The sequence below is a fragment of the Sceloporus occidentalis genome, unplaced genomic scaffold (assembly GCF_023333645.1).
Source record: "Sceloporus occidentalis isolate IW3139 unplaced genomic scaffold, rSceOcc1.0.p SCAF_1, whole genome shotgun sequence".
Lineage (NCBI taxonomy): Eukaryota > Metazoa > Chordata > Lepidosauria > Squamata > Phrynosomatidae > Sceloporus > Sceloporus occidentalis.
In genome coordinates, this window is record NW_028316981.1 from 16,436,756 (window position 1) to 16,508,135 (window position 71,380).

Below are 71,380 nucleotides of genomic sequence, written 5' to 3' on the forward strand. Positions count from 1 at the left end.
CTTGTGAATCAAGTGTCAAAGATCACTCATGTACTGAAGGGTTTTCCAAAATTAGGTAAGTGCACCTTTCTTTGAGTAAGAATGACTGTTCTTACCTGTCATTCTAGGAATGTGAGCAGTATTAACAGCCCCCTATAAAAATTCCAAGATGCTTAACAAAACTGAAGGAATGGCGCATAGCTATTATTATTAGAAAAAGAGTTACGGTTTGAATAATTAAAAATACTATTTTGCTCTATAAAAGGGATAGTGGGCTTGGAATATGTACAATGAATTGTGCATTTATTAATTATTACTTTTAAATACCCATTTCTAACAAACTCTTTTCCTTCAGTTAAGGCAGTTAAAGTCCTTCATTCCGGTGGGGATGTAGCATTTATCATCATCATCATCATCATCATCATCATCATCATCATCATTTATATTCCACCTTTTCCCAGGGGAATCAAGGTGGATTACAACAATTATAACAATAAAACATCAACAATAAAAGTACAATTAAAAAGAACAACCCCATATCCCGACCCTCCCTCCCAAACCTGCCTAATAAACACACTGAGTAACAAATTGATAACAATGCAAACTGTGCTAGAATTATTTCACGAAGGCTGGTACATAACCATCAGTTTGTAAAATACCATATATAAATTGTACAGAATGCAAATAAAGAAATCTAAGAATACAGAAATCACAATCAAAACTGGACTATTTTGGTCAACTTTAGTGGGAAAACAGAGACTTCTAAATAATGGCTTCACTCATAAAGAACTATAAAGGCACAATAATAGTTCAGTCTGAGTCACAACAGAACCTTAATGTAATTGTATAAAAGAACTTATGCTGGATTATATTTACAGTTTCCATATTATGCAGGCAAACGTGGTCCAGAGAGGGATGAATGGGATATTGGAATATGTTTTCCCTATAGAGGATCAATAAAGTGTCCTTAAACAAAATAGAAGGAAGGATTTTATTACCCAGATCGTTCTATCCTGAATGAGGACTGCATTCTGTAAAGAATTTGGAGATGTTACTTTTTGAATAACAATTCACAGTAACAGGATATTGTTGTACAAAAATTAAGTTCTGCAAGGTTTGTTCTGTATAGTATGGTTTTCAAGGAGATAGCTGTGTAACAGCACTCAACCAGCTACTGGGGAAAAGCAAAGGAGAAATACAAATTAACTGCATTAAAATAAAATTGGAAAGAACAGGAAGAAAATCTGGGACTTTCTGGTTCCAGATTGTCAGTTTGGTCAATCTGTTTCAGTGTAAGGCAAGATTTTTATAGTGAGATAAAGCGGTTAGTCTTAAAGCTGCCTCTAAATCCTCCCTCCCTTTTTGATATAATTTTTATATATATCATTTTTAAGTTTGCTACCCCGATTTAAAACAAAACTATGCTTATATGGTTTGAGTCTCCCTTATTTGAAATGTTTGGGAACAGAAGTGATTGAGGATATTATTATTATTATTATTATTATTATTATTAGATTTTGTAATATTTGCATATACTTAATAAGATATCTTGGAGATGAGACCCAGGCCTAAACAAGACATTCGTTTATGTTTCATATACACCCATCCCTCCATATTCGCTAGGGTTAGGGGCACAGGACCCCTGAATGTAGAAAAACTGCAAATAATAAAAACACTATGTTTGTGCCTGACAGAACACCTCTAGGAACCTCTAGGTCCTCCAGTGCAACTCTGTGGTCAACATCTGCCATACACTGACCATAGGGTTGCACTGGAGGAGCTACAAATGCCTACTGGAGTGTTCTCTTTAGGAATCTCTAAGTCCTTCAGTGCTACTTTTGGTTAAAGAGAGAACATATTAATAAAATCTGTGAATAATTAATGCCCCAAAAATCAAAGCTGCAAATGTGGAGGGACGAGTGTGTATCTACATAGCCTGAATGTACTTTTACACATAATATTTTTAATAATTTTGTGCAAGAAGCACAGTTTGTGTAACCTGAACCACCAGAAAGCAAAGGTGTCACTATCACAGCCATCCTCTCTCTCTCTCTCTCTCTCTCTCTCTCTCTTTCACACACACACACACACACACACACACACACACACACTCTGTTTATATATTTGAAGGCTTAAGGACAGTGTTGATATATTTGAAGTGGGATTTTCCTGTTGCTTTTATGAGGATTGGGTTGTTTTGAAGAGATAGTGCTATTAGCTATTAAGTAGTACACTGGTCAAACTGAAGCGCATAGTGAGGGTGAGGGGTCAGCAAACAGAGCCCTATAAGGAGGTCTTGGTGAGACCTGGATGTGTGTATATGTTTTTTCCTACAGAAGAGAAGATAAACGGGAAGTGTGACATTCATCTTCAAATATGTGAAAAGGGCCGTGACACACAGAGGATGGAGCTGACTTGTTCTCTGTTGCTCCAGAAGGCAGGGCTAGAATTCAAGGATGGAAAAACCAATGTGATGGAGTGATTATGGTGCTGGGTTGGACTTGGAAAACCAAGGTTCTAGTCCTCACTGATCCATGAACATGGAGCAGTTTCTCTTCCTCTTCCTCTTCCTCTCTCTGCCTGACCTGTTGTTGTGAGAAGAAACGAGGAAGTGGTGATAGTTTCTCCCATTGTAAGTGCTGCCCCAAGCTTGAAGGGAAAGAAGAATATAACTGACTGATAATCAATTGCAAGAATACAAATTTGGCTAAATCAGGGGCTTGTTGATTATCAGTTGTGATGGTTTTATTGTTTAATTGGAGTTTGGTGGTAAGTTCCCCTGCATGCTATTTTCTCTCTCTCTCTCTCTTCATTTATTACTTGTTTTATTTTTATCCTGCCTTTCTCCCAAAGCGGGATCCAAGGTGGCTAACAACAAATATAAAACACATTAAAACAACAATTAAAATTATACAATTAAAATCGTAAAAAATATAAAAATGACAAATGTAAAATTAAAAACTGCTCTCTGTCACTCTCAAACTCAATCTCAATCTCTCTCGCTTGGTGGAATGGCAGGATAAAAATATAATCAATCCATCAATAAGCATTGTAAGAAAACAATGAATAGTCCAACAGTGGAACAAGTGGCCATTGGAAGGGGTAAGAAATTCCATCTACAAGCCATTTTATTCTCCATCACCATACTTTGGCCAAATAAATGACTCATTAGAAAAGACAGTAATGCTAAAAAAGGTGGAGGGAAGCAGAAAGAGAGGAAGGTCACATGCTAGATGGGTGGACTCTATTAAGGAGGTCATGGGTGTGAATTTGCAGCATCTAAACAGAGTAGTAGAAGACAAGGAGTCTTGGAGATGTCTCATCGGCACGGTTGCCATGAGTCGGGGTCAACTTGAAGACTGTTGACAACAACAACAAACCCTTATGGTGGGTAGATGCACAGGAGGTTCCACCGACGCATGGTCTCAAATGGAATATGATGAGCATGTCTCATCTTTGTTGATCTCTTCCTCTTCACAGGAGTGGCTCAAGACATTTGGTTGACCAGAGACAAACAGCAAATAGCCCACTCTCAGTGACTTCAACTGCCCCCCAGGCTTCCCAGTTCCCTCTGGGTTTCCCTGCAGAAGTCACAATGACTGAGGAGGGACTGGATTTTCCCAACAATGTGGTTATGAAGTTGACCCTTTATAGTGCAAGGTATATGGAAGTAGTTTGGCCATAAATAGGCTATTGAAACCCATGAGCTCATCTGAACAGAGATTAAAACTGCTAGAATTGGTTGCAGTAAGACCACACATACTCCGGCCTATCACTATATAGAAGTAACTACCCTATATACTCAACTATTAGTCAACCTCGCGTATAAGTCGAGGCAGGTTTGGGAGCCAAAATTATGGATTTTGATAAAACCCATGGATAAGTTGAGGGTGAAATTTAGCAGCATGTAACAAAGGATGTAAAGGATGAAGCAAAGGGAAACAATGCAAAAGAACATACAAAATTCCAGCAAGCATAACTGTCCTCACCCTGGATGGATGAGATGTTGATGCTTCTTTTAGGTGCTCCAAGAGGGGATTAAGCTCTCACCTTTCCCCAGCAGATAGTTCCTTTTTAAAAAATAAGAGTTAAAGTACCCATGGATAAGTCAACCCAGTTTTTTGGGGTCAATTTTTGAATAAAATTTCTAGACTTATACATGAGTATATACAGGAAAACAGTTAGTATATAATGAGAATGTAGTCAGACTTTCTTGTGTTATAGTCACGATATAACTTGGTTACGCTTTAAACATTGCAAAAGGGAAGTAATTACAAAGTAAATTGGTATCTATATGGGTTTTTCCAAGCGCTGATTGGAGCTTCTCAGGGCCTTCTTGGTGGTTGCTCCCAGGCTCTGGAATTCCTTTTCTAAGGAGGCTAGGATGGTCCCCTCTTTGCTTTCTTTCCATTGTTTGCCAACATTGTTGTTGTGTTTATTTATAACAGGTTTTTAAGAACTGAATGTTTCTAAAGAAAGGACTTTAGAAGTGAAGTTAGATCTGAACCTCTACCTTATTTTTTAAAATTAATTTCAGGATGTTTGAAAGACACTACCAGATATTACTATGGATGCAAAACTCAAAGTCATCGAAAGCATTCAAATAAGAATATGGTAAAATAAATTATTTGAAAAGCCATCTCGGAAATTTTCCACATAATATGGAGAACTCATTCCAAACTAAAATTTTGTGCATCATAGCATTTTCCCACAAAAGAAAAAAGGAAAAAAAAACAATATATGTAACCTGAAATATTCTAGATTCTGCCTCCCAAAGCCATTTTTCCTTGGTAAGTTACATTAGAGAACTTGCCTTTCATTCACTTCTTCTCTTCCAAACATGGAAAGTTATCACGTTAGGACCAATCAATCAATCAAAGCCTTTATTACAGTCAACAGACCTCCAGGCAATTAAAAAAAATTAAAAACAAAATAAAACAACCACAACCAGTTTAAACACAGCAATGACATATTAAGCATAAATATGCAGTATCTGTACAATTAAATATAACAGCATTCAGTTAAGAGCATAAACGAACCTTGTTATGTGAAGTACATTATAAAAATAAGCTGGGTCAAAAGGGGTATTTACTGTTAGTTACTAACACCAGTTATTGATTCTTGCTGTAGTAGTTATTATAGCCCTATGGGTCTTAATTGCTGCAAAACAGAATTTTGCCACCTCTTCTGTAACCTTTTTGTCAGTGTCCTTTAATAGAAATCTTGAATACCAGCCCTGAGATCTTCCCTGAAATTTATCTAATAAGGGTTTTATTAATCTCAGTCTGTCATCCCTGTAGAAGGTACATATAAGAAGGATATGTGATATAGATTCTACAGACCCTTCTCCGCATGGGCACAGACGATCTTTATATTCAACATGTTGGAAACGGCCTTCCAATACCGCAGATGGAAATACATTAAATCTAACTTCAGTAAATGCCAAGCGATATTTGGGGATTGTAAGATTTTTTAACATTAGGACCACTGTTAAAGCAGACTGTAAATTTATTCTGGTATAATGTATTCCATCAAGAGTACATAGGTAAGGAATGGCCCTGAAGATTAAATAGTCATCTCATCTGCTGACAACTTTGTTGTTGTGTTGGTTGCTGTTTAGAATTGAATGTCCCTAAATAAAGGACTCTTAATAGGGTGCTGTACTCCCCCCCCCCCATTATATGGTTTCTAAACAGTGTATTATTTGATACTATGTGGCCATGTTCTAGAAGACTTTATTCCTGACGTTTCACCAGCATCTGTGGCTGGCATCTTCAGTTTATTATTTGTATTTTAACTTGTTTTGAATACTATTGATAGTGTAATTATATTTAACTTTTAACCTTTTGTATGTTTTAAGTACCTTGATTAACAATGTAGAGACAGGTGTTCCTGGGCATTATTTCTTTACCACCAGATTTAGCACTAGAGGCAAGAATAACATAGAAGTAAAAAAGAGAGAGAGTGAGAAGATGGGCATGTTAGTCTTTTCAGCATAATGGGCTATAAAGGAATCCTCTGGCACCTTTAAGACTCAGAAAAAGACATTTCTAGCATGACCTTTCATGGACTCTGGTCCACTTTGTCAGATGCAAAACAACCTCACAAAAAAGCAGTTCATCCATTTTAAAGAAATTTTCAATTTAAAACTAACACCATGCGTATGTGCAATGAAGCAACCAGGTAAGGTAAGCCCTGCATCAGTACAAAATATTTAGGACTGTCTAGAGACTATTTGAAAGCCTTTTTCAAAATCAATCCAGGCATGACTATTTCTTTCACCAGCGTTGACTGTTCTTATGATTTCCATTTTTGTAGCCAAACTTCTAAGCTTTTTTTTTTAACCTGCTAAGGATAGCTGGTCAGACAGGTCTACCTTCAGGGGTAGCTGAGGCAGAAGGACCTTCCTCTGTTGTCTTATTCACGCATGCTCAGTAGGGCATCCTGGAGGCAACTGCTGTTTACCTTTGCTGTTGTAGGCAGATGAATATAAATAAATTACAACAGCTATAGATTACCTTCAGTGTCAGAGAAGGAATCTGGGACAACCAGGGAGAGGATGCTTTTGCACACATGGCCTACTCCTCGGTTTTTACGGTGCATTTGTTCACGTATCAGAGAAAACAGAATCCAAGACTTAGTAGGTTTTTGGTCTCATTCTTTAGGGCTCTTCTTATATTCTTCCATTTCAATGTGTCAGTGATCACAATACCTACTGCATTTTGTCACTATTATGGCTCATGTGTCCAAACAAATACAAACTTGAACAAAACAACTCACTTAAAGGACCCAATCCAGTTTTTAAATGACAGAAAGGATTAAAGGAGGCATCCATTTGTGTTTTTATTTTGTGTCAAAATTTATTGCTTGGTCTCCTTCAAGTACAAATGCGAACAACACTCACAATTCTTTTTAAAAAAAATTCCACTCTGTGTCAAACAGAGCATACATCACAATAAATATAAATATAAATAAATAAATAAGCAATGTTCTTAAAAATATTTTTTTTAAAATTCATTCTCTTTAGAAATCAAATGTTTGAAGGGAATGCATATAGCACTCCAACAACATATTTTAAACGTGGCATTAAAATACATGACAAGAAAGTATCTCAGGCATTCTGGCATCAAATTGCATATTTGATATTGCATTATCCAACAGAGAGAAAAACCTCTCCTGGTAAATTGGAAGAGAACTGCATGATTCCTCTTCCCAGTGTCCTCTTCCCAAACATTCAGAAGCAGTTCATACAAAATATTCTGGTAGGAATCCCGTTCAGTTCAGTGCAGAAGAGCAGCTGCCCATTCACCATCCCTAGGACTTAGTGCAGAGCCTCTTCAGCCCCTGGCCATTCTGTGTCCTTGTAGCCAGATGCAAAGTGATTACATCAACTGCACTTTTGGCCATTGTGAAGGAAGGGAGACAATCCCAGCCTCCATAATGATGGTAAGGACCTTATCACACTAGACAAATCCTGCTCAGAGATGGGTTTTAAAAGTAGAAAAAAACCCACAAATGCATGAGGTTTTTCAGACATTTCTCTACAATGAACCTCCTCCCAAAAGTAAAAAAGTGTCATTTTTGTCCACTTTATTTTCGCATTATTTCAGTTTGGGAGAAATGAATCTGAAAATCATCCCACATTTGCGGAGGGTTTTTTTTTTTTTTTTCTACTTCTAAAATCCCATTTCTGAGCAGGATTCATCTAGTGTGATAAGGCTCTAAGAAAACATACGCAGCCATAACTATGCCACGAACAGGATGCCAGGCATAATCATATTGACATAGTCAAGTCATCTCAACAGATATACATAGTATATATATATATTATTATTATTATTATTATTAATCTCAAGAAGTGTCCCAAAAGCTGTGCAAAAAGGAACACAATTCCCCGTTGACGGCAGCCTTATAAATTCCAGTGTGACTCCAAGGGGTTTACCTCCATTTTGGCCACCACAATGTAGCCTCATTCAAATCCTTGCACATTTCTAAACACATAGTGCATTGTGTGCATAGCACATTACTTTTGTTTTCTGGCAGAGCTTGGCAAAGTTACCTTTGGGACTAGGATAGAGGGAGAATTCTCGGAGTTGGTAGCTCAAAGGCAACTTCCCAAAGCCCTGTACTTGTGCAGCAGTGTGATCTCAAGCTGACAAATCAAGTGTACATTCAAATCTCAGCATTCCAACAGTATTCTCATTGAATGAACGAATAAATAAACAAAAATAAATACATTTGATCAAACAAGCATTAACTCAGCATAAAATAACACTAGTGTGCCACACGCTTCAAGCTCCTATGCCTCTAATGTCAGTTCACAGTTCTGTCCCATGCTTTTGACCTGATGAGGCAGCGTTTTCAGTTTTGAGAGTGGTCAAAAACTTTTTCCTTTTTCTTTTCAGTTCTTACATAATCAAGGGCACATGGGTAAGAGGAATAAGCTGAAGTGTAACTATGACTTCCTACATTGCAATCACCCCAAAGTAGATTTGTCCTTGGCGTTTTAGATCCAGATACTGAAGGGATTCTGTTTTTGACCAGAGGCGATCTCCTTTGTACAGCTGGAAGACAGCCCCTTGATAAATGGATTCAAACCACATGCTTGACTGGCCATGCCCAGCCTCACATGCCGTCTTAATGGATTTCAAGAGCTCCACCTCGGATCTGAACTGTTCAGACCACACTGAGATACTGTGGATGAGCAGCACAGGGACCGTGGATTGGCAGCTGTCACTGTGGAACAGGAGCTGAGAGTAGACAAAATAGAGTCCCGTGGAAGGTACCACAAACGCATTGTCCTTCTTGTCCAGCCGCATGCCATTCTCCAGCACAGAAGGCGCCACATCGGTAGTCCACACCAATTTATTAGGATGAGCCAAGGAAGCTGTAAAGGTAGGAAATCCCAGTCAGACTCAAGAAGAGAGGCCTTGTCGGCACAGAAAAAGAACCCTTCTCTCTGAAAAGGTTTCGGCCAATAAGGTCCAGGTATGATTACAAAAGCTTTGGATCAGCCTAGCATTTTGTCAGGATGGAAGACCTCCACTGCAGTGGCTTTGGGCTTTAACCCCTGTATGTGGTATCCCAAGGCCACCAAGCACAGGCATGTTAGAAAAGAGGAGATCAATGCAGCAGACAGCATGATGGAAAAAGATCCATATCCAAAATCATGGAGCGTGTTTGACACAATCACCATTTTTCATGCTCTCTTAATTGGATTATATCTGAAGAAGAAGAGCTTCTGTATGTTAAAGCAATAGTATGTGGACAAGGTTCAGGATAATATTAGCTCTGTCCAAGCCATATTGTTGACAGATGGGCATTATCATGACAAACTTCATCGTGTCTCCATCTCAGTCCTTTCCTTATGTCAGGGTTTTGCCTTCATCTGGAAATGTCCTTAACCACAGTGCTTAACTGCAAGGTCACTGAAGGACTGATTATTTTATGAAATGGTCCCTCAATTCATAATAATTCCCAATGTATACAATGTCATTAACAGTTTTTTTTATTTTCATTTTCTAGAGCAGCGCTCCTCACCTCACCCCAATACTTGGACTACAGCCCCCATCAACCCCAAAGAGTATGACCTAAGGCCTGGTGTATGTGATGATAGGGAATGTGGCTCAAAACACATGAAGGACACCTGGTTGGGAAAGGCTGTGCCTTTAATTTTTTTTATTATTATTTTTATCAAGTCAAAAGAAGCTACAAAGTCTGGAAGACTTATATACAAATGCTTTTCAAATTACTCAGAAATGTCTACTCACCCACAGCATGGGCAGCTGGCTTTCTGGACATCAGGGCTTGCACTTTCATCGTCTTGGGCAGCAAGTCTTCTGCAAAAATTTAAAGAGACAATTGGTCAGGCAACATCTCCAGAACCTTTTTGCTTTAAAGAATTCTCACAAAAGGCTCTGAATTAATGGCAGTGGGGAAAACTCTTCAAGCATCTGGACAGTCAGTATCTGAATACTGCTACAGATAAATCAGTTACAGAAAGCACTGAGAAAGAAACTTACCAGAAAATGACTTTCCGTTCTCCTTAGAGTCCTGAAAACGTAAGAGGAGAAGTGGGGTTAATTATAACTTGTTGCTGATGTTGTTATTAATTGCGACCACCCATAGAGAAGCTACAGTGCTTTCAATGAGCAGGACTAATAAGTGCCTAAGAAAGCACTTTTGTGATGCAAGATTAACAAAATGGACCACGTAAAGGATTTCAATGGCCTAGAGGGGAATCGAACCCTGTCTCCAGAGTTGTATTCCAGTCTCAAACCACTATACCACACTGGCTGCCTTGCTAATAATAATATATTGCACTTATATTCATTTAGTATAGAAGTTTTCTCCAAGAGGTGATGGTCTTTGGGCTCCAAGAATCCATACAATGAACACCAAATGTTTAACCTGCACTTTTAGGCAACACATTAGACATTAAAAAGTTAATAATCTGGTCTCTCTGACAATGTGTGCCTTTAAGCAGAAACGGAAACACTTTCTATCAGTTTCCGTGTTGTTCTCAGTTTTGGCTGCTGCCAGCTCAGCTGAAACCCAAGAGAAAAAAAGCACTGGCAAATGTATATTTCAATTACATGGAGCATCACTGCCAAAGTCACTTTTCTGAATTTTGGTTTTTTCAAGCTCTCCCGGTTCTCCAGTGGCCAGCTTGAATTGAAACGGTCATACAGAATATGCCCCACCTGGGACTGGAGAAGACTTTCAGTTTTCCTGTTTGCTCAAAATGGCAAAAACAAGAGTCCGGGGTTGATGCCAAAGCACCTGGCAGGGACCACAGGTCATGGCTGGCAAATTGCATTCTGCTTGGCAAATCATCTGTAACTAGATCTAACTTTGTCAGTCTTTCTTTTAAAGTTCCGATCACCTGGATTTTTTAAAATTCAAACTGATGGTTAATATTATTATATATTTCCCCAAATGGATAGATCTGAAACCAATAATATTAACCATTGGTTTGCCAAGGTGTGATTTCAAAAACAAAAAACAATGGGGGGAAATTCATATTAAACTTGTGGGAGAAAAATCCATACTAAACAAATATAAATGCATTAGAGTATCTTGTCATCAGCAAGCCAGCCAAGTGTAAAGAAGTTCCTTTTGGGGCCATAACTCCCAGACCCCCCCAGCCAATCTCTCTCTCTCCCACTTTTGCTAGATGGGTCTTGCAGTGCTGTGTTTGCCTCCAAGCCCCCTGAGAAGGATTCCAAGTGTAGAGAAGTTTCCTTTTTGGACCAAGACCCCCACCCCAGAACCCCCAGCCAATCTCTCTCTCTCCCCTTTTGCTGGATGGGGGATTCTGGGGCTTGCAGTGCTTTCCTTGCCTTAAAGCCCCCTTTCCCCAGCCCCCTCCCAAAAGAAAATGCCAAGAGCAGAGAAGTTCCCTTTTGGACCCCACAGCCAATCTCTCTCTCTCCCTTTTGTTAGACGGGGAATTCTGGGAGCTGCAGTCCAACCCCCCCATCCTCCCTGTCTGCGGTGTCTCCTCACCTGTTCCCCAGGGGCTGCTCCGAAGGCCCCCATCTGGAGGAGGGCGAAGAGGGCGGTGGCTGCCAGCAAGAGGGCGAAGGAGGCCAGGCTGAGGCACTTCCAGGGCCCTTCTTTGCGGGGAGAGGACACTCCATCTCCCATCATCCCCGGATTGGCCCCTTTCTCTGGGTCCTGGACCAGATGCTGAGAGCTCATGCTGGGCTTTGCTTTCCAAGGAGGAGGAGGAGGGCGGTCCAGTCAAGGCAATGGCCTCAAGGCAGAGAGGAGGCTGCTCTTTTTCTGGTCAAGGAGCCTGGCTCTTCCCTAGTCCTGGCTGCAGCCCTTCCTTCCTTCCTTCCCTCCTCCTTCTCTGGGGCCTTCAGAGGCCAAGGCAGCTTCCCTCGGGCTCTAGGAGAAGGCTCTGTCTCGTCTGGAGGCTCTGCTGCCTGCCCTGCCCTTATAAACCCGCCTCAGCCCTGCCTCCAAACCTCCCCCAGAGCCCTGAAGGGAAAAGGAAGGAAGGAAAGAAGATGTCACCCAGAGAAAAGGAAGCCCAGAGAGAGGAAGGAGGCCTGCCTTCCTGGTGGGGCATCCCCAGCAGCAACCCTCTGGCCTCCCACAGCCCTCTTGGCCAAGGGAAACCTCTGGGGCTCCAGCCCCACTCCAGAAAGAAGAACCCACCTTCATGCCCCCTCAGATGCCATGGCGCAAGGCGCTGGCATCCCAGGGTTTGCCGTTTTTGCAGTGCTTTGAGTATGATAGACTCTGGAGTTTATCACACCGGGGCCAAGTTCGGCATTAAAGAGAGATTAAAGCGCATTGAAAGCGTCCCGCAAATAAAGTGACAATGGCGAGCAATTGCGCAAATGATTTATCACACGCAACTGCGAAAATAAAATGATGCTGGAAACGCATCGTTGCAGCAATCCCGAAAGTACAGAGATGTGCGTCAGTGCTTCTTTGTGACCACTTTAATGTCGGGTTTTGCCCAGGATATTCACAGGATAAACTCCCAATCTCCTTCCTGTGATAAACTCCTAGGACGCCTCAAGAGCCACCACTACTGGGTGACCTTCTGCATCAAGTCACACTCTCTCAGCCCCAAAAAACTGTGTCATAAAGTTGCCTCAGGGCCACCATAAGTCAGCAAGGACTTGAAGATGCTCAACACTAAGAAGATATTGAGCCTCCTCTTGTCTGAGAGCTCTGGTGACCCAACAAACTACACATCCTATAGGAGGGAGCCATGGCACTTAAAGCAGGGTCAAACTGTATTAATTCTACAGTCCTGGTCCAGTTTCCGACTTATGACCACCCAAAAGTGAACCTATTGTGGGGCTTTCTTGGCCAGTTTTGAACAGGGGAGGTTTGGCCTTGCCTTCCCCCTGAGGCTGAGAGAGTGTGACTTTACCCAAGGTCACCCAGTGGGCTTCCATGGCTGAGCTGGGAATCAAACCCTGGTCCCCAGAGTCAAACTACTACAGCACACTGCCTGTTTTTCAAAAGGAGGAGGTCAACGTTATTGTTCAAAATCCACCTTGTGCTGGTTGTATTGTGCTGTATGGCCAACGCAGCTCCCCCTGGATACATCTTCTGAGTGTTGTGGTGGTTGTGCCTTCGTCGTTTCCAACTTATGGCAACCCTATGAAGAACCTGTCGGGGGTTTTCTTGACAAGACTTTTTTTGGAGGCCACCTGCCATTGCCTTCTCCTGAGACTGAGAGAATGTGACTTGCCCAAGTGGGTTTCCATGGCTGAGCCGGCGTTTCAACCCTGCTTTCCATAATGGTAACCCAGCACTCCAACCATTATACCATGCTGGCCCAGACACCTCCAGGTGTACCCTTCCAGGGAGAGGCCCAGGAGAGGGTGGGATGGCCAGGTGTCTTCACTGACAAGAAGGACAAGGCACCACAACATGTAGGGCTTTCCAGGAAAATGGAGGACCTGACCAAAACAAAGTTCAAAACACTACTATAAATGCAAATCCATGCTCCTTGGTCATGTGCCAAATGGAGGACGTTTTGAAACTCCTCCTGGACAGAAGGTCCAAATGGAGGACATGTTCTGGAAAAGTAGGATGTCTAGTTATCCTGAGAGACAGTCCTCCACCTGTGCTTGGTCTGTAGTGGAACAAGAGCCTCTCTTCTTTTCTCCTCTCCGCAGGAGTGGCTCCAGACATTTATTTATTCTTCATTTCCAGGATTTATATCCCACAATGGGAGCACACAATGGGAGCCAAAGGCCTTACAGCCACCTTCCCTCTCCCCAGGATCTGTCCCGGCCCCCACTAAGGTTTCCCAGGCCCCTTTGGGTATCCCAGCAGGGCCCACACCAGAGCTGATGGGGAGATGGGTTTTCCCAGCAACAGGGTTATCCCCTGAGCCCATTGCGCAGTAAGGTATGTGTGGAGGCCATTGGAACCCAGGATGAGCTCATTCTAGTGGAGATGGAAACTGCTAGAATACGTTGAGGGGAGGCCACACATCCTCTGGCCTTTCTGTATATAGAAGGAACTGAAACAGGGACCAAAAACATCACCACAAGCTAGTTATTCCTTCTTTGGTGACAGTCACACTCAAACTTTCTACCACAGACATAGCAAAAGGGAAATTATTACAAAGTCAATCTGTCTCTGTAATGTCTTATTCCCAAGCGCAGATTGGAGTGTCTCAGGGCCTCCTTGGTGGGGGCTCCCAGGGTCTGGAAGGTGCTTTCTTGGGAAGATAGAAGGGCCTCTTCCTTAGAATCATAGATTCATAGAGTTAGAAGAGACCCCAAGGACCATCCAGTCAAATCCCATTCTGCATGCGGGAACTATCAATCAAAGCACCTCCAACATATGGCCATCCAGCCCCTGTTTAAAGACCTCCAAGGAAGGAGACCCCACTACACTCTGAGGGAGAATGTTCCACAGATGAACAGCTCTTACTGTCAGGAAGTTCCTGCTAATGTTGAGGTGGAATCTATTTTCCTGTAGCTTGCATCCATTGCTCCAGGTCCTAATCTCTGGAGCAGCAGAAAACAAGCTTGCTCCATCCTGAATCTGACATCCTTTCAAATTCTTAAACAGAGATAACATATCACCTCTTAACCTTCTCTTCTCCAGACTAAACATACCCAGCTCCCTAAGTCTCTCCCCATAGGGAATGGTTTCCAGGCTCTTCACCTTTTTGGTCACCCTCCTCTGGATATGTTTCAGCTTCTCAACATCCTTTCTGAATTGTGGGGTCCAGAACTGGACATAATATTCCAGGTGAGGCCTGATCAAGGCAGAATAGAGTGGCACTATTACTTCCCTCGATCTGGATACTATACTTCTGTTGATGCAACCTAAAATCACATTGGCCTTTTTAGCTGATGCATTATACTGTTGCCTCATGTTCAACTTGTGGTCTACTAGCTCTCTTGTTCTCTTTCCATGGGCAGGTGTTGTTGTTGATGTTGTTTGGAGTTGAATGTTTCTAAATAAATAAACTGTTTTTTCCTTCTACTGTTTCTAAACTCTTGTATATTTTAACTTGTTTTGAATACAATTGATAGCTTAATTAATTTTCACTGGTTTTTTATTTTTTTAAAAAAATATTAGTTAAAAAGACATTTATATAACAAGGACAAGTACATTATTACATTACATAAGATATATATAAACATACAAAATACACCAACATACAACAAAAGTATACAATACAAATATAATACAAATACTTCCTAAGAGGTATGTTGGCCCTCTGTTTTCCGGACACACACACCCTGCGAAAACAGAGGCTCATACTTATTCAGGCATTGGATTAACTCTGGAGACCAGGGTTCAAGTCTTGGCTTGGCCATTCAATCCCATTGGGTGGGCCTTGGGCAAGTCACAAGTGCTCAGCCTCAGAAGGTGGCAATGACAAACCCCTTCTGAAGAAAGGTTTCAAGAAAACCCATGATAGGATCACCTTAGGCTCACCTTAAGTCGAAAACAACTTGAAGACACACATGTCTACAAAGATCATGTCTACAAAAGCGTATCCTACAACTCTTTTGCTCAGTGTCAAGGCTGGTACAAGATCACTTTGAGTATTCAGGCAATGCTGTAGACGTGTCCCTTGGTGTTATTCCTTTAACAGAAAATTTAGCAGTAGAGGCAAAAATGGCATGGCAAGAGTAAAAAACACAAGAGCATTCTAAGACATGGAGATGCAAGTCTGTTTCAGCATAATGGGTTAAAAGACAATCCTTCCGAGTCAGAGAAAAAGAAATTTCTAACATAAACTTTCATAACTCTGATCCACTTAACTTGATGCAAAAAAACATTTCATCTATTTTCAGGAAACTTTTGATTTAAAAGTAATAATATGCACATGTGCAATGAAGCAACCGGGTAACATAAGCCTTAAATAAGTACAAAATATTTTAAGACTCTCTAGAGACCACTTGAAAACCTATTTTAAAGTCCATCCAGGGATAACTTTTTCTTTCTCTAGCATCCATTTTCATTTTTGTGGCCAAACCACTATGCTTCCCCCCTCTCCTAAACTGCTAGTAATTAGTAAGGCAGGCTTATCTCCAGGGATAGCTGATAAGGCAGGAGGACCTTTTCTCTGCTCAGCGTTGCAAGTTCAGTCCCAGGCAGGGCTCCAAGGTTGACTCAGCCATCCATCCTTTTGCAGGTTGGTAAAATGACTACCCAGCTTGTTGGTGGCAATTTGCTTACATATTGTAAACTGCTTAGAGAGTGCTGAGTTCACTAATAAGTGGTACAGAAATGTAAATGCTATTGCTCTTGTTCACTAAGGGGTTCTGGAGGCAGCAGCTGTTTCTCTTGCCTGCTGCAGGCAGGCACACATGGCAGAGCTGGAAGAGGACACGGAGGGCATAAAAACCCTCCAGGGACATCCCCCCCCAGCAACCTGTTGAGGCAGAGGTAGCATCTGGGGCCGTTTGGAGGACTCCTCAAGCCCAACCACCATCACCTGGGCAGCCCTGAGGCAGCCTCAGCAGCAGCAGCAGAGCTGGAAGAGGACACGGAGGGCATAAAAACCATCCAGGGACATCTCCCCCAGCAACCTGTTGAGGCAGAGGCAGCGTCTGGGGCCGTTTGGAGGACTCCTCAAGCCCAACCACCATCACTTGGGCAGCCCTGAGGCAGCCTCAGCAGCAGTAGCAGAGCTGGAAGAGGACACGGAGGGCATAAAAACCCTCCAGGGACATCTCCCCCAGCAACCTGTTGAGGCAGAGGCAGCGTCTGGGGCCTCGGCGGCGGTGCTTGCGGCGGCGGCGCAGGGACCTAGAGGCCGGAAGAGCTGGGCTATAATAGCCCCAACATACCCTCTCTCCCACAGCGGCGGCGGCGCTTGTGGCGGCGGTGCAGGGACTCAGAGGCTGGAGGAGCGGGGGTTTGTGGGTATTTCACCCTCTGGAGGTGGTAGAGGCCGTGATTGGAGGAGGAGAGCGGATGCTGTAAGCCCTTTAGGGCCCAGGGGAACACCACCATTCTTCCTTGGAGCACCAACGCCAGAACTGGAAGTGGGGATAGTATATGGGGGTGCTCTTAAACGCCCCAGGAACATCACCCTCCTGCTGGTACTGCTGGCTCCAGTTGAAGGAGGAGAAGCAGATACTATGGAACTCTTTAAGAGCCCAGGGAACATCAATATTCCTCCAATCTGTCGGACTTGTATCCTGCCATCCCACCTGAGGCCGGGAATGTGGTAGGGGCGACCATTGGAGTAGTGCTGGGGAATGGGAGATATGGCTGGAATAGAGGGAACAGATGTTGCAAAAGAAGACGGGATCGCTGTTTGAAAGCTATCCCGCCTTCAGTTCCCTCTGTTTCTCGAAATGGCTTGGAGAGCAGACCAACCATTCCACAGAACCTCACTCTGCTCCTCTGCAATGCCAGGTCGGTCAAAAACAAGACCCATATCATCCAGGATCTTCTCCTGGATGAAGACGCCGACCTGGCTTGCTTTGCAGAAACCTGGCTGGGAGAGGAAAGTGCTGCCATATGGGCGCAGGCCCTCCCAGCCGGGTACTCTGTCAGTGAGCAGGTGAGGGGAAGTGGGCGGGGGGGCGGAGTGGCTCTGGTTTATAAGAACACCTTGACCTTGACCAGGATACCTGTCCGGAATACAGTCCATTTCGAGTGTATGTACCTCAGCCTGAAGACCAGGGATAGATCGGGGATTTTGCTAGTCTACCGGCCACCCCGTTGTCTAGCAGACTCCCTGACTGAGCTGACACAGCTGGTCTCTGAGCTGCTGTTGGAGACCCCCAGACTTTTAGTTTTGGGGGACTTCAACATCCCGCTCGAGACCAGTTTAACAGGTGCAGCTCGGGAGTTCATGGAGACCATGACAAACATGGGCCTATCCCAGTTGGTCAAAGGGCCCACACATTGTGCAGGTCATACACTCGATGCGGTCTTCAGTACGGAACAGGAATATCCGTGGGCGGAGGTGGTAAGTACCTCCGCATTGTCATGCACGGATCATTTCCTGGTCAAGACGAAACTTAGAGCCAATATCTGCCCCACCGGGGGTGGCGGACCCATTAGAATGGTCCGCCCTCGAAGGCTGATGGAGCCCATTGGATTCCAGACAGCCTTAGAGGGTTTACTGGTTGGGAATGCCGGTGATCCTGTCGATGCTCTGGTCAATACCTGGAACACCGATCTTAACAGGGCTATCGACACGATCGCTCCCAAGCGCCCTTGCCATCCCGCCCCAAATCGGAGGCCCTGGTTCACGCCAGAGCTGAGGAAGATGAAGCGGTTTGGACGACAGCTAGAGCGCAGGTGGCAGAAGACTCGACTCTTATCTGACAGAACTCGCCATAGGAACTTTCTTCGTTCCTATAGGGAGGCAATACGTGCAGCGAAGAGAGCCTTCTCCTCTGCACGTATTGCATCTGCAGAGTCCCGTCCAGCAGAGCTGTTTAAGGTGGTGAGGGAAATGACGCAGGTGCCCCCTGCGCCAAATCCCTTACTTAACCCAACGACGGCCTGCTGTGACGCGTTTAACAACTTCTTTGCAGACAAAATCTCTCAGATAAGAGCCGACTTAGATGCCACCGTTGAAACAGAGTCGACAGGCGAGGCGTCCAGTGACTCCGCCGATGTAGTCATACTGGATCAGCTCCAATCTGTGAGTACTGATGACGTGGACAAGCTGCTTGGTAAGGTGAGGAAGACAACTTGCCCTCTCGACCCTTGCCCATCATGGCTGGCCGTCCAGGGGGGGGATGCATTGATGAGATTCCTCACGGATATCATCGGTGCATCCTTCAGGGAAGGACATGTTCCATTTTGTTTAAAGGAAGCGGCGGTTAGGCCACTCCTGAAAAAACCTTCCCTAGACCCCCTGGATATGAGGAATTATAGGCCGGTGTCATTGCTGCCATTTTTGAGCAAGGTGATCGAGAGGGCGGTTGCCCTTCAGCTCCAAGCTGTCTTGGATGAAACTGATTATCTAGACCCATTTCAAACTGGCTTTAGGACAGGCTTTGGGGTTGAGACTGCCATGGTTGCCTTGACCGACGATCTGCGTCTGAGCATTGACAGGGGGAGTGTGACCCTGTTGGTGCTCTTAGACCTCTCAGCGGCTTTTGATACTATAGATCACGGCATCCTCTTGGACCGCCTGAAGGGGTTAGGTATCGGGGACACTGCTTTGCAGTGGTTCCGGTCCTTCCTCTCGGGCAGGTTTCAGAGGGTGCTACTCGGGGACTGTAGCTCCAGTAAGAGGTACCTCACTTGTGGGGTTCCTCAGGGGGCTATTTTGTCCCCGATGTTATTTAACATCTATATGAAGCCGCTGGGTGAGATAATACGGAGTCATGGTGCTGGGTGTTATCAGTACGCTGATGACACCCAAATCTATTTCTCTGTATCTCGTTCGTCGGCCTCGAATTCCGATGGCATCTCTTCTCTCAATGAATGTCTTCAGGCGGTAATGGGCTGGATGAGGAAAAACAGATTGAAACTGAATCCAGACAAGACGGAGGTGCTCATGGTAGCGGCCCCGAAACCAAGAATTGGGTTGCAACCTCCTGTCCTGGATGGGGTCACACTCTCCTCCAATGACTGTGTTCGCAGTCTGGGGGTGCTCCTTGACTCGTCGCTCCTGATGACAAATCAGGTAAATGCGACGGTCAGGAGTGCCTGTTATCAGCTTCGGCTGATACGCCAGCTGCGCCCTTTTCTGGAAGTAAGGGATCTCGAGACGGTTGTGCACGCGCTGGTAACCTCACGCCTTGACTTCTGTAATGCACTCTACATGGGGCTACCCCTGTGCTTGACTCGGAAATTACAGCTGGTTCAAAATATGGCAGCCAGGCTTGTCTCAGGAACATCTAGGAGGGACCACATTACTTCGGTTTTGAGGTCCCTCCACTGGCTGCCTATCAGCTTCCGGGCCCAGTACAAGGTGTTGGTTATTACCTTTAAAGCCCTAAATGGCTTGGGTCCAAGCTATCTCAGGGACCGCCTCCTCCCGTACAATCCTCCCCGCGCTCTCCGGTCCTCTGGGAAGAACTTACTACAGCCTTTAAAATCTAGGCTTGCGGCGACCTCCCAGAGGGCATTCTCTGCTGTCGCCCCCAAGCTCTGGAACGACCTGCTGGATGAGATCCGTCAGATAACATCATTAGACAGCTTTAAAAAAGCGGTCAAGACGGATCTCTTCCGGCAGGCCTTTCCAGATTAACCATCCCGGCCCAGGTTCCCTGACTCCCTCATTCCTCCCGTGGCCCCATCTTAGTGATGGTTGAGGATCAACAGAGGGATATCAGGGTTTTTTAGTTTTTAATTGTTGTTTTTATGCATTGATATTGTGTTTTAATATGTTATACTGTTTAATACTGTCTTAAGGGGGGGAGGGATAAAGTGTTTTTAATTGTCATATTTTATATTTTACTGTTGTTAACCGCCCGGATTGGTTTGCCAGAGGGCGGTATACAAATTATTATTATTATTATTATTATTATTATTATTATTATTATTAGTGCAGAATTGGCAAGAGCAGAATCCCAGGCTTTCCCAGCTCAAGCTTTCTTGAATTCTTTACTATAGGTACACTGGTGCAACCTGACACTGAAAGTCTGTGTTCCTTCAACCTTTCTTCACCATTCTCCAAATGTTGATGCTTCTTAAACATACAAACCTTTGAACCTAGACAGAGGAGAAGGAAAGGGGGGGGGGGGTGTTTGAAGATTACAAAAATCTTTGTACAAAGAAACTTCTTTGTTGCAGGCTTTGATAACTCAGGGCTGTCCCTATTGTTTTTGTTTTAATATGCAAGCTGCCTTGAGCCCTTGTTGTTTGGGGAAAGATAAATACCAGTAAATAACAACAGCCAGCTATAGATGATCTTCAGTGTCAGAGAAGGAACACCAGGGGAGGATCATTTTGCACATATCACCTGCTCCTGGGTTTCTAAGTGGTGCATTTGTTTGGTCACCATGGCAAGGAGAACCTTGGACAAAATAGGTCTTTGGTCTCATTTCTTACGGCTCTTCTTACCTTCTTATATTCTTCCATTTCAGTGTGTCCATGATCACAATACCAACTCTATTTTGTCATTATTATGGCTCAAGCCTTGAAACAAATAAAAACTTCAAAAAGCAATTCACTCAAAGGATTTGATCCAGTTTCAAAATGGCAGAAAGGAATCATTCAGGCATCTATTTTTATTTATTTTTTATTTTTTTGCAAAGTGTATTGCTTGGTCTCCTTCAAAGTTACTTCAAGTACAAATGCGAACAACAAAACTCGCAATTTTAAAAATAAAATAAAATTCCACCCTGTGTCAAACAGAGCCTACATCACGATAAATATCAATATAAATAAATAAATAAGCAATGTTCTTAAATACACACACACGCACACATATAAAACGTTCATTCTCTTCACAATTCATTTGTTTGAAGGGAATGCATATAGCACTTCAACAACATATTCCTAAATGTGGCATTAAAATACATGACAAGAAAGTAACTCAGGCATTTTGGCATCAGATTGCATATTTGATATTGCATTATCCAACAGAGAGAAAAATATCTCCTGGTAAATTAGAAGAGAACTGTAGGATTCCTGTTCCCAGTGTCCCATTCCCAACCATTCAGAAGTAGTTCATGTAAAATAGTCTGGCAGGAATCCCATATGATTCAGTGCAGAAAAGCAGCTGCCCATTCACCACCCTCAGAACTTAGTGCAAAGCCTTTTCAGCCCCTGGCCATTCTGTGATGGGAGGGGGGGGGGCATCTGAGAAGCATCTGACTGTGTCCTCATAGCCAGATGCAAAGAGATTATACCAACTGCAGAGACATCATTTTGCATCTGGATACAGGGACAGAGCCAGATTATTCTCTAGTTCCCACCTAGTGGCTCTATGGTAAATCCAGGAGGAAATTTTTATCATTTTGGAGAGAGGGAGGGAATATCAGCCTCCACAATGATGGAAAGTAAACATATGCAGCCATTACTACTGCCACTGAAGGATGCCAGCCATAATCACATTGACATAGTCAAGTCATCTCAGCAGATATACATAGTATATATACAATTAATCTGAAGAGGTGTCCCAAATGCTGGATCCAACGGATCACAATTTCCATTGAAGACAGCTTTAGGAAATTCCACAGTGACCCCAAATGGTTTACCTCCACTTGGCCACCGCAGTGGAGCCTCACTCAAATCCTTGCACATTTCTAAATACATAGTACATTGTGTGCATAGCACACTACTCTTGTTTTTCTTCAGAACTTGGAGAAGGTACGTTTTGGGGAATTCTGGGACATATATCTCAAAGATAACTTCCGCAAGCCTTGCATTTCTGCAGCCATGTGGTCCCAAACTGACAAACTAAATATACATTCATAATCTTCTCCACATATCAACAGTATTCTCACTGAATGAATAAATAAATAAATAGAAATAAATAGATTGATCAGGCATAATAGCATAAAATAATACTAGGGTGATGCCCACCTACTCCAAACTCCTACACCCCCAATGTCAGTTCACAGTTCTGTCCCTTGCTTTTGTCCTGATGGAGCAATATTTTCAATTTTGTGGATGGTCAAGAACCTTTTCCTTTTTTTAATTCATACATAGCTAAGGGCCCAAAAAATGGAAAGAGAAAGGCCGGATAAGAGGAATAATCTGAACTGTAACTAGGACTCCAGACAAGGGCTTTGGTGGAAGGCTTTTCTTACATGGCAATCACCCCAAAGTAGATTTGTCCTTGCCGTTCTAGGTTCAGAAACTCAAAGGATTCTGTTTTCGACCAGAGGCGGTCTCCTTTGTACAACTGGAAGACGGCCCCTTGATAAATGGATTCAAACCACAGCCTTTTCTGGCCTGGAGCGCCATGCCCAGCCTCACAGGCCGTCCTAATGGATTTCAACAACTCCACCTCAGTTTTGAACTGTTCAGACCATGTTGAGATACTGTGGGTGAGCAGCACAGGGACAGTGGATGGGCAGCTGTCCTTGTGGAAAAGGAGCTGAGAGTAGACAAAATAGAGTCCCGTGGAAGGTACCACTAGCGCATTGTCTTCCTTGTCCAGCTGCATGCCATTCTCCAGCATGGAAGGTGCCACACTGGTAGTCCACACCAATTTATCACGATGAGCCAAGGAAGCTGTAAAAGTAGGAAAATCCAATTAGTCTCAATAAGACAGGTCTTGTTGGCACAGAAAAAGTGACATTCTCTCTGAAAAAATTTCAATCTACAAAGACCAGGTATGATTAGACAAGCTTTGCATCATCTTAGCATTTTGCCAGGTGGGGGCAGAAGAGAACAAGAGCCTCCATTGCAGTAGCCTTTGGGCCCTTATCTCTTTAACCAGCATCTGTGGAAGCCCAAGAACACCAAACACAGCCACGTGGGAGATTAATGCAGCAGACAGCATGATGAACTGGGCTGCAGAAAGAGCCAAATTCAAACCCATCACCAATTTTCATCCTCTCCTAATTGGATTATATTTTAGCAGGGAAAACATTTTTACACGTTAACAGCAATCTAGTGTAGGCAAGAGTCAGTACAAATATTAACCATGGCCAAACGTTTTGTTGACACACTATGTATTTTCGCAACAAACCACTCCATGTCTCCATCTCAATCCTTTCCCTAAGCTCAAAGTTTTGCCTTCGTCTAGAAACCTCTTTAAGAGCAAAGCTTAATTAAAATGTCACTGGAGGACCTATTATTTGAAAGGATGGGCCCTCCTCTCAAAATATTCCCCAGCCTGTAGAAAATCATCAACAGACGTTTATATCAAACCCAAGGGCCGCCCTCATTTGATCGATCGATCTCTCTCGCACACACACCATTTCTTGGACTACAACCTCCAACAACCCCAAGAATTACAACTGAAACTCTGCTTTATGCAAAGATATGGAGTGTGGCCTAAAACACGTGGAGGACACCAGGTTGGGGAAGGCTGTGCTACTCTGGCCTTTAATTTTTCATTGTTATTTTGATCAACTCAAAAGGACCTATGCATTCTGGAAGCCGTATCAACACACTCCTTTCACATTACTGAGACGTTCCTACTCACCAATGGCATGGGCAGCTGGTTTCCTGGACATCAGGGCTTGCACTTTCATCGTCTTAGGCAGCAGGTCTTCTGCAAAGATTTAAAAAGTCAATTGGTCAGGTAACTTCTTCACAACTTTTTCCCTTTAAAAGATTCCCACAAAAGGCTCTACATTGACTGTAGTATGAAAAACATCTACAAATGGCTGAACAGACAGTGTCTGAATACTGCTACAGCTAAATCAGCCACAGAAATGTAACTGATATAGTTACAGAAATCAGTTCCAGGAAGCACTGAATGAATGAATGAATGAAGTAATGAATGAATGAATGATTTACTGAATTTGTCTACAGACCGTGTAAAGTCTAAGGCTTTCACGGCTGGCATTCAGTTTTTTGTGAGTTTTTCAGGCTATGTGGCCATGTTCTAGAAGAGTTTAATTTAATCCCCATGTTTTGTCAGCATCTGATTCTCTGAAGATGCCAGCCACAGATGCTGGCAAAACATCAGGAATAAATTCTTCTAGAACATGGCCACATAGCCCCCCAAAACTGCAAAAACTATGTCTACAGACCATTTCAAATTGTTATAAATTTACCTTAAAAAACAATTAAAATGACAGCTTATATTACAATAACAGGGGGCCACACTAAAACTATACAAATGAGGTGCACTCCCCCACTTTGAACCACTGAGAAAGAAACTTACCAGCAAATGACTTTCCGTTCTCCTTAGAGTCCTGAAAATGTAAGAGAGGAAATAAGGTTAACATTGAGGTAGCAGTAATATTATTAACTATCATGACTTCCATACAGTGACCACAGAATGTTTAACGTGCACTTTTAAGGAAAGCAAAATTTTATATGCCTGTGTTTACAACAACAGATAAGACTTTCAAAAATAAAAAAACTGGTCTCTCTGACAATGTGTGCCCACAAGCAGAAATGGAAACACTTCCTAGCAGTCTCTGTCTCACTCTCGGTTTTGGCCGCTGCCAATTCAGCCGAAGCCCAAGATCAGAAAAGCACTGGCAGGCCAAAAATGCAAATGGATCTTTCGACTACATAGAGCCTCACTGCCGAAGTGACTTTTCTGAATTTTGGCTCCCTTGAAGGTCTCCAAGCACTCCTCTGGCCATCTTGGATTGAAACAGTCATACAGAATGAGCCCCACCTGGGACTTGAGAAGATTTCTGTTTTTCCTATTTGCCCAAAATGGCAAAAACAGATGCCACTTGTGCTGAAGCCAAGGCACCTGGCAGGGACCACAGGGCATGGCTGGTGAATTACATTCATCTTGGCAGATCATCCGTACCTAGATCTAACTTTATCAGTCTTTCTTTTCAAGTTCTTCTGATCAGCAGCATTGTTTTTAAAAAAACATTTTTGTGGGATAGTTTTTATATTAAAAAATACATGTATAGATCTGTTTTAAATATTAGTCCCCTGTCTTTTTATGCCTGGAGCAGTGCTATCCTTCCCTCTAAAGCCCCCCAAAACCCCTCCCAGAGGAAGAGGCCAAGTGTAGAGAAGTTATTGGACCATAACTCCCAGAATCCCACAGCCAACTTTCTCTAACTATCTCTCTTGCTGGATGGGGGATTCTGGGACTTGCAGTGCCCCCTTCCCCAGTCTCTTCCAGATTCCTAGTATAGAGAAGTTCCTCTCTCTCTCTCTCTCTCTCTCTCTCTCTCTAAACATGCTAGATGGGGGATTCTGGGTCTTGCAGTGCTTTTTTGCCTCAAAGCCCCCTTTCCCACTCCTCACCCAAAGGAAGATGCCAAGAGAAGTTCCTTTTTGAGCCATAACTCCTAGACCCTACAGCCAATCTCTTTCCCCCTTTTGTTAGATGGGGGATTCTGGGAGCTGCAGTCCAACCCCCCCCCCCATCCTCCCTGTCTGCGGTGTCTCCTCACCTGTTCCCCAGGGGCTGCTCCGAAGGCCCCCATCTGGAGGAGGGCGAAGAGGGCGGTGGCTGCCAGCAAGAGGGCGAAGGAGGCCAGGCTGAGGCACTTCCAGGGCCCTTCTTTGCGGGGAGAGGACACTCCATCTCCCATCATCCCCGGATTGGCCCCTTTCTCTGGGTCCTGGACCAGATGCTGAGAGCTCATGCTGGGCTTTGCTTTCCAAGGAGCTTGAAAGGCTTCTTTTCCTGGAAGGAGGGCAGTCCAGTCAAGGCAATGGGCCCAAGGCAGAGGAGGCTGCTCTTTTCTTTGGTCAAGGAGCCTGGCTCTTCTCTGCTGCTGCTGCAGCCCTTCCTTCTCTCCTCCTTCAGAGGCCAAGGCAGCTTCCCTCTGGTTCTAGGAGGAGGCTGTGTCTCGTCTGGAGGCTCTGCTGCCTGCCCTGTCCTTATAAACCCTCCTTAGACCTGCCTCCAAACCTCCTCAGCCCTCCCTCAAAGCCCTGAAGGAAAAAGGAAGGAAAGAAGATGTCACCAGAGAAAAGGAAACCCAGAGAGAGAGGAAGGAGGCCTGCCTTGCTGTGGGGCATCCCCAGCAGCAACCCTCTGACCTCCCACAATCTTTGCAAAGAGAAACTTCTTGGCCTCCATCCCCACTCCAGAAATAACCCACTTTCGTGCCCCCTCAGCTTCCAAGGGGCAAGGCTGTGGAATAAACACACACACAACCCCTTTGGGGTGTGGGAAGTATGCAAAAGCTGGACCCAGAAATATGAACACAGATACACTTTGCGTCCCCGTGTTGGGAGAAAAGCAAGCTATAAGGAAATTAAAATATAGTAATAGTAATTATAATAATAATAATAATTTTATTCATTTATAGCCCGCCTCTCCCAACTTAGCCCCCCCCCATTATAAAACGAAAGAACAGTATTATAAAATACAGATTAAAATTAATTAAACTAGACATAATTGGGCAAGGCATCTTGGGGCAGTCATAGGGCAATCCATATCAGTAGGACTGGGACAATGAGATCTGCCTTGACAGCCTTTTTAAAGGCGTCAAGAGTAATGATAAGATGGATCTCTTCCGGCAGGCCATTCCATAGTTTAGGAGCGGCAGATGAGAAGGTCCTCTGGAATAATGTTTTTTCCTGACTTTTCACCAGCATCTGTGGATGACATCTTCAGAGAATGCTCACATGAAAGAGAATGGGGGGTGTGTGTCTGTGTGTATGCCCTAAAAATCAGTGTGATCCTTGGTTGAGAGGAAGTGGTTTACATCAAGTGATTTACCAAGGGTCACACCGTATATAGACACCACACACCTCTGAAGGTGCCAGCCACAGCTGCTGGCTAAACGTCAGGAAGAAACTCTTCCAGAACATGGCCTCATAGCCTGAAAGACCCACAAAAACTATATCACATTGGTTCAAGCTCTGAAACATCATAGTGTCACGATGCTTCAACTTCAATGAATCCACAGTCAGGACTTGCAGTGGAGCTAATCCACAGTCAAATCTCAGCCAATGTTTGTAGCTGCAATGAGTTCAAGGTTCCTCAGCCCCCCATCCCACAATCCTGGGATTTGTAGTTTTGTGTGATATCATGATGTAGTGGTTTGAGCATCGGACTGCCACTCTTAGAGATCAGGATGCAATTCTCCTGCTCAGCCATGGAAACCCACAGAATGACCTAGGGCCAAGTCACGCTCTCTCAGCCTCAGAGGAAGCCAAAGGCAAACTATTTGAATAAATCTTGCCAAGAAACCCCATGCTTTGTTGTTGTTGTTGTTGTTGTGTGCCTTAATAATAATAATAATAATAATAATAATAATAAAAGTTTTATTTTTATACCGCCCTTCTTCAAATCAGGGCGGTGCACAACAATATTATACAGTACAATAAACACCAAAGCTGTTACAATATACAAAAACCATATCACAGTAAAAAGCCTAGACATATTAGTTCAAGTTATTTCCAACTTATAGCAGCCCTAAGGCAAATCACAGGGGTTTTCTCAGCCAGATTTCTTCAGAGGGGGTTTGCCATTGCCCTTCTCTGAGGCTGAGCGAGTGTGACTTGCCCAAGGCCAGCCAGTGGATTTCCATGGCCAAGCAGGAAACTGAACCCTGGTCTCCAGAGTCATAGTCCGACACTCAAACCACTGTGCTCACTTTAAAGGTTGCCTTTAGGCAGTCAGAAATTACTTGAAAGCACACAACAATTGTAGCTTCAGGATCCTTGTATCACCTCTGGATGAATGTTGTTCATTTTCAGGGGCAGACCAGCCACATGAAATGTGGAATTTGATTTATTCCCATGATGTCCAAAAGCAAGATGAAATAGAATAAATAACCAGAATGTACAGGGAAGTGTCCTAAAAAGCAATGCTTCGTTTCATTGAAGCAATGTAAACATAGTGGTCCCTTGATATCCGCCGGGGTTTGGTTCCAGGACCAACCCCCCCCCCCCCCACACACACACACACACACACAGAAAATCCATGGATGTTCAAGTCCCATTGTATACAGTTCGGTAGTAAAATGGTGTCCCTTATATAAAATGGCAAATCAAGGTTTGCCTTTGGGAAATGTATGCCATGGATGAGATCTGTGGATGTAGAAATTGTGGATATGGAGGGGCGACTGTTCTGTAATAAAAATCAAATAAATAACCTGGAAGCGGAGAAGATCAAGTGTGGTTGCAAATAAATTCATGCCCCATATATCTGCTGTGGAGTGGCAGGGGAATTACATGACTGTGGTGGTGGTGGTATGGTCCAGTAGCCAGAGCATAGGCTTTGCATACATATGCAGACCTAGGGAAGTTACTTTTAAGAAGAATGAATATAATGCCATGCTAAAACCATCCATAGCAGGAAATGTTTTAGAGACACAAAATTGTCTCCTTGGAGCTTCCAACATTGCCTACTCCGTACAGACCATCCTGAGCTAGATGTGCTAAATAGGTATAAACCCGGAAGTGTCCTACGTTTGTAAGAAGAGTGACTTAAGTACAGCCTGCAAATAACTCTGACGCAGGAATAATAGCTGAATCTCATTGTATCCAAGGATATTCAAAAGTTCCTTGCGGCAACTGAGCCAGTGAAACGCACAGGTCTGGAACTGGGAGAGGCAACCAGTCAGACGTGAATTAAAAATTGCTTCTGAACTTCACACTTTCTTGCTTTTATGCTTTCTTGCTTTTACACCTCACAAGTGAACAACAACCAAAGACGCTGGCAAATATAGAGCAACACCCACAACACGTCTCTCTCAGCCAAGCAGAGATAAAGCTATAACGTCTAAACTCTGAAGAACAGTCAGATTATTTCTGCCTTTCTAATCTGTTAAAATATTGAAATGAGAAAAATGCTAGATGGAAATCAGTGCTGCAGACACATGGCAGAATTAATGCAGTTTGATGCCACTTTAACTGCCATGGCTCTATGCTATGGAACCCTGAGATTTGTAGTTTGTTGTGGCCCCAGAGCTCTCTGACAAAGAAGGCTCAATAGTTCAGAAAACTACAGGTCCCAGAATTCTGTAGCCTTGAGCCATGGTAGTTAAAGTGGTGTCCAATAGCAGTAATTCTGCAGTGTAGATCCAGGGGTTACCGATACATTTGTACATTTCAGATACAGATTCGGTATCCACGGATTCAACCATCCATGGCTTGAAAATATATATTTTAAATCCAAAAAGCAAACCTTGATTTCGCCATTTGATATAAATGACACCATTTTACTATGCATTGTATACAATGGGACACAAGGACTCAAGGATTTTATTATCCTTGAAGGGGGCAGTGGGTCCAGGAACTAAATCCCAGTGAATAACAAGGGCCCATAGTATATGCATAGTTTTCAAAGAAGTAGCCATGTTAGTCTAAAAGTCTCTTGCAGCATAAAAAGGAGAAAAGAAAAAGCATGTTTAAGATGAAGAGGTTTTTATTTCTACATGAGCTTTCATGGATATAATTTCTTCAGATGCAGTACAGAATATGCTTAGGTATAAAGCATATTCACAGAGTTGTGGGAGTGGAATTGAATGTAATAGGATCCAGAAAGATGCAGATCATATCCCTTGCCCTCAGTTTTCAAAGGGGTGATATAGGATTTGAGATGTTTTTCAGTGGTCAGTTGGTGTTGATGTGTGAAAGCAATAAATCTGTTTCTGTACCACATCCAGAGAAATAAGTTTATATCCATGAACGCTCATGGAAAAGTTAAAAAACAGTTAAGTCTTAAAGGTGCTGCTGCATTTCCTTTTCTTTTTGTTCACCTTCCTTCCTCTTTTGCATGCGCATCTTTTTCTATGTTTTTAATTGTTGTCTTTTTAAAGTGTAAGCCACCTTTTTTGGGGGGGGGAAGCAGGATATAAAGAAAAATGATGATGATGATGATGATGATGATGATGATGATGATGATGATGATGATGATGGTGATGATTGATAATAAAACATATACACATAAGTGCACATGGACTACATTTAGTGGCATTCTTTGGGAGAAGGGTGGGCAGGTTTAAATCCAAACAACTAATAAAGAAGTATAACTGTGCTGTGAAATGTCATGAGAGTGCTAAAGGCTGTTGCATAGAATTGATACCTTTTACTCAGCTTGGGTTTACCAGGCTGGAAAATCCCTGATACTCCCTCAGCTTTAATGCACTTTAACAAATGGGTTCTCTCTGTTCTTGTTTCCCATTTTTACAGCAAGTGGAACTAAGATGGGTTCAGTTTCCATTTCATCTTTGTGTTTTCCAAACGAACTCTTCCCTTTTGCAAAGGAGTTTGAGACTCCTTTACAACACATTTACTCATTTCCTGAGCTGGCCTTAGAAACATTGCCACTTCGAGTGAAGGATGAGCTCATGTGCACTTTGCCATTCCTCTGACCACTGACCAGACTGGCCAATTGTTGATGGTGCCAGTGGAGCAGCCTCCTCCCTATATCTCTGTATTGAGGGCAATGGGTTGGTTAGTGGGAACGCAATAAGACACATGTGGCAAGCAACTCTGTCCTCCATTATCTTTCCGCTGCTAGGCCTCATCACGCAGCTTCTACTGGTTGCTTTATTCTCCTCAATGGCAGGGCTGCCTCGACTGGTTTATTTCCAACATTTGTATCCAGCGTCTTCCATACAGTGCACTCCTTGAATGACGGAGAATTTTAAAAACCCAGCCATAATATCATTTAAGGGAAACCAAAGGAGCTGGGTGTGTTTACCTTGGAGAAGAGAAGACACCCCTTCAGATACAGTCAGCCTTCTATATCCACAGATTCCTTATTCATGGATTCAACCATCCACAGTTGAAAACGATTAATATATATAAATCAAATTATATAATATATATAGATCAAAATCAAGGTTTAGTTTTAGATAGATGATAGATAGATAGATAGATAGATAGATAGATAGATAGATAGATAGACCGACCGACCAAAAACTAAACCTTGATTTTGTCATTTTATATAAGGGACCCCTTTTTAATATGCCATTGTATGTAATGGAACTTGAGCATCCAGGGATTTTGATATACACAAGGGGTCTTGGAACCAAAACCCAATGGATACCAAGGACCCACTGTATTTAAAGATGGCTATCATGTTACCTCTCAGCCTTCTCTTTTCTGACCAGAATTTTATAGTAAGTTGTAAGATTCTTGCTCAATTATGTCTGTTTTAACTGATTTTAATCTGCATTTTATAATTGTGTTTTTTAGTTTTAAATGGGGGAATAAGGGGGCTATGTAAATTTTAAATATGTACTATTTTGTATTTCATGGTGTATTTTTGTGTTGTAACCCGCCTCGGTCCTTTTGGGAAAGGCGGGATATAAATTATTATTATTATTATTATTATTATTATTATTATTATTATTTGCTACTTCTCAGGGTGAGAAAGAAGAGCCCTTTGGAATGGTGTCAATCAGATGCAGCATTTGTAAGAGAACTTTTCACTGCCTTTATGCCAGACATACATTTTGGGTACCAAAAACAATAATGGCTGCATCTACATTGCAGAATTAATGCAGTTTGACACTGCTTTAATTGGCAAGGCTCAGTGCTATGGAATTCAGGGATTTGTAATTCTGTGAGAAATTTGGGCCTGTTACAGACTGCCAAAATAAAGCTGCTTCGGGTCTCTTTGGAGGTATGCTATTTAAATGATGCATGCATCCTAAGAATCCGGAAGCTGCACCAAAGCTGCGCTCCAGTGCTTAGGAATGGAGTGTGGCTTTGGCGCGACCTCCGGACTCTTAGGACCCATGCATCATTTAAATAGCATACCTTCAAAGAGACCCAAAGCAGCTTTATTTTGGCAGTCTGTAACAGGCCTTGGACTTCTTTGTCAGAGACCTCTTGTGCCACAACGAACTACAAACCCCAGGAATCCATAGGATGGAGCGATGACAGTTCAAACAGTATCAAACTGCATTAATTCTGAAGTGTGGAAGCAACCTACAATAGCTCTGCACAACTGCATTCCAAGCTAGCTCTGCACAGCTCTGATTGACTAATGTGCGCAATGTCAACAATATAGATCCAGCTGCCAACTGATGCTTCTAATGTTCTGATGTTCTTCCAACACATAATTTGTTCTGCGTTTTAACAGCCTTTTTAAAAATGAAGACAACAAAACATACACATGGTGTTTAAAAGTAACTTTTTAAAGGTGAACAGCAACCTTGAAGCATTGCAGCACAAATGCCCTCTGTGTTGTTGTTTTCTTTTGAACTGATTTCTGTATTCCCCCTTATTTTAGCAGCTGGGTTGAGTAAATAACTGTCTCTGTGTTTACCTTCTTGGTCTTTCCATAAAGGGGAATGCCCTGGTTTTTCCGTAGCTAGTTTCAGTTTGGTCTTAAACCTGTTGTGTATGCTGGAGCTCAGTATTGGATCATGACCAGCAAGCACACAGAGAAGTCTGCCCTTTACCACTGAAGAAAACCTACCGTATATACTTGACTATATGTCGAGTATATCATGTATAAGTCGAGGGCAGGTTTGGGGGGCAAAATTTATGGATTTTGGTATGACCCTTGGATAAGTCGAGGGTAAAACTTAGGGGCATGCAACGAAGGATCTAAATGATGAAGCAAAGGAAAACAATGCCAAAGAACCTACAAAATTATGGCAGGCATAACTGTTTTGGCTCCTACTAATGGCTGGATGGAAGAGAGAGTAGATGTCAGTGATTCCAGGACATATTGCGCTCTTGCCTTTCACCAGGGGACGGTTCCATTTTTAATAAGCGTTAAAGTATAGTCTTTCCATTGTCCCGTGGGTAAGTTAACCTAGGTTTTTGGGGACAATTTTTTGACTAGAATTTCTAGACTTATACATGAGTATTTGAGAATGCTAAGGGACAAGCGAGAGCCAGTGTGGTGTAGTGGTTTGAGTGTTTGACTATGACTCTGGAGACCAGGATTCAATTCCAGCTCTGCCATGAAATCCACTGGGTGACCTTGCGCAAGTCACACTCTCTCAGCCTCAGGGTAAGGCATTGGCAAACCTCTGGACACACCTTGCCAAGAACACTCCATGATATGGTTGCCTTTGGATCGTCATAAGTCAGAAACAATTTGAAAGCACACAGCACACATACACAACAGACAAGGATTTTTCTCATGGCTTCCGAGGAGAAAGTCTCTGTGATCTCTCTTTTGAGAATGTGAGCACGGTCGCTGACACCCACATTACTGATCTGCAGAGGGATGGCCAAGTGGATTGCGTTACAAAATATCACCCTGTGCTGACATGTACTATAATACTACACCATGTATTGTCACAAAAGGGCTGTTCACATGGTTTTCTGTGCAAAAAAAGAACACGGAAATCTACCCCCACAAAGATTTAGACCAAGGGTGGGGAAAGTGCAGCCTCTGGAACCCAATCCTATGGCCCCAAAATCTCTCCAGGAGAGCCATGGAGTAGTTTTCAAAACTTAAAAAAAATTTTGGATGTTCTTTGGGCCCAAACCACCCAAAATGCCACAAGAAAATATGACAATTTATGACAAGCTTGAAAATCATCTGTGTTGGGGGCAAAACTCCAAACTGAAAGTTACATGCTAGAAAGGATGGTGTTGGGTTGACATCATGACCCTCTTCGTGTGATGGCTGGGGGATTATGGAAGTTCAACAAAAACTTTTCCCAGCTTTACGTTAGAGTGTTGATATGTTCCTCAGCTTATATGGATTGTTCTGCTGACCAGTGGTGTCACTAGTGTTGGCGTCACCCAGTGTGGTAACTGAAGTTGTCATACACGCACACCCCACTGGCCTTCTCCTATACCACACCATACAGAATCCTTAGTAATGTTTTTGTACTAATGTTACTCATAAACAAAAATTCGTGTATACCATGTAATAGTAAGAGCTGTGACATAAAACAACTAGCAAAATTAAAATTATGCCTTTAAATTACAATATCATATTCACTGCCTAAACATGTTTATATGTACACAGTTTCCTGTGGTTAAAGTGAAAAATTGGAAGATCTGATTTTTTAAAAATATATTTTAAAAAGAAATTTAAACATTTAAAAAATTATTTAAATCTTTTTTGGTGGGTTTTTTGAGCTACGAGGCTGGGTTTAATCTGTGTATTGTTCTGTTGTTGAATGGCAAGGCCTCAGGGTGTCTATATATACCCCACTCTCTTCTATGCCAACATTCTCTGAAGATGCCAGCCACAGCTGCTGGTGAAACGTCAGGAAAAAACTCTTCTAGAACAAGCCTGAAAACCCCACAAAAAACTATGGATGCTGGCCATGAAAGCCTTCGACTTCACAATTATTTAAATGTTTTAATTTTTTTTAAATAAATTAAACCTGAGTCTTCATCTTTCTCCTCCCTCTGAGCCTCCCCCAACTCACCCTATCTCTTCAGCATTTTAAAGGAACATGGGCAAACTCCACTGTCCATTTCTGCCCAAAGGCAGATGCTACTGGGACCCCTTCCCATAGGGTTTCACCTGGTGTGACCAGTGACCTGCACCCCCCTCATCCCCTAGTGATGTCCCTTCTACTGACCATGTGTTTGCCTCATCCGTTCTAATTTTAAATCTTTTCATGCAATCTGGAAAAGGCAGACTTTCAATTTGCATGAAAGCTGCCTTAAATCTTGAGGGGAAATTTGAAATCTGGCTACCGTGAAAGTTCATGGAAGACTGAAACTGACAAGGGAGCTTCCCTTGTCAGGCCTCTAGACATGTGAGTTTCAATTCTACTCTGAGTTCCCTCTTTGCAAACTGAGGGTAAATTCAAAACATGACATGAGCCAGGCAGGGATGATATCACTCCCCACCATCATTATGTCATCCTGTCTTTATATATATATATATATATATATATATATATATATATATATATTACCATCCCTCCTCAGTCTTTGGTAGATCCACCATTCCCCCCCCCCCCCAGCACTGCCTTTGTGCTTGTGGTGTGACGTATGGGTGCATGATTTTTAAAAAATTGATAGAAGATTCGATTCATTGATTTTGCAACTACTTGGGTGTCAAGCCAGGCGATTGGGCATGGTAGCTCAGTGAGGCAAGTTCAGTGCACCGTGCCATGCGCGGACGCATTTTACGTGGCTTCCAGCTTACGCAGAGGCCGCTTGGGGAGGAAAACAAGGGTGTGTGTGCCTGTGGCGCTTGTTCGCTGCTCCGTCACATGTATGTGCCCCACTATTTCCTATGGGGCTCGAGCATAGGCGGATTTTCCCTTACATGGGGGATCCAAAACGGATCCCTCGTGTAAGGAGAGGGTCCACTGTAGTTGCAAAACTAATGAATCTAATCTTCTATCAATTTTTTTAAAAAAACATAGTTCCCAGTCCAGGCTGCCACTTACATCACTGATAACGTGCAGATGATTGACATGCATTTTAAAGTGGCACAAACTAGTGGGGATGACAATCGTGTCAGAAAAAAAGCAATTACAAAAGGATAATGAAAAGATCTGCTTTCATAGTGGGAATGAAGGATCTTTTGGAATCTATTCACTGACACGGAGCAAAAGGGAATCGCAAACCAGTTTGAATGTAAGTGGGAATGGGGCCTCTGATTCCTATTAAGGAGAGCCTGTCTGCCTTAGTTTCTGCACTGGATCTACAAATTCCCTAGAAACCCACTGCGTTCTGACTCTTAATAAATGAGCTTCAGACTTTTCCATTAAACAAGCTCCTGACTCTCACTCCCTTTCCCAGAAGATCCCAGCAATTAATTGGTGAAAAAAGCATATGCTCTTCCTCCTCCTCCTTAATACCCCAACCTTCACAGGAACTGCAAGGCACTCGTAATCTACATGAAACATTCAGTTACAATCACACATTTCAGATATCTAATGTAATAAATGACATCGGTCTGTTACAATGCAATCAAAGCAGCACAAACAAGCAGCAGAAAAAGACATATTAAAAATGTGCTTGTTCCCTTCACTAACTGACACACTGGTGTATGGAGAACAACCAAGTCTGCAAAACCAGGGTGCTACCACTAGAAAGCTCTGTCTATGGGACATGCTACGCTGAGACCTCACAAGCAAAGCTTCCAGGACTGCTTTTCAATCCTGGGTTAACCAGTACTGGTTAGTCTTTCATGGCCTGGCCATTGTGCTAAACCAGTACTGGAGTAACTTGTGCAGGAGTGCTAGCCATGGTCCTGCATCCACTGCAAGACTTTGGGTCAGTACTTGAAGTGCTATCCAGGGTCCTGAATTTGCTCCATCCTATGATCTGCACCATTTGGCTTCCTTAACTTCCACTCTTGTTGCTTGAAGTGTTGGCCTGCTGGAGTAACAATATCTGCAATACACAAGATGTAAATGCAACATGGGATATACAGTGAAAGAAATAAAACATGTATGTGAGAGTCAGGGTGACTCAGCAGAAGCAATTAGAAGCCACACAGGTGTAAAAGGTAATGGAATTAACAAGTCCTAAATGCCAAGGACAGAAATGCAAAGTGGATAATTGAATACACCTGAGAATTGTTAAGTGGTCAAGGCTGAGATGATGAAATCATTAATTGTGGGTTGAACCAAGAGAACCAATGAGAGTGGATGTACACGCCCACTGGGTGGAAACAGACAAGAGTGGGTGGTATTTTGCAATGACTATAATAATGGCTATGAATCCCAATGTATTTTGTGGGTAGTAGTGGAGGAGTTGTGTTGGATAGTTTTGGAGCTGTATATAGTAGAATAAAGTAGATCTTTTATATAAGACTACTGAGTTGTCTGGTGTCTTGAGTGAAGATACAAGAGCCAGCTGGATCCTGAAGAAGTGGGAAGACTTCTGTGGAAGCAAGAGTGAGAAGGCTTGGAGAGTTTGTCAGGGTCTTCAGCCTATTCTCTGTAACTCTGCTGCTTTAGAGCAAAGCTTTAACCACTGGCCAAAACTGGTCAGCGCCGGTGCATAACAAGGTGGTGAGTTTGAGCCAGAGGTGAAGAGCTACAACTCCCATCATCCCTGACACAAGATACTTGTTGCAAGCTGTCAAAGCTCCATGGGCTTCTTCTTCAGGGGTAGCTGTGTTGGCCATTTAACAAATCCAAACAAAACTCCATCAGTGATACCTTTACTGGCCAATGGAAACACACAATATACTTATTGCAAGCTTTCGGAACTCCATGGGCTTCAACAAGTATATTGTGCATTTCAGTTGACCAATAAAAGTATCACTGATGGATTTTTGTTTGGATTTGTTACATGGCCAACACAGTTACCCCTGAATGTTTTCAATAACATCTGCAATGAAGCAAGTTGGTTGACTGACTGACTGACTGATTGATTGATTGATTGACTGACTGACTGCTTTAATTTATAGCATACTTTCTCCCAGGATGGGAGTTGCAAGAGTCCTAGCTGTAACCATATGCATATGATGCAATATTTATAACATGATTATATGACACTTCTTCTTTCTCAGCTGTGTTGGCTTCTGAGCCATTAGTAGTGTCAGTTCAAAAATGTGAACTGTTGAGTCATTTTTCCTGCTCTCCTTTTCCCTTTCGACCCCGGACCGTTGTAAACTCCTTCTTTCTTCTCCTTGCCCCTGACATGTATATTTTATTGTCTTCCTGTTCCCGTTTTTGTAGTAATGTTTTTAACTGTTATATTGTATTTTTATCTTGTATTGGAATGTTTTAATAATTTTGTAAGCCGCCCTGATCATATCTATGGAAGGGCGGGGTAGAAATAAAAATTTATTATTATTATTTATTATCTTGAATTCTGAAATGTTGATGGAACTCCTTCCATATTTACTTATCCATGATGTAAGGTTATCTACGGAAGCCCTTCTTTGACTGCTTCTTCATTCTGAGGCTATGTAAGAGGGCATTTTGGTGGTGGCACAATGTTGCTAATTTTTTAGGCCAGAGCTAAAATTTCACTGTTCTCTTGGGCTTTTGAAATATATTTGACATGCACTGATTTATTTGTTTTAGTATTTAAAATCGACTATAATATGCTACAGGCACCAGATTCCATCTGATCTTCAAAGCAAAGCAGAGTCACCTCTGGTTAGTGTTTGGATGGGAGAACCACCAACAAATACCATGTGCTGAAGCTATCTTTCAGAGGAAGGAACTCACACAATTACCTCTGAGTATTCCTTGACTAAGAAAACCCTATGAAATTCATGGGGTTGCCAGAAGTCGACAGGAGACTTGAAGGCACATACACCCATTTTAGACACTTCATCATGTCTCTTGTACATGATGGAGGTACTGGTCTCAGCCCAGATGTCATCATTACATGTCTGGCTATGGGCATGTATCCAGATGTTTTCCCAATCTTGCCTGCTTCCAATAGATCAGGAGACTGAAGGTGTAGGGCAGATTCAAGGGCTTTTTAGTAAGTCCAGGCGGGGATATGGCTCAGCCTAGCACAGGTCCATATACTGATATTAATGTTACACTGAGAGGAGGTTGGATTGCAGCCATAACATCAAAGTATGCCAGTGTGCGTCTTGTACATTTTGTATTCTGGATGAAGATACTCAGCTCTTCCATCCACAATGACTACCTTGAATTCATTATTCATGAAACTCTCTAAGTGACCATGGGTCAGTCACTTTCTCCCACTTTCTCTCAGCCCAATCTACTTTGCAGGGTTGGCATGAAGATAAAATGAGAAAAAATTAGAGAGAGAGAGAGAGACTACTGGAAAGATCTTGTCTGCCCTGGGCATTCTCCATCTCAACTTGGATGGTGACAGGATAAGGAGAAAGGCTTCTGAGGAATACTTCAGGCACACACACAGGTGTGTATGGGTGGATGGGTGGGGGAATCCACCTTGAATCCCATAATGAGAGAATGGCAAGATATAAATCCAATAAATAAATAAATAAACCCTTGAAGTATCTAGCTTTTTTAAGATTAATTTTTACAATCAAAATAATACACAACCAAAGATAAAGAAATGAGGCAGGGGAGAAGAAGAAGAGAAAAAAGGAAAGAAAACAAAGAGAGAGAAATAATAATAATAATAATAATAATAATAATAATAATAATAATAATCCACCTCTCCAATTGGGTCAAGGTGGCTTACAACATTAAAACAGCATTAAAATACATTAAAATAGAAAATAATAATATCATAAAAGCCCTATAACCCAAAGATCCACCCACCCTCAAATTTTAAAAGGCTGCATTTGCACTGCAGTTTGACACCACTTTAACTGCTGTGGGTCAGTGTTATGGAGGTCTAGGCACTGTAGTTTGTTGTGGCACCAGAGCTCTCTGACAGGGAAGGCTAAATATCTCACAAAACTACAATTCTCAGAATTCCATAGCATTGAGCCATGGCATTTAAAGTGGCATCAACCTGCAGTGTCGATGCAGACAAAGGTGTGGGCGGGCAGACATACAACTAATCCATAGTAGGTCTTTGGCTCCCCAGTCCTGATTGTAACAAAAATAAAAAGAGAAAAGAATATTACTCTCCCATTATAGATCCAACTAAACAATCCAACTAAAATGACTAATAACCGTCGCTGTGGATGATTACATTGTTAGATTTCGTATTGTTCAAAAAGTCCATAAATGGTTTCCAGTCTTTCAAAAGGTCTCCTGTTGGCTTATCCATTAGAAGCATCCAGCTCTTGTCATTGTCATCACTGCTAACATCTCCAGCTTTCTTCACTCCTTTCCTCTTAATCATCCTGTCCATAGTTAGTCAGAGTGCCTGGGGTGGGGAATTCCACAGGCCTCCCGGTAGTGAGGCTATGCTTTGATCTGATGTCAGTTGTCATACGCTGTGGTTCCTTTTCCTCCATCTTCCTGCTGCTCCGTTGATGCAGGACACTCTGCCATGCCATCTGATTGGTCTTCAAAGTCAGCCATGCTTCCACTTCTCAGGAATAAACTTCAACAGAGGAGGTGTCTTCTGCTTCACTCTGGGTAGAAGTGGAGACAAATCCTGAGACGGAACTCACAATGTGTGTGAGAGTGTGTGTGTGTGTGTGTGTGATGTCTTAGATGTTACTTATTATTATTATTATTATTATTAAAAAACATTACCTGTTACTTGTGACACAGTTTATGTCACACCACATTGGCCAGAATTCTGTTGTTTCTGACTCTGTAAGATCCTGCCCATTATTAGCCTCTTACCTTTTATTTACTTATATTTTTTTTTACAAAAAATAAACTTAAGAAAGGATAGCCAATGTTCCTTCAGGAGGATTCCCCAAAACAGACATTTTAGAAGCAATACGTAAATGTTACCCATCGTACTAATAAAGTGAATGGCGTTACCACTACTTGTCTCCAAATTATTTGTTACTTAGGGTTGCTAGACTGAAGTCTGGAAAGGGCTCTTGTGCCTTTAACAGTTGTGTTGACAAGGAAATTTCAGCAGCTGTTGAAACCAATATCTGCTGAAATCCCATCTTCTACATAACCGTTAAAAGTAGGGGAGCCATCTCCAGTTTTCTCTCTGGCAACCCTAGAAGCTATTTCACAAGTGGATAATTGTATACATCATTACTCCAAAATCAAGAGCAGAACAGTACTTATCCTAAATATCCAGTTAGTCTGGATATCCAGGTGCTGTAATATACCTTTGCATGCTCATATTTATCCTTGAATCTATTAATGCCAAACTCAGACCCCCAAATCAAAGATGATGATGATGATGATGATGATGATGATGATGATGATGATGATGATGATTATTATTATTATTTATATTCCACTTAATCTCAGGGAATCCAAGCGGATTACAGCAGTAAAATAACATGCAATTAAAAGGAAAATGTATTAAAAATTCCAAAATCCCCAGCGCTCCCCCCTAACATAAAAACACAATCAAGTCCTAAAAAGAGATTAAATCAAAAAAGAAAAATTAAAAACATTAATCTTCAAACACGCTAAAATTAGATTAAAATTTTCAGGTGGAGTCCAGGTAGGGTAAAAGATAAAAGATGGAGTATGAAGGGAGGTGGGGGGGGGGGGGGAGACAGGTCAGCAAGGGTGTTCAAGTCTGGAAAGGCCTGCCAGAAGAGATCCATCTTAATAGCCTTCTTGAAGGTTTCCAAGGTGGTAATCTGATGGATCTCAGGATCTCATTCAGCAGGCCCTTCCAGAGTCTAGGAGCAGCTGATGAAAAGGATCTCTGGGTCACTGCTGAAAGTCTAGTCCTCTTTGGTTGTGGTAGATTCTTCCCAGCATAACGAAGAGTGTGGGATGGATTATATGGGAGAAGGCATTCCCACAAGACATCAGGACCCAAGCCATGTAGGGCTTTAAAGGTTAAAACCAACACTTTGTATCTTGCCCGAAACTAATTGGCAGCCAGTGAAGGGATTTTAAAACTGATGTGATGTATGCAGATCTAGGTACAGATAAATCTCTTCCAGAACAGTCTCCTTGCCACTATCCACAGATCCCGCTCCTAGTTTTCTCGCATCTAGTTTTCTAGATTTTTAATTTTTAATCAAGTGAAACCCCCAGTTTGAATCTTGTCTGCCATAAACTCACCCAATGACTTTATTTATTCATTATAGTATTAATACCTCACCTTTCTGTTCTTAGTAAGGTGAGCCACTATTGAGGCGGGAGCAAGCTTGTTTTCTGCTGCTCCAGAGGACAGGACCCAGAACAATGGAAGCAAGCTACAGGGAAAGAGATTCCACCTCAACAATAGGAGGAACTTCCTGACAGTAGGGGCTGTTCGACAGTGGAACACAGTCCCTCAGAGTGTAGTGAAGTCTCCTTCTTTGGAGGTTTTGAAACAGAGGCTGGATGGTCATCTGTCAGGGATGCTTTGGTTGTGAGTTCCTGCATGGCAGGGAGTTGCACTGGATGGCCCTTGTGGTCTCTTCCAACTCTATTACATCTATAGTAAGACTGGAAAGAGAATCAGCAGAACTGGAATATATCCACAAACTCCAGTCCATCAACTGGGTGTTGAATGGAGAAAATGGTTTCCTGACACACTAGCTAACTCTCCTGCCTCATACGGGATCTCTTGGCCAGTTCATCACATCTCCTTCCTGGTTCCCAGCCAGTATCTCACTACATTCTGGTCACTCCCTCCACAATTCACATTGTTATCTTCTCTCCTTGGCTTTAGGCAACATCTTTCTTTCTGCTTTTGTCCTGCAATGGCTATCATGTCACTTCATCACCATACCCACAGGTTTTGCATTTCGATTGCTACTCACACATGCAACCAGCACATTCATAACTATAAAGGTCTGTTCCTAAGCACTTCACTTCATGGGCTTAAGAAAGTAGACTCAAGCCTATGAGAGCTCATGCTACCAACTTCTTTGTCTCAGCTTGACTCAAAGGTGCTACAACATCCCTTTGTTAGGCCCAGTACAGATGGGCCTTTTAGCACATAAAGGAATACGTGCTAGGATTGCCTCGGGACGTCGCTTACAGGCACCCCGCAACCCTGGCACGTATTCCATACATCAAAATGGCAGCGCCCTGTACAGATGGGTGCCACCATTTTGGCGCGACGGACGTGTAGCGTCCACACATCATGGCTTACTTGTGAAGTCGTGAGTGCGCCATTGGCGCACTCGGGCATCACAAGTGTGCTGGCAAAAGAACCCACTTTTTGAGGGTTCTTTTTGCTGCGTGAGGAAGCCATGCGGTTTGTCCACTGCAGCTTTCTCGCGCAGCAAAACAAGGTGCCCTTTTTGGGCAGTCTGTACCCCGCCTTAGTTTCAGAGGTACTACAAGATCCCTTTGAATACTTCTAGACCACTATGTATCTGAATTATTAATAGATATACCTGTATGTCTGAGACCAAGCCTGGTGTAGTGATTTGAGTGTTGGACTATGACTGTGGAGGGAAACCAGGATTCGATTCCCTGCTCGGCCATGAAACCCACTGGGTGACCTTGGTCAAGTCACATTCTCTCAGCCCTAGTGGAAGGCAAAAGCAAACCCACTCTGAACAAATGTTGCCAAGAAAATCTCACTAGAGGTTCACCTTAGGGCCATACAACAACAGTCAAGTCAGCTCCCAGTCTTCTTTTATCCAAGCTCTCATATAACTCTTTGGATTTATTTGAAATGGTATTTGTATGGTATGTGTATGTGTATGTATATGTATATATGTGTGTGTATCATATATATATATAACACTGATATGAAGTCTGATAGCTATAATAAAACTTAAAGCATCGTATTTTCATTGTGATCCAAAAATAATAGAGAAATTCTGGAATTTCCTCATTGGTCACAGTCCCAAGGCCTACTTTTAGCCTATCTAACTATATACTTATCTGCATCTATCTACTGAAATTTGCTTGGTGTTGATGGAATTAATGTTGACTTATGACTGGAACAAAACAAAAGATTGACTGATAGCACCTACAAGTTGTTCTATGCAAAAGAGACTCAAGATAGCCATTTTTTCTAGGAAAAGCCCCAAATCTGCAAAAATAAAAAACATAAGAAACATAAAAATAAAAATGAATGTTTCAAATGTCAGCCTAGTAGAAATATCAAGTTTGGTCAAAATAGGTTCCTAAATGTACATTCCAGATTTGAGGCAGGGAGAAGGACTCCGAAGTTTAAAGTCTTCCTTTGGGAGGTAACTTGACTGGTGGATGGCCTGGAACCAAAGCTTTGCTATGATCTCTGTTTTGGTCCCATTGGAGTTTGGAGTCTCTTTGATGAAGTGTGTGACAGTCAAACACAAACATGACTGTGCACCTCGGGGTATACATTTTATTGTGAAAATACTTCTTGGAAAGACTGTGAGACTAGGCAGTGTAGTAACTGGGCCTTGTCCCCAATTGTTCAACCTGGGTCTGCTCAGGGATTATTTTTAGTTTCTAAGGAAGTGACACAGTCCTCACTTCTGCTTCCTGATTCCTAAGGAGAAACCGCCATCGCTTGATACCACCCACGCTGCTTCCGTGGAGCCGGTGGCATGGAGAGAAAGCTAAGCAGCTGTGAGAGCAACCCTCATGGAAACTCATTATCCGAGTTTCCCCATGGCCTGTCTCAAGCCTGGCCTCTCCCTACCTTTGAAAGAGAGAAGAACCCAAATTAGAACAGGCAGAAAATGTTTTATAAATATGCATAGATTTCACACACATCACAAAAAGCCGGTACAAAAAACAACAGTGCAAATCAGTTCAACTGGATTCCTGCCTCATCTGTAAAAATGTGAAAGCTCAAGAACAAAATAGTCTATGTTTCCCTGCCTTTGGGGGATGATAGTATTGTTTTGTTTTGTGTTTTCATTTCCAGCCTTTCGCAACTTTGAAGTAGACAAACTGACAGCCCAACTTTTGGTTTCAGAGAGGGCTGAGACAGGCTCAACCTGTTTTCCCACAAAATCCATTTCCAGGGAAATGTTATTTAGGGACCTCCTAATGAATGCAGGAACTCTCTGTGATAATAATTTATGTCGTCATTCCTTTAATCACATTCCAACTATATTCACTTAATACAAAGTACGTTGATGTTTTGGATGGACTTCAACTCCCATTATCCCAAACCAGTACGTCTGTGTGGGCTGCAGATAATGGGAGTTGTAGCCCAACGTGTCTGGAGAGTATCAGATCGTACAAGGTTATCTATAAACTTCTCTGAAGTACAGGACATAAAACTCTGTGATGTTTATCACACTATACTCTTAAAGTGCTACTATTCCACTTTGACTGCTCTAGCTGCCTCCTGTTGCATTCTGGTATTGGCAGTTTTAAGGAGGAGTATTTAGAATTCTCAGGCAGAGAACTTCTCTGCCTGAGAATTCTAAATACTCCTCCTTAAAACTGCAAATCCCACAATGCAACAGGAGGCAGCTAGAGGAGTCAAAGTGGAATAGTAGCACTTTAAGAGTATAGTGTGATAAACATCTGTCTTTCAACAGATTTGACTAAATAAAATAGCCAAGACTTCCAGGATTGTCTCAGGCTGCTGTCACACTGGAGAATTAATGCAGTTTCACGCTGCTTTAACTCTCGTGGCTCCATCCTATGGTATCCTGGGATTTGTAGTTTGTTGGGGCACTAGAGCTCTCTGACAGAGAAGGCTAAATAGCTCACAAAGCTACAAATCCCAGAATTCAATAGCATTGAACCATGACTGTTAAAGAAATGTCAAACTGCATTAGTTCTGCAGTGCAGATGCAACCTTAAATCTTCTGAATCTTGATTTATGTGGTTTGAAGATGAGTAACATAGAATCATAGAGTTGGAAGAGACCGCAGGGGCCATCCAGTCCAACCCCCTTCTGCCATGCAGGAAATCACAATCAAAGAATCCCTGGCAGGTGGCCATCCAGCCTCAGTTTAAAGACCTCCAAAGAAGCAGGCTCCACCACTCTCCGAGGGAGTGTGGTCTACTGTCGAACAGCTTTCACTGTCAGGAAGTTCCTCCTAATGTTGAGGCGGGATTTCTTTTCCTGTGGTTTGCATCCAATGTTCTGGGCCCTGTTCTCTGGAGCAGCAGAAAACAAGCTTGCTTCATCCTTTGTGTGACACCCCTTCAAATATTTAAACAGGACTATCATATTACCTCTCAACTATCTCTTGACCAGGCTAAACATATCCAGCTCATTCAGGCTCTCCTCATAAGACCCTTTCCAGACCCTTCACCATTTTGGTACCCCTCCTCTGAACACGCTAAAACTTGTGCACATCTTTTTGAATTGTGGTGTCCAGAACTAGACACAGTATTCCAGGTGAAGCCTGTCCAAAGCAGAATACAGTGGCACTATTACTTTCCTTGATCTAGACACTATATTTTTATTTATGTAGCCTAGAATCACATTGGCCTTTTTAGCTGCCTCATCACACTGTTGACTCATGTTAAACTTGTGGTCTACTAGGAGGCCTTACATTTCTCTGTATTGAAATTCATTTTGTTAGCTTTGGCCCATTGCTCCCTGGTTTTGAGGGTTTTCTACTGATTATGTTTTAATAATGATACATTCATAATGGCTTCACCATGTAGTACTAGGTTTGCCAGACTCAAAATTGAAGAGGGCTCCTGTACTTTTAATGGCAGTGTAAAAGAGAGAATTTCTGCTGGTGTGGCATGTTGCACAACAAGGTGTACCAAGCTACACCTGCTGAAATTCCCTCTTCTACATAACAATTAAAGGGACAGTTTTCACTCTGGCAAACCTCATCTGAACTATCACAAGATATGTTAGGCAATGTGCATCTCTTAGGATTGCAGCCTATGAAGGCCCCAAAGTCCCCAGATTTCTTTCAATTTAAAAAAGAATCCCACCAATTTTGGGGTGATTTTGACCCAAAAATTGGCCAAAAGCAACCATTTGCCTCTCGCTTTCCCATAACATCCTGGTCCATCCAAAAGCAAAACAAAAACAGATTAGTATCAGCCAAAATGGTACCCAGAAGTAATGTTACCTCACTTCTGGTGTGGCAAAACACACTGAAACACAACAGTGGGGCCTGCTGTTTGGGGGAATGGCCTGTGCCTCCTTTGCAGTTGCTCACCTGTTCCTCAAAAGTATATTTTATTATTGTCTTTGTTATTGTCTTTTGGTTTCACAACCTCTCTGGTGTTACTGACTAGGGCTTTGGACCATCCGTGATTCAGATTTTATCCAAGAATCTAGGAACCAGTGAGAGGGTGCCAGATGATGTGGCATGCTCTAAGTAGTGCCACTTTTACTAACTGTGTCATTGTGATCCTATCTAAAGTAATTTCATTCAGTTACTTTGTTAGTCCATCTGGAATTACTCCCAGAGCACCTATCACCAGTGGAACCACAGTCTTTCCCTAGAGGTGCCAAATCTCTGACCATTATTTGCCAGAATCCTGTATCACCTTTTACATAACATAACTTTACGGATAGCCAGGCTGCATCTACACTGCAGAACTGATGCAGTTTGACACCAGTTTTAACTGCCATGGCTCAGTGCTAGGCAATTCTGGGATTTGTAGGCTTTTTAGCTATTTAGCCTTCTCTGCCAGAGAGCTCTGGGGCCATAACAAATTACAAATCTCAGGATCCCAGACAATGGAGCCATAAGCTTTAAAGCGGTTTCAAACTGTGTTACTTTTGTAATATAACAGCAGCCTCAGATAAATATCAGTGGTGCTAAAAACCCTTTCTATGAATTGCGAAGATGCATATTGGGACACCAGCAAGAGCACCCGATATACATCAGATTCCAGCCATTGTTGTGATTGTGGTTGTTGCAATTGCTGCTTCTTCTACCAATAATAGCAGCATTACTATTGCTTCTAGTTCTAATATTACCACTGCTATTAGGCAAGAGAGCAACCAAAAATAATTTTAGGCATTACCTAATTTTAGGCATTACTCCTAAGAGAGTCCTGGTTGTCACCAATGCTTCAGTGACACCACACCCAAAATTCCAGACATTTTTCCCAAGAGGTTTCCAGCTGAAGTTAAGAACATACGTAATGTGATATTTCCCCATATTTGAAAACCCTGTAAAATCTGACTGCCTCAAATGAACCGCATTTTATTCTTCCTCCCTCTTGTCCTGCCATCCTCAGTTATCAGGAGGAGCTTGGAGTTGAAAACAACTTCAAATGGTTTTAACATGGTTTTAATTGTCTGGTTTTCTTGCTTGTTTGTTCATTTAATGTATATCCCATTTTTCTCCCATAAAGGACCCTAACATTAAAAAAATTGATAGATTAAAACAGTTCAACTAACTACTCAGTTTTAACTGATAAACAATATATTTTAAATCTTTTCAATTATTATTCTTTATTGTTTTAAACTGATTTTATAGTAAGCTGCCCTAAACAAGTTGGAAATAATATTTGCAGATATTCTGCTTATGTACACTAAGCCCTTGGTATCCGCTGGGGTTTGGCTCTAGGACTCCCATGCATACCAAAATCCATGGATACTCAAGTCAATACAATAGCACCGTAAGATCATGTCCCTTTGTATAAAATGGCAAAATCAAGGTTTGCTTTTTGGAATTTATATATTTTAAAAATATTTTCAAATTATGGATGCTTGAATACACAGATAAAAAATTCCATGGATGTGGAGGGTTGACTACAGTCAGCGTTACACAGATTCAAACATTTACGGTTTGAAAATGTTCAAAAAAGTATAAATTTCAAATATCAAACCTTGATTTTCCATTTTTTATAAGGGACACCATTTTGCTATCTCATTATTTTTAATGGGACTTGAGCATCCATGGATTTTGTTATCCACATGGGATCTTGGAACCAAACTCAGCGTATAACAAGGGTCCACTGTATATGAATAACAATGGTCCTGTCTACACTGGCGTGGGGTGGCCAAGAGTATCCTGGGACCAAAGCTGCAAAGGCCCTCCATTCTGATGCCAGGCGGATGATTGCACACCCGTCCTGCTCAGTTGCCTGGCATGTCCACTTCACTCTGCAGGTCACTTCACTCTGACGTCAGAATAAAATGTCCAGCCTAAATCAAATGGCTGGGTGCCTCATTCTGACCTCAGACTGAAGTGAATCACAGTGGCAGCAGGCACACTGGCAGCTGAGTGAGATGCATTTTAAACAGCCACCTGGTATCAGAAAAAATGGTCCTGGAAGTATACCTCAGTTCAGCAGCCATCCAGTCTGTTTGCACCAGAACAGCGGTTTGGGTGATGGCTTATCCGGTATTTCTGTTGAGAGGATGAGGGAAGACATTTTATTTGAACCATGCAAACAGGGCCTAAGTACTATCTCCTAGCCTGATTCCTGCCAAGCTCATCTTAAGTACAAGCAGCCACATCAGGCAAAGGAGACCCATTCAACATCAATTCAAGATGAAAGAAAAGTTACATTTCCACCCTTCTTCCCACTGGCGAGTGAAGCTGCAACAAGGCATGCAGCCACACTGCAGAATTAAACCAGTTTGATACCACTCCAACCGCTGTGACTTATCTTACAGAATCCTAGCTGCTGGCTCTTAAAATGGGCTGGAGTGGCATTTACTTACTTTTACAGTAAGAGCTATGGTGTAGTGGTTTGAGCATTGGACTCTGCAGACCAGGGTTGAAATCCTAGCTGGGACCATGGAAACCCACTGGGTGACCTTGCGCAAGCCACACTCTCTCAGCCTCAGAGGATCACAATGGCAAACCCCGTCTGAAGAAACAAGAAAGCCTTAGCGTCGCTGTAAGTTGGAAATGACTTGAAGGCACACAACAACAACAAACAGTAAGACTATGTAATCTTACTACTATACAGAGCATTTATGGGTCTGTAATTCTAGGTGACAAATCTGTAACTGCAATAGCAAATGTCCGATCTCTGCCTCCTTAATGCTAATTTGATTATATGTGATACGTTGCACACTCTGATATAGCTACCACACTGGGATATTGTGAAGATGAACAGGCTAACACTGTTTCATTTGGAGCTTCTTGGAAGAAGCTGGAATAAAAAATGAGAAATATTTCCATCTCTATAGGCAGTAAAGTTTCTTAACAAACGTATATCATCTTTAATCTGCATAATCTGAAAAAAATTATGGATACGAAAAACATGCTTTGAAAATGAGGGAAATGACAGTGCCCTTGGGAAACTTTCATAGACGTTCTGGATTTAAAACTTTGCCAGTTTTGCCCCCTGGTGTCTGTAGAAACACAAGTGTAGTTTAAAAATTTTGCCTTATGTGTTTAAATCTTTGACTCTCTTGCCATCTAGTGTCCATATTTTATATAGACCCACTGAATGGTGAGTCATGATTCATTTATGAAAATAGGACTGATGCTAAAAGTTTGCTCTAGCTGGTGTTTCCTATATGGTTCAGGCCCAACTGTTAGCCCCAGTTAAGTAGACTCATTGACTCAAAAGAGTTTTTCATACATGCTAGCATACAAAGTTGTCTTTCGTTCAATGGGTCTTCTCTAGTTTAAGACTAACATAGTTTTTTGTGAGGTTTTCGGGCTATGTGGCCATGTTCTAGAAGAGTTTCTTCCTGACGTTTAAGACTAGCAATTGAATTTAGGCTGAGATGGGAGTCATGATATTCATAGGGTTGGAAGAGACCTTAATGGCCACCCAGTCCAACCTCCTGCCATGCAGGAATACACAGTCAAGGCACTCATGACAGATGGCTAACATCTGTTTGAAAACCTCCAAAGAAGACTCTACCACACTCTGAGACAACATATTCCACTGTCTAACGGCTCTTACTGTCAGGAAGGATGAATTTTTAGGTGGAATCTCTTTTCCTGTACCTTGAAGCCATTGCTCTCTATGTACTACTCGCTGGCACAGCCAAAAGTAGCCTTGCTCCATCCTCAATGTGACACCCTTGTCAAAAGCCTTACTGAAATCAAAATATGCTACATCCACAGCATTCCCTTCATCTACTAAGCTGGTAAACAGTAACATTTTATCCAAAAAAGGGGTGGGGAATAAAATTAATCTGACATGATTTGTTCTAAAAGCCATGTTGACTTTTAGAGATCACGTCATTCCTTTCTAAATGTTTACAGACTCTCTGTTTAGTGATCTGCTCAAGTATCTTTCCTGGTATTGATATCAGGCTAACTGGACAATAATGATTGGGATCCTCTTTTTCCCCCCTTTTTGAAGATGGGGACAACGTTTGCCTTCCTCCAGTCTGCTGGACTTTTGTTCTCCAGAAATTCACCAGAGTATTGCCAGATTATATTTGCCAGTTATCTAATAGTTTGGGATTGTCCGTAGTTTATCTGACCCTGGAGACTTGAATTAATTTATGTTCATGTTGTTGGATTGAAATTCCAAGCATCCCTCACTACTGGCCATGCTGGCTAAGACTACTAGCAGTCACAATTCAACTCGCATGATTGTCATTTATGGTTTAGGCTTCTAGGGTTGCAATTGCCCTCTAGTGGACATTTACAATCATGCAGCTTATTACCTAAACCCAATTTCAAGTTCCAAACAGAGCAGATAATGGGTGCTTCTGCATTGTAGAAATAATGCAGTTTGACATCACTTTGTCATGGCTCCATCCTATAGAATTCTCAAATTTGTATTTTGCGGAGGTGCCAGCAGTCTTTGACAGAGAAGGCTAAAGACCTTATGAAATTACAAATCCCAGGATTCCATAGGATGGAGCTACGACACTCAAAGTGATGTCAAACTGCATTATGTCTACAGGGTAGATGCACCCTTATTGAATCAGTTGTTAAACTGTAGGTCAGCAACTAATGTAAATCTCACTGACTGAATGTCCTATTCTAGTTTATATTAGCAATTGGATTTAGATCCATCTTTTTCAAGTTTGAACATGTTTCCTTCCAAAAAGGAGATCGTTCAAGTGCAGCAAGTGGAATCAAGGTATACAGTCTGCTCGGTTGTGTTCTTGTTACATGATACCAAGTTAACTTGGAATCTGCTGCCTCGGAGTGTAATGGAGTCTTCTTCTTTGGAGGCTGGATGGCCATCTGTTGGGAGTGTTTTGGTTGTGTCCCTTGGAGTCTCTTCCAACTCTATGATTCCATGGCCACATTCCCACTATGAATTAAAGTGAATTGCTTTAATCGGGTTATATGACTGTTGTCCCCATATGAATTCAATTCCGATCCTACTGTGATCAGTTTCAATCATGATGAAGAGAGGCAAACACACTAGTTCTTTGGCAGTTCTTTTGAAAATAATTGATTCCGGAGCGTGTTCAACAAATGGGAACGACGGATCTGAATGGCATCATTCTGGAGGAGAGGGACTAATGGCTGAGGGATGTTTGCCATCCCTCCTCAGTTTTTGGTAGATCCACCATCTCCCCCCCCCCCCCAGCACTGTCTTTGTGCTTGTGACCTATGGGCACACGGTTTTTTTTAAAGAAAAATTGATAGAAGATTTGATTCATTGGTTTTGCAACTACTTGCAATTACCTGGGCAGCTCATTGGGAGGCAAGTAGTTGCAAAACCAATGAATAGAATCTTCTATCAGTTTATTTTATTTATATATATTTTCCAAGCCGGGCTGCCATTTATGTGACTGATGACACACAGGTGACTGACATTTTGAAGCGGCACAATCTAGTAGGGACTTCAGTCGTGCCAAAAAGGAAACGATGTAAATATCCACTTTCATAGTGGGAATGATGGACCTTTTGGAATTGATTAACCAACACGGAGCGAAGGTGAATCACAAGCTGGTTTACATGTAAGTGGGAATGAGCCCTATGATTCAACCTAATGGTGATCCTGTGAATGAGAGAACTCCAAGAGCCACACAGATCATATTTCCAAAGTATGATAGACTCAGTTGAGTTGTTTTGGCTAACTGTACAACTGCTAGTATAGCCAAAGTCAATCTAGCTGTCTCTTCATGTCCTGTGTCAACCTATTCCCCAACACCAGCTAACTTCATGAAAATTGTAGTCCAGCATATTTGGTAGAAGGTACCAGCATGAAGTAGCCAATCTGGGTAGAAGCTGCATTGCTGACAATTGACCGTTGGCAGAAACCTATTTGCCAATAATATCAAATATTTGATCAGGAGAGCTTTAAACTGAGTAGAGGGATACAATACTTTGGAAGTTCATCAAAGGCTGGAGATAATAGTCAAACTGTTATAGAGGGAACAAGACAAATAATGCAAGGACCCAGCAGTGGGAGGGAAAAAAACTTTACATAGGCATGGTCTTAGATGTCTCTATACTAATGCACAGAGCATGGGAAATAAGCAAGATGAAACTGAACTCCTAGCACAACAAAGCAAATATGTTATAACAGGCATCACTGAAACCTCGTGAGATGCGTCTCATGATTGCAATTTAGGAATAGAATGGTATAACATTTTTCAAGAGAAATAGGTCATACAGGAAAGGAGAAGGAATAGCATTATATATCAGGGAAGTTTACACCTGTGAAGAGATCCAGAACATCAATCCTGGAAGCCAGGTGGAGAGCATCTGGATGAAAATTAAAGGGGAGGGAAACAACAGGGATGTTATTGTGGGGGTCTACTACAGACTCCCAAGTCAGATGGAGGAATTGAATGAAGCCTTTCTAGAACAGATGACTACACACTCAGAAAGGAGAGATGCAGTAGTGATGGGTGGTTTCAACTATCCTGATCCTAGGACTTTGTCGGAAGAGATCTTGTATCCCACTGACAGAATAAATTAATAGGAAACCCCCACAACACAGCAAGGGGAGTTTATCACCCCGTTCTGAAGTCAAAGGTGAAATTGGCCCGGTACATACCGCCAAGAAGCAGCTTCCAGGTGGCGATTCTAGGGTTAGGGACCACACACCAACCACAGAGTCTCTAACCGTAGGACGTCACTGCGGCGGCGCACTGGCAACCTCCCGTCCATACGGAGGCCGCCATCATGACATAAGCAACATGCAGCGTATAATGTCGCTGCACATCACTTACATCACGAGTGCATCAATGGCACACTTGTGATGTGCACACGGCATCCCAGGAAAAACCAGTTTTTTCCAGGATCTTTTTGGGGTGGAGGGACGCCGCGCAGTTTGGCCACGCAGTTTGGCAGAAAAACCAGCCACCTCCAGCCCTCCCTTTCGGGGGGGTAAGTACCAGGCCATTATCACATATTTCCATATATAGAACACACTCCCTCTGCTGCCATACTGCAGAATTAATGCATTTTAACACCACTTGAACTGTCACGGCTCCATCCTACAGAATCTTGTAAATTGTAGTTTGTTGTGAAGCCAGAGCTCTATTGACAGAGAAGGTTAAATTTCTCATAAAACTACAAATCCCATAATTTTACAGTATTGAGCCATGGCAGTTAAAGTGGCATCAAACTGTAGTAATTCTGCAACGTGGATGCAGCCAAATACTATTACTAAAATCATACAATAACGCCACTCTGTAGAAATAGGTTTTGCATGGAACTGTGGGGCTTTACAGATGGCCCCTAAGGGATGGTGGTACGCCACTCCTTTCCCTGCTAGATCGGACACACGGCAACCGCACACCATGTCCGTGACCCAGCAGGTCTGTGGCACAAAAAGAGACCGCAAAAAGTGTCTTCTTTTTGCACCACAGAAAGGGCACCATAGCTGCCAGCACTGCTCTCCTTTGTCGTAGTGTGTGCACATGCTGTGCCAAAGGAGTGGCGTGATGCCTCCCACCATGCAGTGAGGCACACAGCGTCATGCCGGCATGGGGGCGGAGTTGGGGTGTATGGCATTCAGTCACCATGCCACCTGTCTGCCCCGATGTGGGCATTTATCGCCGGTCTGTTTAGGGCTTGTGTACCAGCAGATTTTTTGCTCTGTCTAGATACCTATTAAAAGAGAAGCTCCTTACAAACATCATTCCATGCTCTCTCCATTGCTAGGAGGAAAAGAGTCAAGACACATTTCTTAAAACTGACCTGTTAAACAATTTCTAAAATTTAATTGTGGTTTTCATATTGTAATTTTTTAAATTTGTTTTCTCATCATATTGGTTTTAATTTCCTGTAAGCTTGTCTTTTAGCAGAAAGTTAATACAGGTTGAGAATCCCTTATCCACAATTCCAAAATCTGAAATACTCCAAAATCCAAACATTACCTGTACTGTGTTTGCAAAGGTGGAGAGAGATGTGGGTAGAAAGAAACGTGAAGCTCTGTAGTGTACAAACCCTGTTCTCCAGAGTCATAGTCCAACAATCAAACCGTGACACCAGGCTGGCCTACACTCATGTAGTCAGGCTTACACCCCCACAATTTTCATTTCAGAAAATAAATACTGCAGAATTTGGAAATGTTAACTCTTTTGACTACAGGCAACATAGCTGGAGAACTGGGGGAATTCTGGTCCAAAAATAACTTTTTCAAGCTCAAGGACTTTATGGCGTCCAGTAAGTAATGTAGCATTATTTCCCTTTAAAGTCTGCCTGTGTTCCTGGGTGAATTCAAAGATACTGTATAGTCATGTTAGTCTGTTAGATCTTGTAGCACTTTTGATACTAATTGAAAGAAAGAAGTTGGCAGCATGAACTTTCCTAGACTTTAGTCTACTTCCTCAGATGCATTTGGTGGAGTGGAAGCCAGGAATAGACATATATATGCCCTTGGTATGTGAGAATGTCAGTTCATATTCAAAATCCTTTGTGCATGGAAATGAAATGGCAAGTCCAGTTTTAACTATAGTCATTTGTGAACAAAGGCATTGGGAACTAGACTTTATGTATGGAAATGAAGTGGCAAGACCATTTTGGCTTTGGAAACTAGCCTGTAGGTGGGGAGAATAGATGAGCGTAGGATGCCCCCATGAGGATGGGGGGTCAGATAGTGTTGAAATGTGTGTAGTGAGCCAGAAAGCCATTATCTTTGTTCAGTCCATTGCTGAGGGACTGTCGTTTGTGGATAAAGTCCAATTGTGCTGTTTCTCTTTCCAATCTAGTAGTTTTGTATTTTTGTATTTTTTTTTATTTTTATTTATTTATTTATTTATTGTCCAAAGACCTCTCTGTTCTGAGGTCTGAGATGTGTTCCTGGGTTTGTATGTAGCTCTTATTATTTCCCCTCTAATAACCAAAAGAGATAATCATCAATCATAAAAATATTCTTTAATATCACAATTTGTATAACAGTATAGAGTTGTTGTTATAAAATAAATATTCAATAAATATCATATTAATTAATGGAATGCGAGGTAGAAAGAAGTCATGTCTAAGGATGCATGTTGTGAAATCCCTAGTGATAATTGCAAAGCCCCTTTGGTCCTTTAATAAGCACTATAGAAATAATCAATCACAAATAAAAAATCTGTATTTCAAAATGTCATATACTCAATCATACCCTACTGGCAAGCAATAGGAGAACACACTTTAAAAAAAAACACACATAATGAGCCCCACAAGAGCCGCATATTTTGCACTTAAAACTCCCAACACTTGGATGTGATTGCAAGAAAACATCAAAAGAAAATCTCCCCACTCTCGGTATCTTTTAAAATGAAATATATTAAAATAAATCTGAAGCAGCATAACAAGAAAACTCAAATTGTGTGATTTGGATCAGTTTGGCCAATGATTCAAGATACTATCCTAAACCTGTAGCCGTGAAGAGCCCCCTCCAGATGGTCTACTGGTTTTTTAGATTGTAAGCCTGAGGGCAGGGAAATGTCTAATTAACAAACTGTAAGCCGCTCTGATAGCCTTTTGGCTGAAGAGTGGGGTATAAATTATTATTATTATTATTATTATTATTATTATTATTATTATTACATATTTAACCAATGCGCATTGTCCAAACTTTGCCCATTAAAAGACTTGCACGGGCTAGAAACACTCTACGAGTTCCAGAAGATCCTCAAAATTCCAGCTGAGAGTGAATCAGGGACTGATATCCCACGATCCACAACCCAAATGATGTGCAAATTTTAGACTCCCAAGAGGTAGTTGTATTCATATTAGATTAAGAATTGTAGTGGACAAACTTGCTATTGTTGGGGTTTTAACAACAGAGGTGATGAACATCAGAAAAAGTTGATGGGCACCTTGGAAGGAGGAGGCCGAGTAAGGGTTGAAGAGCAGAGAAGAATTATTAAACTCTCTTTGTACATCTCCACTGCCTTCCAGTCTCAAATTTCCATCCCTGCCAAATCCACCACTACTTTTAGGTACAGCGTGTCGTCTTTAATGTAGCTGGGAATCTCAACATGGCTAGCAAAAAGGGGACTTCCGCTAGCCACGTTCAGTCTCTCCCGAGGCTGGTGGAAGGAGTCACTGTGAGGATCCGGGAGGAAAGTCTCTATGATAGGTGATTTCCTCCGTTTTGGGTCCAGGAGAAAGAAAGTGACCTTTTGCCGGAAGGGCCAAGGTAGGATGTCATCATAAGGCCCCTTGGCCAAGGTGAGGAAGAGGGAAAGGTGGCCACCCTGGCCAATGCCGTCTCCGTCAGGGTACAGCCGGACACAGAGGTGGTATCCAAAAGTGTGAGTGGCAAAGGCAGGGGAATATATGGAACGCCTTTTGCCAGCTTTGGCCTCCTTCATGAGTTTGGAGAAGTTCTCCACCTTCCACACTAGGGTTCCGTCAGTGCTGACCAGCTCTGGCATTGTCGGCCCAGACCCTCTGGTTCCACAAGGAGAGTTGTTTCTGTCCTGAGACATTCTGAATAGCTTTTCATATTGGGAGCAGCTGTGTTGGAGAGACTTAACCACAGTCCCTTGGCTAGCCAGCTGCCGGCGCAGGGACAACACCATCAGCTCCAGGGCTTCCACACGCATTTGGACACTGTCCACATTCAAGGTAGTCTCACCCTAGAGCAGCAAACAGTAAAGACAGAGGTCACATTTGAGAACAAAAAATGAAGGACGTAGGTGAGCTATTGACTGTACCCCAGTATTTTGTTTGTACTACAACATCCAGAATTCTCCTGCCAGCAAGTCCAATAGCCAACACTAGGGGGTTCTCAGATGTTATATTAAAAAATAATAACTTCTCTAAGTTCTAGGCTAACATTGCTACACAAAGGCAACGAAATATAACTCCTGTTTCACAGGGAAGGAACACTGAGACAGAGAGAATCAATAAGTATAAAGCCATTTATATATTAAATATTATATACGCTAGATAATGGCTGGAATTCATGCTCGCAGTTACAAATGCATTACCTGGAGTTAAGCATTCGTAACTGATTTGTATCCGCAATCGCTACGTATTCAGGAGTGTAGGGAGTTATGGAGACTGTAAAAGATCTCCAGCTATCGTGAGCAACAAAAGTTTTTTTCTATTATTGATCATGATGTAGCAAATTAGCATTTCTATCTCCTCCAATGAGTGAAGGAAGAATAGTGCTTCTCGCTGTCACATTGGAGATCATTCACAGGAGCAAGATGGAAGCACCAGTCTGCTGTGTCCGGAGAACAGACCCTCCCAGCTGATACCTGGGAAGTCAAGATTCGCAGGGGAAGAGGCAGCCCAGGAGATGCTGCTTACTTAAATACGCTTAAGTAGCTGATACAGAATCTTGGCCAGTATATTTAAGATATAATATAAATATATTTACTTTTGGGCTGACCACTGATATGTTTACAATTTTATTTGATATTATTAGATAATGGAGAGAGTCATCAGCGCTTGCTGATCTCCTTCCAGCAGATCCTGTTCTGCCCACTTCCAATCTTCTCTGAACTTCAGGCTACAAACATCTCCTCCTACTGTGCTGTGCATTTCTATCCTAAATCTCTTAAAATCTATCTTCCTTCTCAAATCCCACGGCACCTCTTCTTCTTTGCCCACCACCTACGTTCTTTCTTGTGCCCTGAACCTTGATGCATCTTCTTTCATTGCCAGCCGAAAGTTGCCCTTCTTGGCAGCTTACCATGATAGGGCTCCTGATTCTCCAACAAGGTCTCGCTTCTTCTTCAATATCTTGTTCTCCAAGATCAAAGGTCGCTTTCCTTGCAGTTTCAGGAGACACCACAGGAGGGCAAACATGTTCCTACGTGGGTGAGAAGATGGCAGGGTCAAGATGGACAGAAGAGCAAAGGCATACACATGTGTCAACTAGAAAACTGACAGCACATCCAGATATAAAGGTATCAAATGTATCAAAGGACACATCTACCCAGTACAAATACAGTCATCCCTCCATATTTGCAGCTTTGATATTTGCGGATTTGATTATTCACAGATTTCATTAATATGTTCTCTCTAGGACTGTCTAGGTCCTCCAGTGCAACTCTGTGGTCAACTTTAACTAAAAGTTGCACTGAAAGACCATTTGTAGCTACTCCAGTGCCATTCTATGGTCAGTGTATGTTGGACATTGACCACAGAGTTGCACCGGAGGACCTAGAGATTCTTAGAGAGGTGTCCTCTCAGGTAAAAACGGTGTTTTTGTTATTTGTGGTTTTTCCATATTCATGGGGGTCTTGTTCCCCCAACCCTAGTGAATATGGAGGGACAACTGTATATACTGAATTTTTATTATGTCCACCCTCAAATAATAATGGAAATTCTAGTTGGATGAGAACTATAAAATATGTTACAAATTTCTAGTCCTCACAAGATTAAAATTCCAAAGAAGTGGTAATGGCCCAATTTAATTTTGTAGTGTGTTTATCTGAATTCTTTTCGAATCTTTTATCTTTTATTAAATGCAAAATGGAAAATAGTCATTTTATGGAAATATAGAGAAAAACAGATGGGGACCCAGAGAAATGATGTTGCAACAACTTAGCTACAGAGCCTTTTCTCTTCTTCTGAACAGCAATTCTCTCCCAAGAGCTTTATACCTTATTATACAATTTATATACTCATATTAATGAGAGCCAGTGTTGTGTAGTGGTTTGAGTGTTGGACAAACACTCTGAAACACTAGGGTTTGAATAACCACTTGGTCACAAAAACCCACTGGGTAATCTTAGAAACATTAAACTTTTCACCCTAAGAGGAAACTGGAGGCAATCCCAATATGAACAAATCTTGCAAATAAACTCTAGGAGAGGGTTGTCATAAGTCACAGTCAACATGAGCTGACTGAAAAGAGCACCCAAACAGTTTTGTCCTCCAATTTCATTCCTGACTGTGATAGTTTTTACTTAATCATACCTGGTATGATTTCAGGGTTCCAGTCCAAGGGCAGTCAAAAGTTGGGCAAGCAACATGCGTGATCAGCGCATCATTTTCTGCTGCTTTATCATGATGAAACTGAAGAGAGAGCAGGATTAAGAACATTAGACTCAAAGTTCAAAAACCAGATCCATACCTCCCCACAAGTACCCCTGACATCACACACACACACACCACTTTCTCCACATAAATCTACAAACACTTGGTTGCCACTGAAAGCAGCCATCACATATTTAAATCTTAACTTCCCTCTGGAATATCTAGGACAGCAGTAGGACTCCAGTCTTTCCAATCCAAGACTTGCCCTTAACGTCAAACTATTTATTTATTTATTTTATATGCCATCTTCCTCCCGGAGTGGGATCCAAGGCGGCTCAGAGAAAGAAATCAATTTAAATCTGCCACTACAATTTTAAGAATAAGTAAAATTATCACAATTAAAACAATTTAAAATATAGAGTTGTGGTTTGTTTTTTGTTTTGTTTTTAAAAAATGCTATATAAATGGGCCTTATGCTATGTTTGGAGTTAATAGGAGGACAAAATTTCCTTTACCAAAAGAGCTGTACAAGAGACAGAATTTTGTCAGACAGGCCAGTTTGTCAGACATGGTTGAGAACAGCTGTAGTTGATAATATTCCTCTTGATCACTTAACAGTATAGGAGCTCCAAGGAAAATTTCATCTCATACGTGCACAACCTTTCCTTCCCATTCTCTCTCTCTCTCTCTCTCTCTCTCTCTCTCTCTCTGATGTTATGCTACATTATTTTAAATCTGTTGGGTTTTTTAAAAAAAACAAAACAGGTTTGGCACCTCTGAGATGATACAACCATCCTATTGATCAGGCTCTCCCAGTTAAAAGTTAGCAGAACAATCATCTCCAACCCAACACCCAAAAACTACATTTCCCATCACTCAGACTGCTTGGGAGTGATGGGCACTGTAGTCCAACACAGTTGTTGTGACATCCTGGTTGTGTCTGTACTGAAAATTGAGCACGCAGTCCCTCACTCTGTTCAACAGCAACTAGTAATCACCTATTTAAAATTTTGTGTAATTTCAGAATGAATGTTGTTACACAACATCGCCCCGCAACTCACCTGTTTGAGACTGAGTCTTTTCTTACAAGTGTAGCACGCCACCTTGTCTGTATTCCTGAGGAGGCAAAAGAAGACAGGAGGTTAAACAAAATGAAAACTTAAGGACAGAAATGTATGAATTCCTGCGCGCACATGCCTGCTTCCATGCACTCATCTTTACATGTCTTCCATCACATACAAACTCACTAACATTGCCTCCCGACATTACTAATGAAACGTGGCCATTTCATTAAGTAGTTTATAATGTTTTAAAATGGCATCAGATTTGTTTATTACACATATCTACACTTAGCATGCTGGAAGAATTCAGAAACATAGCCGTGTTAGTCTGGAATATCAGTCTGCAAAGGGACCTTGTAGCACCTGTGAGACTATACAAAAGAAGTTGTAGCATGAGCTTTCGTAGACTGGATCTACTTCCTCAGATGCATGGAGTGAACTGATGCCCAGGAAGGACCTTCATAATCAGACTTTATAATCAGAAAATCCTGAAAGTAAATAGCCGATTTTGTCCACTTTCTGTGCAGGTTAATGTCAGATTAATGTTCAATGCCCCTGGTGTGTCTATCAATGATCCTGTTTTTGCAGGATTTGTCCACTTTCTGTGCAGGCTAATTGCGGATTAATGCTCAACGCGTCTGAAAATCATCCCGCTTTTGGTGGATTTAAATCCCATTTCTGCACGGGATTTGGCCGATTCCCTCCCACATGATAAACTCCTGTATGAACAGCCACAGAAATGCAAAACTTGTGGGCATGGTGATGAGGTGGCAAGTTAAGTTTTATATATATTCCAGTTCTGCTGTTTCTCATTCCACTCTTCCTTTGTTAGATAGTTAAAGCTGGGAAGAAAACCCTAACCCACCTCAGCTTCATGGGGCCTGGGGATTTTGAACCCAGTAAATATTGATTTTGAACCCGATAAACCTGCCTAAATAGCCTGAAGGCACATGATCCAATCTAATCTTGGAAGCCAAGCAGGGGAAGCCCTGGGTAATATTTGGTTGGGAGGCTGCCAAAGGTGCTGCAGGCTCGATTTCAAATGAAGGCAATGACAAACCACCTCTGAGTATTACTTGCGTAAGAAGAAAAAAAACATTGCGAAATTCATGGGAACGCTTGACGTCAGCAGGCAAACTGAAGGCACACATGCGCACGTTCAAAATAGCCATTATGCAACACTGTCCCCCTCGGCGATGCCATTAGATGAAGGCACCATTGTAATGTACATTTCAGTGCTCATATAGGTCCCCAGACATCCACATCCAGCCACACAGATCCATTTGCAGAAGCAGATTTACACACTTGATCTTGTTGGGGAAGGGAATGCACACTGGCTGAGTTGTGGCCATGCAACGTAAGCTTCCTAAAGCCACACATGGCTGGGGAATTTGGGAAAGTGTAATCCAAAACTGTAATATTTGTAAACCAAGGTGGCTGGGATTTCCTGGTAGCTGCCGTCCAAAATATTTTCCCCCAAAAGGCTGAGAGAGTGTGACTTGCCCAAGTATCATCCCCAATATAATAATAATAACAAGAAGAAGAAGAAGAAGAAGAATACAGACACACACCCCAAAAAACAAAGACACATACACACAGAGAGAGTCAGCTAGCCAGTCACTGACCTGAAGAGGACCTCTGGTTCAAAGGGGGTTTGCCAATATTGCCAGGGCTCTCCTCTGAGGCTGAGAGAGTGTGACCTGCCCAACTACTACCCCCAATACACACATCATCATCATCATCATCATCATCATAGAATCATAGAATGGTAGAGTTGGAAGAGACCCAAGGGCCATCCAGTCCAACCCCATTCTGCCATGCAGGAACTCTCCATCATCACCATCCAGACACCCCCCCCCCAATCCTGGCCCTTTTGGGCCACTGACCTGAAGAGGCTCTGGACACACTCCCTGCAGTAGCGGTGGCCACACTCGCCTTGCTGGGGGCAGAGGAGCAGGAAGCCACAGGCCTGGCAGAGCAAGCCCGCCTGGCTCAAGGGGTCCAGGGGCAGCAGCAGGGGGCCCTTCCTAGGCTTCCCCATCCTCCTCAATGGCTCTGGTCTAGTCTCTGCAGTAGTTGCAAGTTCAACCCAGGCTGAGGCAGGCAGCTCTATATATATATATGGCTGGGGCTCGCGTGAGAAGCAGCAGCAGCAGCAGGAGGAGGAGGAGGAGGAGGAGGAGGGCCAGGGAATCCCAGGCCCATGAGTCAGCCCTGGGCCTGCCTTGCTACTACTAGCCTTCTTGCCAGCTCTCCTGGGGGGAGCCCCAGCAGCAGGCCTCTCAGGAGGAGGAGGAGGGAAGCCTCTCCAGTGGGGAAATGCCTCAGCCTTTGGAAGAGTCAGTCAGTGGGAAAGAGGGATTGGGGAAAGGCAAAGGGGGGAAAGTGGAGGGAATGAGGAACAGAAGAAGGAAAGGGCCCAGGAAGAAAGCCAGCTATTTTGAAGAAGAGAAGGGAGAGGGAGGGAGGGAACAGTTTATGGGCAGTTTGCCCATTGTTAGACCAGGATCCAGGCTCAAAAATATTACTATTTTTAAAATCATTTTATTTCATATGTAGAGAGAGAGAGAGAGATCTTGTAGCACCTTTGAGACTCACTGAAAGAAAAAGAGAGAGAAAAAGAAAGTGGCAGCATCAGCTTTCCTAGACTCCAGTCTTCTTCCTCAGATGAATATTACTGATACTATTATTATTATTATTATAGCCCTGTTAGTCTGTAGAATCAATATGTAGAGAGATCTTGGTAGCACCTTTGAGACTCACTGAAAGAAAGAAGTTGGCAGCATGAGCGTTCCTGGACTTCAGCCTACTTCCTCAGATGAATATTTCTATTATTATTATTATTATTATTATTATTATTTAGCCCTGTTAGTCCGTAGAATCAGTATGTAGACAGATCTTGTAGCACCTTTGAGACTGACCAAAAGAAAGAAGTTGGCAGAAGGAGCTTTCCTAGACTTCAGTCTACTTCCTCAGTATAGGAAAGCTCATGCTGCCAACTTCTTGCTTTCAGTTAGTCTCAAAGGTGCTACAAGATCTCTCTGCCTACTGACTCTATAGACTCACACGGCTATAACTTTGAATTCTACCACTTTATTTTATAGTGCAAGGAATGCCATTCAGAAACAAATCCTTCAATGAAGGCAGGTTCAACCAGAACCACTTGCTTTAAAGGAGCACTTTCTAAAGAACAATTATTATTTAAACACTTGGCCATGACATCTGAACTGCATTTTGCTAGTTAATTATCTGATTTTGTTCTATATTGGTGTAGTCCTACAAAGTACAGTAATTTAAAAGATACCTGATTTAAACAAAAACAAACCGTTTTTTCCAACCCTGCTTTACACACAAAAAAATATTCTTGTTGTGTGCCTTCAAGTCCTTATGACTTGACTTATGGCAACCCTAAGGCAACCATGTTATGGGGTCTTCTTGGCAAGATTTGTTCAGAAGAAGTTTACCATTGCCTTCCTCTGAGGCTGAGAGTGTGTGACTTGCCCAAGGCCACCCAGTGGATTTTCATGGCTGATTCGAACCCTGGTCTCCAGAGACCTAGGCCCACACTCAAACCACTACACTGTGCTGGCTCTCACATATTTACATAATGTATGTGCTGTACTTTGACTGTAATAACTTTTACATTACAAAAAAGGAACATTTCCCATCTCTTATTTGGTGAAGACACAGGCAATTACAATCCATTCACTTTGCAAATGACCTGCTGCTCCTGGAGCATGGAGATACAAACTGCTGGAAATAGTTCCTTGCTATGGATCAGTATAACTGCCTGAATTTTTAGACTCTGCTCAGGACACAAGGCTGGCTATTGGAAACTGTCCTGCAGAGTGTCTGCACTTTTAAAAGCACTGTGACATGATGCCCTGTCACTCCAAGTGGAAGCGGGGCAATTAATGACCAGTTACCCTAAACGGTACCCAAAAAGTGTAACATAAAGAAAACCCCGTGTTACTTGTGTAACCGCTGTTGCATCTGTAAAGGGGGGGGGGGACTGCATTTCCCCTTGTGCTATCTGGGAAAATACAACATTCCTACAGTAGAGATGCAGTCATCACCTTTAGGAAGACATGAGCGGGCATGCCTGTGCAACCAATGAGTAACATACATGTTTCTTGCAGTTTTGGTTTTTGTGTGTGTGATCAACATTGGGAAAGATCCTTTTGGGACACTTCTGAACACTCATACATAACTTGTGAATGGTGCAGGTCTGGAAACCATGCCCTATGAGGAATGACTGGGGATGTTTAGCCTAGAGAAGAGAAGGTTAAGAGGTGATATGATAGCCCTGTTTAAATATTTGAAGGGAATTCATATTGAGAAGGGAACAAGCTTGTTTTCTGCTGCTCCAAAGACTAGACCCGGAACAATGGATGCAAGCTCCAGGAAAAGAAATTCCACCTCAACATTAAGAGAACTTCCTGACAGTAAGGGCTGTCCGACAGTGGAACACACTCCCTTGGAGTGTAGTGGAGTCTCCCTCCTTGGAGGTCTTTAAACAGAGGCTGGATGGCCATCTGTCAGGGATGCTTTGATTTAGATTTCCTGCATGGCAGGGGGTTTGGACTGGATAGCCCTTGCAGTTTCTTCCAACTCTATGATTCTATGATAATCCTGCTCCTGTTTGACGTAGGAACCTGTTTGGCAGAGGAACCCCACCACCACCCTGGCAAGGAGACTTATCAAACCCTCTTTTTGCTGAACGGATAGGTTAAAGAAATGATAAAAGGAGAAGGGTGTCACTAGGGTAGTGCAGGGATTCAAAACACACTGGGTGACACCTCAGGAGGGAGGGAGTACTCCTGGTGAGGTGGTACACCCAGTCGGACTGACACAGCTGCTGGACAAGCAAGAAGAGGCATTGTCTCTTTTCTTCATCACTCAGCAGCTGTGCCAGACACTGAACAGGCCTTCCAGAGGCCACAGCACTGCCTGCCCACTGCTGGGGGGTGAAATGCCTATTGTTGTGGGTCTGGCACCGTTGCTGGGCAAACAGCTGTGCCAGGCCTTGAATGGGCTGTTTGGAGGCCAGCTGCCTGGGGAGAAGCAGATGAGCAAGGCAGCAGGTGAGAGGGAAGGTAAAGCAATCCATCCCACAGCCCTTTCTGGGCAACCTCACCAGGTGACACCAACCACAGGGATACCACTGGACAAAGGAGAGTCTGCAAGTATGTACACACTAACTCCCTCTGTATCCACGGATTTCTTATCCACAGACCCAAGCATCCACGGCTTGAAAATATTTCAAGAAGATACAAATTCCAAACAGCAAACCTTGATTTTACTATTTTATAAAAGCAACACCATTTTACTAAGCCATTGTATTTACTAGGACTTGAGCATCCATGGATTTTGGAGGGTCCTGGAACCAAACCCCAGCTAATACCAAGGGCCCACTATACAAAGTAACATATGCTTGGGGAGGGGGCGACCCACGCCAGCCTCTTATATAACATTGCCAGACTCTGACTAGGCCATGATGGCCGAAATAAAATAAAAGATCTAGAGTTTTTTCTGGAGAACACACGTCTCTTTCACACTATGCATTTATAGCCATTTGATAGCACTCTGTGTCCCATGGGATCCTAAGGTCTGTAGTCTGGTGAGGCACTGGAGGAGTTATCTGGCTATGAATGTCATGACCGTTGATAAAATTATTCAGGGCTGAATGGAAAATTTCATTTCTAAAAGTTCACACCCAAAATTTACAATTTCATAAAACATTCATAAAATTAAAAAAGAAATTAGGAGGCCATTACTTGCATCTGTCTAAAACTGTTAGGGACATCAACCTCTAGGGAAAATATTACAAATTCCCCTAGAAACCTTCCACTGGGGAAAGGGACTGAAGAAATCCATCCTGGAACTCAGATCTTCAGGGGGAAAGTGAAAAAGTCCACCAGAGAATCAGACACTGGGGAGAAAGCAAAGCAGCAATGGGGGGAAATCAACCACGTTGAAAAGAGTGAAGCCATTTGGTGGGGAAATCAGAAACTGCAGAGTTAAAGATAAGAGAAAAGAATCATGGAACTATTCAAAGGTCTGGCTTTGTCCTTTAAAGTGAAGGGCAAAATGAAATTTCTAAGTCAACCCCGAATCTAGAATGCTTAAAGAAGACCCATAAAGTTTAAACAAGTACAAAGTATCAACCAAGTGCAGTTGAAAAAGATAAACTGACTGTTGGTGAGTTAATAGGAAAAGGATTGGTAATATTGTATAAACCAGACTATAAGTCGACCTCATGTATAAGTCGAGGGCAAGCTTTGGGGTCAAAAATATGGATTTTGATATGACCCGTGGATAAGTCTAGGGTAAATCCTAGAGGCATGTAAAAATTGTAAAGAATGAAGGAAAGGAAAACGATACCACAGAACTTACAAATTTCCAGCAAGCCTAACTGTGCTCACCCTAAAAATAAGAGTTAAAGTACAATCCTCACACTGACCCATGGATAAGTCACCTCAGGTATTTTGGGTCAATTATTTGAATGAAATGTCTAGACTTATACATGAGTATATACAGTAGGTGAGCAGACAGCCAGATAGACAGAAGATGCACATATGTACATCCACCCACAAATGTTTATCAGTCTTTCTCCTTGTAATGTTCATAATTGTTTGGGATTGATGTTCTTGTGTATTTAACATTCGGCTCTTTCAGTGCCTAGGTGTCCTCAAGGAGACCTGGGGCCCTTTCACTGTACAGAGTTATACTGCTATGATTTCACTTTAATGGCTATGACAACATTCTGTGAGATTCTGAGTTTGTAGATTGGGGAGACACTAGAGCTCTCTGACTGAAAATGTTAAGTACAGCTGTCTAAACCGCACATCCCAGGATTCCATAAGATGGAACCATGGGAGTTAAAGTGAAATTATTGCACTATAATTGTGTATGTGAATGGACTTATATTTACATTTAGAATGTAAGTGTGTGTACAAGTCAATGAGGAGAGTCAGTGTAGAGTAGTGCTTTGAGGGCTGGACTACAACTTTGGAGGCCAGGGTCCGATTCCCTGTTCAGCCATGGAAACCCATTGGGTGACCTTAGACAAGCCACACACTCACAGCCCCAGAAAACCCTCTGACAGGGTCATTCATAAGTCAGCAATGACTTGAAAGCACATGACAACAGCAACAAGTCAGTGTACCAGCACGGTGTAGTAGTCTACATGTTACACTAGGAGTCCTGGAGATCAGGGTTCGAGTCCATACTCAGACCCAGTAGGTAACTTTGGCCATGTCACAGTCTCTCAGCCTCAGAGGAAGGCAATGGCAAACTTCTGCTGAATAGGTGTCACCAAGAAATACCCTAGGATAGTGTCACCATAAACTGAAACTGTTTGAAGGTATGTAGCAACAAAGCAGCCGTTCCAGTCATCCCATTCAAGATAACTAAAATGCTCAGGAACTGGAAAATGTTCCCAATGAAGAAAGACTGAAGAGTGTTTTCATTTAGAAAAGAAAAGAGAAAGCTCGAATGATGTTCAGAACATAGTGGCTTCTTCTTTCAAAATAGGAACTGCCAGTGAAGTCAGTTTTCTGTAAAGCTGTTGCACAATAAACACATATACAAATGACATGTTTATCCACATAGATAACTAGGTGAGGTGTGTGATTACGTGCATCTCCTTATTGATTTATTGATTTTCAGTCAGCCCTCTGCATGCATGGATTCAACCATCCATGGCGCATATATATATACAGTGGTACCTCGGGATACGAAATACCCAGGTTACGAAATTTTCAGGATACGAAAAAAACCCATAGGAAATTATTGTTCCGGGTTGCGAAAGTTTTTTCGGGTTACGAAAAAACTTTTGGTGCTTTTCTGTGCGATTTCACACGGAATCGCGGCTTTTCCCCATTAGCGGCTATGGCGATTCGGCTTGCGAAGGCTTTTCGGGTTACGAAATTGACAGCGGAACGAATTAATTTCGTAACCCGAGGCACCACTGTATAATTCCAGAAAGCAAACATTGATTTTATCATGTTATACAAGGGACACTCTTTCACTCCTCCATTGTATATAATGGTTTTTCAACCAAGTACTGTAAATTTAATTCTCAGAATCAAAGAGTTTGAAGAGACCCCCCCCCCCCCAAGGGCCATCAAATCGAACCCACTGCCATGCAGGAATAGAATCATAGAATCATGGAGTTGGAAGAGACCACAAGGGACATCTGGTCCAACCCCATTCTGCCATGCAGGAACTCTGATAGTATTACCTGATAGTATTTGATAATATTTAATAGTATTGCCTTAATTGTTATCTATTTTATATTTTATTGTATTGTAATGTGTTTTTGTTGCTGTTATTGTATTTCTATATTTGATATTGAGTTGAGAGTATATATTAATAAATTTTAATATTCTTAATTTAATTGTATTTTGATTAATTTAACTGTAGTTAAGGTAAGGGGTTGAATTTTCGTTGTATATTTGCTAATGTAATTATTTATGTCATTGTTTATGCATCTTTGTAAACCGCTTTGATCTGTTGGAAAAGCGGTATATAAATAAAATTTATTATTATTAACTCTCAGTCAAAGCATCCAGCCTCTGTTTAAAGACCTCCAAGGAAGGAGATTCCACTACACTTCGAGGGAGTGTGTTCCACTGTTGAACAGCCCTTACTGTCAGGAAGTTCTTCCTAATGTTGAGGTGGAATCTCTTTTCCTGGAGCTTGCATCTATTGCTCCGGGTCCTAGTCTCTGGAGCAGCAGAAAACAAGCTTGCTCCCTCCTCAATATGACATCTCTTTAAATATTTAAATAGGGCTATCATATCACTTCTTAACCTTCTCTTCTCCAGGCTAAACATCCCCAGCTCCCTAAGTCGTTCCTCATAGGGCATGGTTTCCAGACCCTTCACTATTTTAGTCGCCCTCCTCTGGACATGCTCCAGTTTCTCAATGTCCTTTTTGAATTGTGATGCCCAGAACTAGACACAATATTCCAGGTGGGGTCTGACCAGAGCAGAATAGAGTGGCACTATTACTTCCTTTGATTTAGACACTATACTTTTATTGATGCAGCCTAAAATCACATTAGCTTTTTTAGCTGCCGCATCTCACTGTTGACTCATGTTCAACTTGTGGTCTACTTGGCCTCCTAGATCCCTTTCACATGTAGTCTCATTCAGCCAGGTGTCCCCCATCCTATATCTGTGCATTTTATTTTTCCACCCTAAGTACCTTACATTTCTCTGTGTTGAATTTCATTTTGGTAGCTTTGGCCCAGCTTTAATTTATTAAGGTCATTTTGAATTTTGATCCTGTCCTCTGGAGTATTAGCTATTCCTCCTAATTTGGTGTCATCTGAAAATTGATAAGTATGCCCCCAATTTTGTCCTCCAAGTCATTGATAAAGATGTTGAATAGCACTGGGCCCAGGACAGAGCCCTGTGGGACCCCACTGGTCACTTCTCTCCAGGATGAAAAGGAGCCATGGTTGAGCACCCTTTGGGTTTGGCAAGTCAACCAGTTACAAATCCATGTAACAGTTACTTTGTCTAGCCCACATTTTACAAGCTTGTTTGCAAGAGTGTCATGGGGAACCTTGTCAAAGGCCTTACTGAAATCAAGATATGCTATATCTACGGCATTCCCTTCATCTACCAAGCTGATAATTTTATCAAAAAAAATAGATCAGATTAGTGTCTTGTTTCTCTGAAATCCATGTTGCCTTTTTGTGGTTATGGAATTGCCTCTAGATGTTCACAGACTGTCTGTTTAATGATCTGCTCTAGAATCTTTCCTGGTATTGATGTCAGACTAACTGGACGATAATTGTTGGGATCCTCTTTTTTCCCCTTATTGAAGATGGGGACAACATTTGCAAGCACCCCCAACAAATGGCCATTCAGCCTCTCTTTAAAAACCTCCAAAGGAGACTCTACCACACTCCGTATTCCACTGTTCAACAGCCCTTACTGTCAGGAAGTTCTTCCTAATGTTGAGGTGGACTCTCTTTTCCTGTAGTCTGCATCCATTGCTCTGGGTCCTATTCTCTGGAGCAGCAGAAAACAAGGTTGCTCCATCTTCAGTACAACATCCCTTCAAATATTTAAACAGGGCTATTTTATCACTTTTTAAACTTCTCTGCTCCAAGCTAAACATGCCCCATTCCCTATGTCACTCTTAATAGGGATGATTTCAAGACCTTCACCATTTTGGTCGCCTACCTCTGGAAATGTTCCAGCTTGTCAACATCCCTTTTTAATTGTGGTCCCCAGAACTGGACACAATATTCTAGGTGAGGCCTGATCAAAGCAGAATACAGTGGCACTATTACTGCCCCTGATCTAGACACTATACTTCTATTGATGTGGCCTAGAATCTCATTGGCCTTTTTAGTTGCCACATCGCACTGTTGACTCATGTTCAACTT

The 71,380-nt window shown here is 42.4% G+C and overlaps 4 protein-coding genes across 6 annotated transcripts; 1 reads left to right on the forward strand and 3 right to left on the reverse strand.

Annotated features, from left to right (window-relative positions):
* Nucleotides 1-8,444: 8,444 nt before the first annotated feature.
* LOC149320950 (tumor necrosis factor-like) lies at nt 8,445-11,682 on the reverse strand. 2 transcript variants are annotated; one of them, XM_089488856.1, is made up of 4 exons: nt 11,488-11,682; nt 10,002-10,032; nt 9,750-9,815; nt 8,445-8,866 (listed from the first exon to the last, which is right to left on the reverse strand). In XM_089488856.1, exons 1-4 carry the CDS (start codon nt 11,680-11,682, stop codon nt 8,445-8,447), a joined length of 714 nt encoding a protein of 237 aa, XP_089344982.1. The 2 variants fall into 2 exon arrangements, with proteins under 2 accessions (XP_089344982.1, XP_089344973.1); XM_089488847.1 differs by having other exon boundaries at nt 9,750-9,818.
* Nucleotides 11,683-15,818: 4,136 nt separating this feature from the next.
* Nucleotides 15,819-20,539, forward strand: LOC149320951 (uncharacterized). The gene is made up of 4 exons (XM_089534973.1): nt 15,819-15,831; nt 16,793-16,910; nt 17,308-18,222; nt 20,521-20,539. Exons 1-4 carry the CDS (start codon nt 15,819-15,821, stop codon nt 20,537-20,539), a joined length of 1,065 nt encoding a protein of 354 aa, XP_089391099.1.
* A 2,121-nt stretch (nt 20,540-22,660) lies between these two features.
* Nucleotides 22,661-26,099, reverse strand: LOC149320952 (tumor necrosis factor-like). 2 transcript variants are annotated; one of them, XM_089488878.1, is made up of 4 exons: nt 25,905-26,099; nt 24,698-24,728; nt 24,011-24,076; nt 22,661-23,091 (listed from the first exon to the last, which is right to left on the reverse strand). In XM_089488878.1, exons 1-4 carry the CDS (start codon nt 26,097-26,099, stop codon nt 22,661-22,663), a joined length of 723 nt encoding a protein of 240 aa, XP_089345004.1. The 2 variants fall into 2 exon arrangements, with proteins under 2 accessions (XP_089345004.1, XP_089344997.1); XM_089488871.1 differs by having other exon boundaries at nt 24,011-24,079.
* Nucleotides 26,100-55,843: 29,744 nt separating this feature from the next.
* Nucleotides 55,844-63,030, reverse strand: LOC149320953 (TNF receptor-associated factor 2-like). The gene is made up of 5 exons (XM_089488892.1): nt 62,859-63,030; nt 60,973-61,027; nt 59,852-59,950; nt 58,620-58,739; nt 55,844-57,555 (listed from the first exon to the last, which is right to left on the reverse strand). Exons 1-5 carry the CDS (start codon nt 63,011-63,013, stop codon nt 56,875-56,877), a joined length of 1,110 nt encoding a protein of 369 aa, XP_089345018.1. The 5' UTR covers nt 63,014-63,030; the 3' UTR covers nt 55,844-56,874.
* Between the last annotated feature and the right edge of the window lie 8,350 nt (nt 63,031-71,380).

Coding starts and splice junctions, on each gene's coding strand:
- LOC149320950 (XM_089488847.1), bottom strand. CDS start 11,682: ATGAGCTCTCAGCATCTGGTCCAGGACCCAGAGAAAGGGGCCAATCCG. Junction 9,819..10,001: donor GAACGGAAAGTCATTTTCTG/GTAAGTTTCTTT, acceptor AAATTTTTGCAG/AAGACTTGCTGCCCAAGACG. Junction 8,867..9,749: donor GCCAGCTGCCCATGCTGTGG/GTGAGTAGACAT, acceptor CTACCTTTACAG/CTTCCTTGGCTCATCCTAAT.
- LOC149320951 (XM_089534973.1), top strand. Junction 16,911..17,307: donor GGAGGAGGAGAGCGGATGCT/GTAAGCCCTTTA, acceptor CTTGGAGAGCAG/ACCAACCATTCCACAGAACC.
- LOC149320952 (XM_089488871.1), bottom strand. CDS start 26,099: ATGAGCTCTCAGCATCTGGTCCAGGACCCAGAGAAAGGGGCCAATCCG. Junction 24,729..25,904: donor GAGCAGCCCCTGGGGAACAG/GTGAGGAGACAC, acceptor TTACATTTTCAG/GACTCTAAGGAGAACGGAAA. Junction 24,080..24,697: donor GAACGGAAAGTCATTTGCTG/GTAAGTTTCTTT, acceptor AAATCTTTGCAG/AAGACCTGCTGCCTAAGACG.
- LOC149320953 (XM_089488892.1), bottom strand. CDS start 63,013: ATGGGGAAGCCTAGGAAGGGCCCCCTGCTGCTGCCCCTGGACCCCTTG. Junction 58,740..59,851: donor GAACCCTGAAATCATACCAG/GTATGATTAAGT, acceptor TCACCCACGTAG/GAACATGTTTGCCCTCCTGT. Junction 57,556..58,619: donor GAATCAGGAGCCCTATCATG/GTAAGCTGCCAA, acceptor TTGCTGCTCTAG/GGTGAGACTACCTTGAATGT.